The sequence below is a fragment of the Monodelphis domestica genome, chromosome 4 (assembly GCF_027887165.1).
Source record: "Monodelphis domestica isolate mMonDom1 chromosome 4, mMonDom1.pri, whole genome shotgun sequence".
NCBI classification, from domain to species: Eukaryota; Metazoa; Chordata; class Mammalia; order Didelphimorphia; family Didelphidae; genus Monodelphis; species Monodelphis domestica.
The window spans coordinates 317,951,620-318,023,708 of NC_077230.1; the positions used below are offsets into that span (position 1 = coordinate 317,951,620).

Genomic DNA, 72,089 nt, shown 5'->3' on the forward strand with positions numbered 1-72,089 from the left:
ATGAAATATGGGATTCTGTTAGCAATTCAACCAATGAGGTCTTTTTTTATCAAGGGGTCACTGTTATCTGGGAGACAAAGTTAAAGATGTTAATTGTTCATTAACATCTTGACTTGGGAACTCTTTCTGAGACAGATTAAATGTTAACTGCTAAACTTATTTCTCTGAATATATTTTATGCCTCCTTAAAGTTAATTAAAGTGGTCTGAAAATACCCATTGATACCTATTCCTATACAGAATTATGCAGTAAAACGAATATTCATTAAGAACCTTAGAGCCTATTCCTTTTTAACCTGAGAAGAACATTTAAAATTCACATTGGTGTTTCACTAATAAATGTCTATTTTCCATCATTAGTGAGCAATGAAGCACCAGGGGTTACTTTTTCACCATAGGTCATATAGACTTATTGAATGGAGGCATATATAAAAGCTTTTTTTTTTCCTTTTGGCTGTGATTTTAGTTTTCAGATAGGAAGGACCAGCAGGAAAGATTCATATTGTATCATTTTTAAACCATTTTCTATATGGCCCCTTCTCTGGTAAACCCTGATTGGCAGCTCAGTCTCTGCAAGAACTCACATGGTACATTAGCAAACAGTAAGAGGCGACTGAGGAAGATGATAAAGAAACTTCATTTTTAAAAAACTAGAAACTTTGTCATTATTTCTGCTTTTATCCATGATCTGTTTTCAAATGTCTTACCTTGCTCTTCCAACAAAAATATAGGGCGAATTCTATCCTTTCTTACACAAGTTTATACTTAAAATGTCTGTTGCCCTGATTTCAGCTCTTTCAAGCACTCGGTAATATTTGGATAAAAAGTGATTAAAAGATCAGACAAATGAAATAAGCATTTTTTGTCAGTCGTCCTTGTTTTCCTAGCACCAAGAGCCAGCATAGAGGCACTAATCCAGTTTTCAAAACTGATTTAGTTCTCCTTCAGTGCAAACAGCATTTAAGAGCCAGAGACTTACAAAGGTGTCTATTGAATCCCTCAGTATGAAATTTGGACCTCATGGAGGCACCCCCTGTTGTGGCCTTGTAGCAGGAACTAAACAAAGGAGCCATGTGCCCATCTCTCATTACCATTTCGACGGAGAAGGGCTCAGGGAAATCAAAAGCGAGTAGGGGAGGCAGATAATTCCCATAATGAGAGGGTAGATAAAATTCACATGTCTGTTCAGTCAGCAAAGACTGACGGGGGGGACTTACACTGGAGCACATGGGAAGAAATTTTCTTGGTAAGAAAAAAAAAGAGGACGAAAGGAAGCAAAAGGAACAGGAAAATGGTCTTTAAGTATCTGGATACAACTCAAATAATCTGTTCTTCCACAGACACTACCGAATAGAACATTTAAGAAGAGAGGACTCCAGTGGAAGGGGGAGGAAAGTCACCATAGCTTATATGATCTAAAAGAATGTTGGAACATACTTGCTATGCCACAGACCCAGTGTCTGGCTTATCCAGATCAAGAAAATGTTTCTTAAAGGTCAATTCATTTCTACTTAGTGCTTACTATGAATGTGCAAAGCTCTGGGTCATGTCCTGAGAAGATGACGGTGAAAAAAAGAACACGGTATTTGTCTTTGACGAGATTAAAGTTTAAGGAGGTTGGAGGAAACATGGTATGATGGATGGTATGCTAGCCTGGAAACTAGTCTTGTGTTTGAATCCTGATTTTGGTCCTTTATTACCTATACATCCCCACGGCAAGGATTCTAACCTTTCAGAGCTTCAAGTTTTCAATTATAATTCATTGTCATTTTTAATCTGTAAAAGTGGAATAATATTGTAGTATCCATTCTGGGGTCACTTTTTTCAATTTCCATTCACTTTGGTTGGCCAATATTCCAGACCACAGATGCTGCTTTTACTACCAGTTCTATTTTAAGTACTAACGTGCTAAGTTTTTAGTGTTTTTGCTTAGAAGTCCCCATGGGGTATTTTCCTCATTGAAAATTAGGCAGTCAGAATTAGATTTTAGAAAAAAAATTTCCTGATAATGTATAATAAGAATAATTAAAATGCATTCTTTAAAATGGAGGTATACATTCTTTGCACAGAGGAGGTATGTAGGGGTAGTGGGTTCAACCTTAAAATATAAAGATGGTGAGCCACAGTTTTGGAGAACACATGGGGCAAATGGTAAGTCAGAACTCGTTGCTACTTAAAGTCCTTTTCTTTGTGGAGCACTCATAAAGCTCCTCTTATAAGTGAAGCTTTCTGCTGGGCTCCTGAAGACAAGTGACTTTTTAGGGTTTATGGCAAGGTTATGCTGGAGCCAGTTCATACAGACTTTCAAAAGTTAATTGTTAAATTTTCAGCACAGGCTTCTTTACACCTCATAAATCAGCAGATTCTATATATAAAAATTAACTTACTGTTTTTATTGATTGTCTAGATCAGTGATGTCAAACTCAAATAGAGGCATCACTGGTGACTTAGAAAACTACAAATTAACATTATGTTGTATTTTTATTTAATTTGTTAGACATTTCAACATTTTAATTTTATTTTGCCATTGGAAGATTTGCAGAAGTTTGCAGTCTATGGTCTAAACTTTATACGTGTTAGAGAACAGATTAAACTTAAAAATGTTTCATGCATTTTTGGTAATCAGATTGTTAAACATTTACTAGCATATCTCTGGTCCATTGTCAACATTCTTCTCTGGTGTAAAAGATCACACTCTTTAAAACTATTTTCTCCTTGGGTGACCATCCTCTGTATCCATCTGTTTCTGTGTTTATCAATGGTTTGTCTCTTTATTCCTGGGTATAGCTTCTTCTTCCTTGGGTGACTGCTCTTGGCATATCTCTGCAAGATGCTGGGGGAAGAGAGAGACACAAAGCCAGAGTCAGAGAGAAGAAGAAGAGGAGGAGGAAGAGGAGGAGGAAGAGGAAGAGGAAGAGGAAGAGGAAGAGGAAGAGGAAGAGGAAGAGGAAGAGGAAGAAGAAGAAGAAGAAGAAGAAGAAGAAGAAGAAGAAGAAGAAGAAGAAGAAGAAGAAGAAGAAGAAGAAGAAGAAGAAGAGGAGGAGGAGGGGGAGAATGGGGAGGAGGAGGAAGGGGAGGAGGAGGAATAGTAGAGGGAAGGATGAGAAGAGGGAGAAAACAGAGAGAGGGAAGAAGGGGTAAGGGATGGAGAGGAATTGAGAATATTCTTTAATACATTGTTTACTTTTGATCTATTTTTTAATTCATTGAAGGTGTTTATCTTTTGTGATTACATTAAGTGGAGGTGTAAACACTCTTGTAATAACAATACTGTCTATCTTGTAGAAAAAGAATTTTGCAAACTTCAGTGTCATATAAATGTGAATGAGTATGATATACTATAGAAAATGATAAGGGCAAATGATAGATTTAGGCCAAGTGGGAGAAACTAGAGGCAATTAGGCAGCTATTACATTAATTCAGGTGAAAGTAAATGAGGGACTTCTGGGTTAACATGGCTGCAATCTAGAAGTGAATCGCTTCCTCTCCTCAGCACCGAACACTTCCTCTCCCCAGCACCGAATGATAAAGACTACCTCAAAAGAGCATAAAAATCACCTTTGGAAAAACAGAGGGACTCTCCAGTACCCCACAGAAACGAAGGTACTTGGGGCATGAACATTTCCACACTATAAGGAGGAGGAAAATCTTGCACAAAAACTTGAACTGAGCCGCCCCTCCCTCCCACCCCTCCCCCACCAAATCAGAGTAAGATATCAGAGCGCTCACTGGGACAGCGAGTGAGTGAGGAGCATCTCTGTCTGGGGAGGGGGGACACCAGGGTCCTTGGGATCTAAAGACTACAAGGAAATGACCTCTCAGGGAAAATCCTGTGCTGAGCAAACTGGCGGCCGTGCTGAGAGGCTGCGCTGAGCAAAGAGGCGGCCGCGCTGAGCACAGGGGCCCGCACTCTAAGAAACCTCAGAGGCTGGGAAGAACTAGTCTGAGGCAACCTAAATTCACAGAAAATCCACCCATATCACCCAGACCCCAGACCAAAAAGGAAAGGGGAATAAAACCACCAAAGGGATGGCTCGCATGGCCCAAAATCAAGCCTCCAGGAAGAAATGGAAAAAGGTGACTATTGAAAACTTTTATGGTGGGAGTACCCAATGAAAAGAAGAGAAAGAGGATGAAACCCAAACAAAATCAAAACATGACTCACAAAATGGAAATTATCCACAAGCTCTGGAAGAACTCAAATTGGAGCTTACCCAAAAGATGGAAACCTTCTGGAAAGAAAAATGGGAGAAAGAGATCAGCAGTCTGATAGACAAGACTTCACAACTGGAGAAAGACCTGGAAGCATCTAATAGAAGGGCAGACAAAGCTGAAAAGCAAAACCAGTCCCTAAGGACCATAATTAAGCAACTGGAAGACAGTGAGCATGCCCAAAAGATGAAACCTTCTGGAAAGAAAAATAGGAGAAAGAGATCAGCAGTCTGATAGACAAGACTTCACAATTGGAGAAAGAGCTGGAAGCATCTAATAGAAGGGCAGACAAAGCTGAAAAGCAAAATCAGTCCATAACGACCAGAATTAAGCAACTGGAAGACAGTGAGCATGCAAAACAGCAAGAATTAATAAAGCAAAGCCAAGAAATTAATGAATTAGAAGAAGACACAAAATATCTCACTAAAAAGGTCACAGACCTGGAAAACAGGAAGAAGAGACAACGTGAGAATTATTGGTCTGCCCGAAAAACCAGAGATAAACAAAAACCTCGATGCTATACTACAGGAGATTATAGAAGAAAATTGCCCACATGTTCAGGAGCAAGGGGGCAAAATAGAAATAGAAAGGCTTCATAGAACATCCTCTATACTAAATCCCCAAAAGACAACTCCCCAGGAATGTAATCGCCAAATTCAAGAGCTTCCAGTAAAAGGAGAAAATCCTACAAGAAGCCAAGAAGAGGAGCTTCAGATATAGGGGGCTCCCATAAGGATCACACACAACTTAGCGGCTAACACACTAAGAGACCTCAAAGCATGGAACATGATATTTAGAAAGGCAAGAGAGCTGAGTCTCCAACCAAGAATCAACTACCCAGCAAAACTGACTATATACTTCCAGGGGAAAGTATGGGCATTCAACAAAATAGAAGATTTCCAAGAATTTGCTAAGAAAAGACCAGAGCTCTGTGGAAAGTTTGATATCCAAGCACAGAAAGCAAGAGAAACATGAAAAGGTAAATATGAAAGAAAGGGAAAAGGAGATAAATTGTATCTTTTTTTAAGTCAAACTCTCTTCTATAAGGACTACATTTACATCAAATTATATATATTAATATGTGGGGAAAATGTATTGTGTAACTCTCAAAAATTGTATGCACCATAAGAGTAGTTAGAAGAATCATGCATAGGGAAAGATTGGGGCATCAATAAGATTTGGTGAAAGGGGGGCAAAGAAAGGAAAAGGGGGGGGAAGCGTCAACAATACTAAGACTTACTTCAAGAAATAGGGGGAGGGACTAAATAGAATAATCTTTCCCATACAAAGATATACATGGGAAGGGGAGGGGAAGATCTCTCATATGAGGAGAGGAAGAGAGCGTGAAGTGGTATTACTTAAACCTTACTCTCAGTGAAATCATCTTTGAGAGGGAAGAACATGTAGATCCAGTGGGATCCTGATTCTATCTTATCCAACAGGGTAAGAAAGAAAGGGAAATTAAGCAGGGGGAGGATGGAGGAAGGGAGTAAAAAAAGGAAGGAAGGATAGGGGGTAGGGGAATGGAGGATAAAAAGGGAGGGGCTAGAAAGGGAAGCATACCAAGGGAGGGGACTAGGGGGACTGACCTAAAGTAAATCACTGGTTCAAAAGGATATAGCTAAAGAAGAAATGTCAGAATTAGGGGAAGATATCAAAATGCCTGGGAATCCACAAGTGACAATCATAATTTTGAATGTGAATGGGATGAACTCACCCATAAAACATAGAAAAATAGCAGAGTGGATTAGAACCCCAAACCCTACCATATGTTGTCTTCAAGAAACACATATGAGGCGGGTTGATACTCACAAGGTTAGAATTAAAGAATGGAGTAAGACCTTTTGGGCCTCAACTGATAGAAAGAAGGCAGGAGTTGCAATCATGATATCTGACAAAGCCAAAGCACAAATAGACTTGATCAAAAGGGATAGGGAAGGTAAATATATTCTGTTAAAAGGGAATATAGATAATGAGGAAATATCACTAATCAACATGTATGCACCAAATGGAATAGCATCCAAATTTCTAATGGAGAAACTAGGAGAATTGAAGGAGGAAATAGATAGTAAAATCATATTAGTAGGAGACTTGAATCAACTACTATCAAATTTAGATAAATCAAACCAAAAAATAAATAAGAAGGAGGTAAAAGAGGTGAATGAAATCTTAGAAAAATTAGAGTTAATAGACATATGGAGAAAAATAAATAGGGACAAAAAGGAGTACACCTTCTTCTCAGCACCACATGGCACATTCACAAAAATAGATCATGCACTAGGTCATAGAAACATGGCACTCAAATGCAGAAAAGCAGAAATAATAAATGCAACCTTTTCAGATCATAAAGCAATAAAAATATTGATCAGTACAGATACATGGAGAGCCAAATCAAAAATTAATTGGAAATTAAATAATATGATAGTCCAAAATCAGATAGTTAGAGAAGAAATCATAGAAACTATTAATAATTTTGTTGAGGAAAATGACAACAGCGAGACATCCTTTCAAACCTTATGGGATGCAGCCAAGGCAGTACTTAGAGGAAAATTCATATCCCTGAGTGCATATATTAACCAATTAGGGAGGGCAGAGATCAATGATTTGGAAATGCAAATCAAAAAACTTGAAAACTAACAAATTAAAAACCCCAAGAAGAAAACCAAACTAGAGATCCTAAAAATTAAGGGAGAAATTAATAAAATCAAAAGTGATAGAACTATTGCACTAATAAACAAGACTAGAAGCTGGTACTCTGAAAAAATAGACAAAATAGATAAAGTACTGGTCAATCTAATTAAAAAAAGGAAAGAAGAAAGGCAAATTAACAGCATCAAGAATGAAAAGTGGGACATAACCTCCAATTAAGAGGAAATTAAGGCAATCATTAAAAACTACTTTACCCAACTATATGGCAATAAATATACCAACCTAGGTGTTATGGATGAATATTTACAAAAATATAAATTGCCTAGACTACCAGAAGAAGAAATAGATTTCTTAAATAATTCCATATCAGAAAAAGAAATCCAAAAGGCCATCAAAGAACTTCCTAAGAAAAAGTCCCCAGGGCCTGAAGGATTCACCAGTGAATTCTATCAAACATTCAAAGAACAGCTAACTCCAATACTATACAAACTACTTGACATAATAAGTAAATAGGGAGTTCTACCAAATTCCTTTTATGACACAAACATGGTACTGATTCCAAAGCCAGGAAGGTCAAAAACAGAGAAAGAAAACTATAGACCAATCTCCCTAATGAATATAGATGCAAAAATCTTAAATAGGATACTAGCAAAAAGACTCCAGCAAGTGATCAGAAGGGTCATCCACCATGATCAAGTAGGATTTATACCAGGGATGCAGGGCTGGTTCAATATTAGGAAAACTATCCACATAATTGACCACATCAACAAACAAACCAACAAAAATCACATGATTATTTCAATAGATGCAGAAAAAGCCTTTGACAAAATACAACACCCATTCCTATTAAAAACACTAGAAAGCATAGGAATAGAAGGGTCGTTCCTAAAAATAATAAACAGTATATATCTAAAACCATCTACTAATATCATCTGCAATGGGGATAAACTAGATGCATTCCCATTAAGATCAGGAGTGAAACAAGGATGCCCATTATCACCTCTATTATTTGACATTGTTCTAGAAACACTAGCAATAGCAATTGGAGAAGAAAAAGAAATTGAATGCATTAAAATAGGCAAGGAGGAGACTAAGTTATCACTCTTTGCGGATGACATGCTGGTCTACTTAAAGAATCCTAGAGATTCAATCAGAAAGCTAATTGAAATAATCAACAACTTTAGCAAAGTTGCAGGACACAAAATAAACCCACATGTCATCAGCATTTCTATATAATTCCAACACAGCTCAGCAGCAAGAACTAGAAAGAGAAATCCCATTCAAAATCACCTTAGACAAAATAAAATACTTAGGAATCTATCTCCCAAGACAAACACAGGAACTATATGAACACAACTGCAAAACACTCTCCACACAACTAAAACTAGACTTGAACAATTGGAAGAACATTAACTGCTCATGGGTAGGACGAGCCAATATAATAAAAATGGCCATCCTACCCAAACTCATCTATCTATTTAGTGCCATACCCATGGAACTTCCAAAATTTTTTTTTACTGATTTAGAAAAAAAACATAACAAAGTTCATTTGGAAGAACAAAGGATCAAGGATATCCAGGGAAACAATGAAAAAAAAAACACAAAGGAAGGGGGCCTTGCAGTCCCAGATCTCAGACTATATTATAAAGTAGCAGTCATCAAAACAATTTGGTACTGGCTAAGAGACAGGAAGGAGGATCAGTGGAATATACTCGGGGTAAGTGACCTTAGCAGGACAGTATACGACAAACCCAGAGAACCCAGCTTTTGGAATAAAAATACACTATTTCATAAAAACTCCTGGGAAAATTGGAGGACAGTGTGGGAAAGATTAGGTTTAGATCAACACCTCACACCCTACACCAAGATAAATTCAAAATGGGTGATTGACTTGAACATAAAGAAGGAAACTATAAGAAAATTAGGCGAACACAGAATAGTATACATGTCAGACCTTTGGGAAGGGAAAGATTTTAAAACCAAGCAAGACTTAGAAAGAGTCACAAAATGCAAAATAAATAATTTGGAATACATCAAATTACAAAGTTTTTGTACAAACAAAACCAATGTAACTAAAATCAGAAGGAAAGCAACAAATTGGGAAGCAATCTTCATAAAAACCTCTGACAAAGGTTTAATTACTCAAATTTACAAAGAGCTAAATCAATTGTACAAAAAATCAAGCCATTCTCCAATTGATAAATGGGCAAGAGACATGAACAGGCAATTCTCAGCCAAAGAAATCAAAACTATTAATAAGCACATGAAAAAGTGCTCTACATCTCTTATAATCAGAGAGATGCAAATCAAAGCAACTCTGAGGTATCACCTCACACCTAGCAGATTGGCTAACATGACAGCTATGGAAAGTTATGAATGCTGGAGGGGATGTGGCAAAGTAGGGACACTAATTCATTGCTGATGGAGTTGTGAACTGATCCAACCATTCTGGAGGGCAATTTGGAACTATGCCCATAGGGTGATAAAAGACTGTCTGCCCTTTGATCCACCTATAGCACTGCTGGGTTTGTACCTCAAAGAGATAATAATGAAAAAAAAAATTGTACAAGAATATTCATAGCTGCACTCTTTGTGGTGGCCAAAAATTGGAAAACGAGGGGATGCCCTTCAATTGGGGAATGGCTGAACAAATTGTGGTATATGTTGGTGATGAAATACTATTGTGCTAAAAGGAATAATAAAGTGAAGGAATTCCATGGAGTTTGGAACAACCTCCAAGAAGTGATGCAGAGCAAGAGGAGCAGAACCAGGAAATCATTATACACAGAGACTGATACACTGTGGTACAATCGAAGGTAGTGGACTTCTCCATTGGTGTCAATGCAATGTCCCTGAACAATCTGCAGGGATCTAAAAAAATACTATCCACAAGCAGAGGATTAACTGTGGGAGTAAAAACAATGAGGAAAAACAACTGCCTGACTACAGGGGTGGACGGGATATGACTGAGGAGAGACTCTAATTGAACACTCTAGAGCAAATACCAACAATACGGAAATGGGTTCGAGTCAAGAACACATGTGATACCCAATGGAATCATGCACCGGCTATGGGAGAGCTGGTTGGGTGGGGGGGGAGGAAAAGTTAATGATTTTTGTTTCCAGTGAATAATGTTTGGGAATGACCAAATAAAATAATGTTAAAAAAAAAAAAGAAAATAAATGAGGGCCTGAACTAGGGTTAATGGCAGTGAGTAGGGATGAGAGAATGATGTGAAAGGTATTTCTGAGGGATTATTGATAATTTATTGGATGTAGTGGAGCAAGGGAGTGGAAAAATACAAATAGGTTGTGTTCTCTTTCCAATTTCTCTCCTTTTATTCCCATATGTTGCCTTTTGTGCACACTCATCTATACATCATAGATGAAAATGCACAAAGACAATCGTCATCCTCAGTTAATGAGAGACTACCACTATACTATACTATATACTATGGCTATATCTACAAAGAGCAATGAATGCCACAAGGCTGCAAAGAACATTCCTCTCCTTTCCACGGAGGTATCTTTAGACAAAGTTGAATAGTCTTCAAAATTGAAATGGGTGAAAATTTTAATTTATCTTTCTCTCAATCTACTTCAAGTTGAGTTCTTCCCAGCCAAGTTAGCCAAACAAAATTGGAGCCAACCAAACTGGATTGCAGTGCATTTTCTGTTCTTATTTTCAAAATATTCTCTTCTTTTATTGGCATTTGCAATTCTCTCTGCTAGGCATGGACTCATGAATTCTGGCCCAACTCCTATCTCCATTTGAAGAACCTTCTTTCCATCAAGACAGTGACTGGTGCCACTAGTATCTAGAAGTCTATCCTTACTCCTCCTTAAAGCAATCTTTCCTTCTGATTTTAATATCTAGACCCATAGTTGGCATTTCTCTTTCTTGCTCTTGTCACCTAGATATTTATGTCTGTCATTTTCAGTTAGATTGCAAGCTCCTTGAGAACAATGCCTGTGTGATTATATCTTTGTACATTTAGTTTAATTTAGTGTCTTGCACCGATTTGCATGGACTTAGTAAACCTTTGCTGATTTGTATCATGTTTAACTTGAAACACTTGGTAAACTTCTGACAGGTTTTGCATGCTAAATTCAACCATTTTCCAAAACTACAATAATTAAAACTATTCTGTCAAATTTGAAATTATCTTCTGGCAGCACTGACATTTTCCCTTGGAGGCAAATGTTTTTTGTTGTTATATAGGTACCAAGGAAAATGGTTTCTGTGCACAGTAAATATTTATTTTGTATTAATGAGTCCTATGTTCCCAATTCATTAATTGTTAAATATGTGACATTAGAGAAATGATAGAGTTATTGTTATATGAGCATATGAGTGTGTCAATTTTTTTCTTTCCATATCCCTTGTTTATCAATAGTAGTTTTTTTATTTGACCTTAACTAGAGATGAGTAGTCATAAATACACATAAAGGCCAGGACTCAGGAGTCATGGGTTTTAGGTACAGCTATATATTCTCAAAATAAGTTTCTCTGGCCTCAGTTTCTTCATCTGACAGCAGGGAGTATTATACTAAATGTCTTTGAACTATCCCATTCACAGGTACTATATGATAGATTTCATGAAGAAGATCATTGTGAGGAACTGCCTATAATATTAAGGTACTCACTATGACTTAAGCTCTAAAGCTGGAGGTCTAGGTCTTTTCAGCTTTTATATGGCTCCAAAATATATATTTTCCTACATAAATGTGTAATTTGATCAAATATATGGGTGCATTCTTGTCAGAACTGTCTTCATGGGTCAAAATCAAGTGTTCATTTCCCACTTAGTAGGGGTGACCAAGCATTGTTTTGAGTCCTTATTGGTCCACTGATGAGGCCTATGTTTTGGCTCATGGTGTTTTTCTTCAGATAAAGTGTAAAGTACTCACAAGATTATGTGTAATTTGAATCTGTTACCCTAAAAACTATGATCCCCAGCAAAACTACAATTCCCAGCACCCTACTCTCTTCCTGTCATTACATGCAGGAGATAAATGTGGTGGAGTTCCATCTCAGTCTCATTTCCCTTCCTGTGGTGGCTTTGGTGGAGCAGCTTTTTTGAGCAGGTAGAAAACTTAGTTGCATGGTTCTATTTTGTCAGATAATAAACTTTATAAAAATAATACTTGAAGTATTGGACATTAATTTAACTCCTACATTTATGGTGACCAGAAACAGGGTTCAGAACCATTAATTATTTCAGAGTAGATTAGTTTGAAAAGAAACCATGTTTCTCCTGTCATGTCCCACCCCCAACTCTCTTTTTTCTCAGCATTGCTGTTGCAGTCTGTTGCTGCCAATCCAGCCTTCTACTGATAACTTATGCTCCTGCTTCCTTGCCTGGGTGGTCCTTGAGGTGCCATTGCTTCTGCTGCTGCTGTTGTTGTTGTTGCTGATTAGAGCTTCTCTCTCTCTCTCTCTCTCCCTCTCTCTCTCTCTCTCTCTCTCTCTCTCTCTCTCTCTCTCTCTAGTGTGGAAAGGAAACTAGACTTCTGAAGAAACTTGATAAGTATTAATTCAACACAACAATATTAGACACAAAACACAAAATCACAAACTGACATATTGAGAGACCTTGTTTATATAAACAAGTGTCTGAAATTGTATTTATGCAAAATGTAAATATGTATATAGTTAGTTCCATAAGGTCTTAGGCAAATAGAAAGATCAATAGATATTTTTATTTGACTGACATCATGATATGGAACAATGTATATTGTTGTATTACATGTCAATAATGTATTAGTTTTAGTTAACTTAGAGAAAGTAGTATTAGCACTAAGATTCAAATTTTGGTAATAGTTTTGTTCAACATTTATTGTACTGAATTTATTGTAAAACCCCCAAACTACCCTTGCCCAAACTTTCCTGCTAAGAATTCCTTAGAATAATTTTAGTAAATTGGTAACTATCATATAAATAAGTGACCTTGGGAAGGTCACAACAAAAAAAGGGGACGATTGTGGAAAGGAAACTAGACTGACAGTTGGTGGGAGAAGGGACAACTAGGAGTGACAGTTGGGTCTTGTGACTAGCACTTCCTTCCTGCTGGGAGTGGAAGTTGCGTCTGGTGACTAGCACTTTCTTCCTGGTAGTGGAGGAGAGAGGAGCTTATTCAGCCCAGTCTAGAGTGGCATGCTCTTCTTGGTTCAGCCCGAAGACACAGGCTTCTGAGGGTCAGAACTGTTCTTGTTTGCTTTCTGTCTACTGCTAAGATTCTGAATTAGACAAAGCAGGACTGATATAGAGTAGACGGGAGTGGGACAAACCCTCCTCCAGCCTCTGGGGCCTGGCCTCAACTCTGAAGCTGAGAAAAAAACTCCAATCCCAACTGGTTATTAAACTTTATATTATTTGAATTCACAGTCTGATAAGTGGACTATCTTTTCTGGTCATAGAGGGAGTTGAACTTCAGTTCAGTCATTTCAGGACAAACAGTCCTTATCGGACCCCTGCTGCTTCCTCTCAGCAGGGGGAATCTCTCTCCTTTGCTTCACCAAGCAATATTCCCTCTCTCCCCTTGACTCCTCATTATCCCATACAAACCTCCCATTATCTCCGGTTTTTCCAATCCTCACTTTCCTTTCCCAATAAATATTACAATAGATATCTATATCTTTGCCTTAGGCTGCTAACAGCTAAGTGCTTGCTTTGGAAGCCTGAGCATGTTTCCCTTAGGCAAGAGAGCTACTACCCTCTTAACTTTCTGTCCACTTGGCAGAAGAAGTAAGCTGCTCCCTGGCTTTTTACCCCTAAGGGGAAGGGGAAGGATGGTTACTCTTCTAAACAGGAAGTAGAATTTCAAGCATGGCTCACTCTATGAAAGAGCAGTGCATTGCCTATCTCAAACAGCTCTCAGTTGTAGGATATCTTTTCTTCCTACTGTTCCTGGGTGCACAGGTCCTTGTGATTAGCTTGAATAATCCTGAGATTCAGGGGAGAAATTAATCTCCTTATATGCCCTTGCCATCCTGGTCTGCCTAGTCTCTACAATACATCCAATACGGGATTCTTCCACACTATGTTCAGCACAGAACTCTCCCTCACTATGGGAGATCCTAGAGGTGTGACCAAAAGGAACCTAGATGGATGACGATACTGGGCAGGGGATGGAAGTTTAAAGAGTCTGAAGGTGGATTTTAAGCCTTTTCAGACTCCATTATTTTATGAAAAATCTCTGTATTTGAATTGGAAAAAACTCTTGAATTCAGTGCGTGTACCCTGTCACATATATTGTATTTACTGATTGCTTGTTTTAAGATTTTATTTTGTTTGTTAAGTTCTGTTACACTATGTCACTTTAAGTTACTGTATTTTGACAATTAGTTATATGTGCTGTTATATTGTTTTTATTTGTACCTCCCCATATGACTGGACTGGAGAAGATACCATTATAAAAGTACTTTTGAGTTGTTTGTAATGTAAAAAATAAATTTATATCTCTAATAATAAAAATATTATATTTTTTGAGGTTTATTAAGGATCATTAGAAATCAAGGAATAAAGAGGATACAAAATAAAAACCATGTGCCTATGGATGGTTAGTCATTTCAGCCATCCCCACCTTACCACCATACTTGCTGCATCATTGCAAAGGAAGAGAACGTGGGAGGCATTACTGTCGGTTAAATACCAATTGTGATCTCACCAATGTGAAGACTCAAGAGAGATTATAGGGAATTCTGGGAAATACCAAGGACTTCTGGGGAATGAAGTCCAGGGTTCAAAATCTCCATTTATACACTCCCCACGAGACCCATGGAAGACTAGTCTCTCCAGTGGGTCTTGTAAGCATACCAGCTATGAAATTACAATAATTTGAGGATAAGAGGAAAAGAGAACAAAACCAATAATTGCTAGGCATATTGACAAAAATCCAGTTAGGGGTAAGTCTCCTTCAGCATAAGGGTATACATACAAAACAAATGCATTCAACCCCACACAGTTCAAATCACCACATCCCAAAGTTCACTCTGGATCTTCTGGTGCAGCTTGTGGTCTATGGAGGCATCTTCATGGTATCTTCTCCAAACAGTTCACTTTCTGGATCCAGAGAGGTAGCATATTTCTTAACCTAAAATTACTCTCAAAAGGAATTTAAACTTTGCAATTAAAAATAATAATAATTAACATTTCTCCCCTGAAGCGGGTGATTGGAAAACACAGGGATCACTTAGGGATGCATGGCTGAGTTATGATGTATAAGAATCAACTGGCAAGAGAAATAAAAAAACATCAAAAAATCCAAATAAAAAAAGAAAATTTCTGGATGAAATATAGACTATCAAAGTCTTATGTCTAAAAATTCTAAGTAAAGAAAAAATAAATCTATAACAGGTCCTTGAATCAGGGCCCAATTAAAATGATATAAGCAATTAAGCTTTTACCCAATCAGTAGCCAGGACTACAGAAAGTTGCCACATTATGAAAGACAGAATAGGGCCTAGATTTTAGGAGCCAGGTGGGAGCCAAATTTGTGATACTTGGTAGAATGTGGAACAAGGAAGACCTGCCTTTAACACATGTTAAACAGCCGCAACCTCGAACCCCAAACACATTCAAGTCCTCATGTCATGGCTCAAAATTTTCATTACCTAATAAGGATTGGTTGGTCTCTTTGACCTTATGCTTGATTGGCAATATGCAGTTTAACTTTGTGCTTCTTTTTTGTATTCTCTTGTCCTGGAATCAGACAGAATCATTAAGCAAAGTCCCATAATTTTTTTTAAACAATTAATGGCTTCATTTTTTATAGTCTCAAGCTTTTGGGGCATACGTTGACATTATAGAAAATATATTTTAAACTTATATTACTGCAAAATCAAAAAAGTTAAAGAAAATCTTCTCAATATTGGTGACGTGTTTCAAATATAAAAAGGAGAGAAAAATAAAAAAACAAATAGTATATTGCACATGCAAAAAATAATAATAAAAGAGGTTAAAAATAAAAAAAGTATAGCTTATAATCATTGACACACTGTGTTAGCTAAGAAAATGTAGAATACAAAGATTTCTCACCAAAAATGAGATCCATTTCCTTTTTCAAACCTGGCCATGATCCACTGTTTACAAAGTAACAGTTTTTTAATAAAGACCAGTAATAAAACAGGTAATACACATTCAAAAGTATTAGAATCCCCAAAGTTATAAGAACCCATTTAATTACAAAATAGCAAACAAATCCATTATCATATTTTACATGAATCTGCTGTATGACATTTAAAGAAAATGGATAATTGTCACAAGTTTGTCAGGGGTAGCAATGTTGCAACCTTGGCTGAGATATTTTTTAAAAATTTCTATTACTTCCATAATTACAAAAATGTGGCAGAGGAATCTAGAAAAAAACAAACCTCAGTACTGTTGGTATTGGGTCTAAAAATGTCATCAAGAATCTAGAGATCATTTTGGAAAAAGGGTAAAGTGAGTTGAAGAGTTATAAATGAGAGATGCTCCCTTTTTGGGAGCCATCCAGGGGTACCATTAACTTCCCAGCTCCTTTGGTATGAGACTGTGATGTCTCATCCATTCATATTTTTATAAATGTGGGATGTGGGGATTATAATTGTATTTCACTTCAGCTACTAAAATGTACCTTACCTTCTGTAAGAGGCAGGCAAAATGATCAGAGTTGTTAAAAAAATCTAAAAATCATGTCTAAAAATCCCTTAAAATTAATTTGAGATATTCAGCTCATTAAATTTTCCAAAGGTTGTTATACAATTTTGACCAGTTTTGATGATGTCCATCCATCCTCTATGTGACAATTTACAAAGTCAAAATAGAAAAAAGGAAGTTTTCTATATGGGCTTATTCAATAATATTTGTTCAGTAGTTAGAGGGGAAAAGCAATAGAATATAACAGTAGTTAAAACTCAGTATAATAAAATGATTCAGTGTAACAGAATAGTATTGAATACATTAATGTATGAACTTAAAGCCACAAAATTAAATCTTAAAACAGTCATCAAAATGCAATAAAATAGAGACTTTTATAAGTCTTTTATTGGAGTCTGAAAAGTCTTAAAAATATAACCTCTGGTCTCTTTAAAGTTTGTTGTTTGTTTTTTGATCCACTGAGATTCCTTTTGTCAGTACTGTGGTATTTCCCATAGTGAGGGAGAACATGGATTTTAGGAATCCCAAACTGGGCACGCCCAAATGGTGAAGAGTTGTTGCAGGGAGATGACTTTATCCCCTGAATCTCAGGCAAGATAAGTAAAAGGATCAGTGCACTCATGAAAAAAACATCCTAAATATGAAAGCTGTCTCAAATAGGTAAATGCACTACTCTCTCATAGAACAGGCCATGCTTATAATCAACTTCCAGTTTGGAAGAGTTTCTTCCTTCTCCTCTTTCCCCCCTCCCACCTCCTCCGAGATACCCTGCCAAGTGGAGGCTAATTGTTGCCTAAGGAAAGAACATCCCAGTGTTTACTAGCTGGTTTGTGATTCTGAAGACACAGTGGCAGCTACCAACAGCCTGGGTTCTGGGGCTGGGCCTGGGGTTGGATGAGCAACCTGGGTCGGAGGCCAGAGATCAAGAGTAGAGTTGCTGGGTACTGAGGCTGGGGCCGCTAGGTGAGCAATCTCAGTCAAAAAGGTTAGGAGTGAATGGCTGGAGGCAGGAGCAGGCAGCTGGAGCGAGCTGAATCAGGAGAAGCAGCTTTGCGAGGGTGGGTGGGTGAATGGAGTGGGCAAAAAGCCTTGGCAGGAGAAAGGTGGCTTAAAAAATGATCTAGGATATCTTAAAATTTTTTTTTTGAGAATAATTCTCATCTCTTCTGGTTGCCAAAACTGTAAAAATTAAATCCATATCTCTAATAATAAAAATATTATATTTTATGAGGTTTATTAAGGATCATTAGAAATCAAGAAATAAAGAGGATACAAAATAAAAACCATGTGCCCATGGCTGGTTAGCCATTTCAGCCATCCCCACCTTACCACCATACTTGCTGCATCATTGCAAAGGAAGAGAATGTGGGAGGCATTACTGCCAGTTAAATACCAACATGGAGTGGCAGGAGAGATTATAGGGAATTCTGGGAAATACCAAGGACTTCTGGGGAATTAAGTCTAGGGTTCAAAATCTACATTTATGGTCCAGTTAGTAGCTGAAGTGAAGCATTATAGCACTAATCTCCACCTCCACATTTGTAAAAATATAATGAAAATGTAATGGATGAAGCATATAAAGACATAGCCATTTTATGGCTACTACAGACTCATACCAGAGGAGTTGGTAAGGTTTTCCTAGGACATGATAACCCTGGATGGCTCCCAAGTGGGAGCATTTCCCATGAAGCCCAAGTAGCTTCTGGATGATTTTTAACTCTTCAGCTTAATCTGTCTCCACCAGAATGATCTAGACTCTTTGTGATGTTTTAGACCCAAAAAGTTTTCTTGAATTAGCTGCTATACTACTGTTTTTTATAAAGCTTTTTTCTTAGTGAAAATTAATGTATCCCGAGTTGATCCATGTGTTTGTCAACACCCTCCTCAGAGGGGATTGTATAATTGTCATAAAATTCTAGTTTTATAAAAGTTAAGAAACTTGCTATATCCCAGAATCTAGGAAGTGAACTACTTGGAGAAGGGACCATGGAGGTGCCTGCAGAAAACTCACACTGCACCCTGAAAGATCCAGAATGAACTTTGGGATGTAGTGAAATTGAACTGTGGGGGATTGTAACACATTTATTTTGTGTGTATACTCTTATTCCTAAGGGGACTGCCCCACAATTAGCTTTTTGTCAATGCACCTAGTATTCATTGGTTTTGTTCTCCTTCCTTTTTATTCCCAAATTATTGTAATTTATAAGATGATTATGTTGACAAGATCTAATGGGGAGACAAGTCTTCCAAAGGATCTCAGTGGGGATTGTATAATTTGAATCTGTTACCCTTTTAAAACTACTACTGCCAGCAAAACTACGATTTCCAGCACCCTACTTTTTTCCTGTTATGTGGTGACATAGACAGGAGATAAATTTGGTGGAGTTCCGTCTCAGTCTCTTTTTCCTTCCTTGTAGCAGCTTTGGTGGAGTGGGCTTTTTTGAGCAGATAGAAAACTTAGTCATGTGGTTCTATTTTGTTAGATAATAAACTTTATAAAAATAATACTTGAAGTATTACACATTAATTTAAATTCTACAATTACAAGGGCCAGATAGTGCCTGAGCACATTTAGCAGGTCAGGTTTTTTATTGTTTTGACTTAGCATCACTTTCTAAAATAGTTAAAGGATAAAATGAAAAATGACTGATCTTTATTATTTTTTCTGATCTGTCTCTTTTCTTTTTTTTAGTCTTTTATTTAAAAAAAATCCAGATTTTATTTATCTCTTTTTGATCATATTTCCCTTTCCAACTCAATTGAACTTGCTCCAGCAGTAAGAATTCCTGCTATACAACAACTATAAAAATTTTTTTTAAATGTGTATCAGACCCACCAGCCTCTATTAATAAACTGTCACTTTGGATCACAAGGGGAAAGGACTTTTGCCATAACTGGAAGAGTTAAAGATTTGTTTATGTTAACAGTACCGCACTGTATTCACTCCCCTAATGACTTGGAATGGCTTCTCACTTTTTTTGGACTTTCAGTTTCCCAAGTGTTTCTTTCCTCCTTTTTCTAACCATCTCAAAATCCCTTGCCTCTTTCCTACTAGGTTCTAGAAGCATGCCAGGGAAATAGGTCCCAGAAGTTAGTGGGAGAGCCCACAGAGAGTAATCACCTTTAGTTTTTGCTTTACCAGGGAGTGATCTGGGAGTGCATGAGAAGAGTAATTCTAGAAGCAGCAGTCTGGAAGCTTTCCTAAGTTGGCCCACTGGGCTACTACTCCATTAACACTCTTGCTTTCTTGGGACATATAGTCATCCTTTCCCTCTGTGCTGTCTTCTGCCGAGCTGCTGACCTTGGCAAGTTAGTTTAGCAAGCTAGAATAATTGTGTTTAATTCTTTGTGGAGTCCAAGAGCCAGCCTCATGATAACTCACATTGGTACAGCACTTTGCAAAGGGCTTTCCTCCTAACAACCTGACCACAGAGATAGCAGCATAATTAATGGTCATCCTTTCTCCCTACTCCAGAAGAGAAAACAGAGGCTCAGAGGGACTTACTTGCTAAAATCACATAGCTAGAATGTAGGTAAAGCAGCCTTGATTTCTAAGATTATTGCCTGTTAACAATTCACCACAGCTGCCTCCCTTATATTCAATGGCATCGTCTCTAGACTGATTACACTCATTAATCTGGGCTTTTTTCTGCTCACAACTATCTTCAGATGCTATTTGAGACCATTATTTTCTCTGAAGGCCAGCCATCTTTCCTACTGGCAACATTAGAATTTATTCTCTAGCTTTTCCAGTTTCTCCTAGTCTACTCACATAAACTGAGGGTTGGAAACTAGCTTAAGGATCCCCTAGCTCAAGCATCATTTAACCATGACCATCTCCAAGGAGTCACCCACCAGCAAGATTCCGGTGTTTTCTGGAGCAACCCATTCCACTTTGGACAGCTTTAAATTTTAAAAAGTTTTACTTTTCATGAAGCTTTAGATGTGCTCATCCCATTTTATTTTGTCTCCCATTTAAAAAAAAATTTTTTTTTTATTCCTGCTTTGCTGTGCCTGGAGGGGATTGTAAACTACACACATGGTTCTTATTGTAGGGACTAATTAGCTACTTTTGAAACATTTTGTGCTACTCCTCTGAAAACTGCTACATGCACAATCTGGTCCTTGGGATGTGCCATACACAAAATTGTGGCTTTACAAATACAGATCCAGTGAAAGATAACTGCCCTGTAATCACAGTCAGCAAATCGGAATCTGTCCAGCCTAATTCTGCTGAACAAGAAGAGACTTTTGCAGTGATGTGATTAAAATGGTAATGTGAGCCAACAACCCTGATCAAAGAAACGGTCTTGGCCTTTTCAAAGAACATGAAAAAAAATGCCTTAAAATTTAATTTGGGAGCAAGCTGCAAGTTTAGATAAAATTATTCCAAGCAAAGACCATTAAGGCCCTTTTCTAAATTGAACACTTAAGCTGTTGGGGGAAAGAAAAAAAAGAAGAAAGAAAACAGGGAACTAAGAGGAAAGAGAAAAAGATTTTCCCTGAGTTGGGGCTCTACTTCTTTTTCCTTAGAGTGTTTCTTACTTTATATCATCTTTCTTAAGCACAAATTCACATCACTGGTTTCCTTCATCTACTAAAGCATAAAATTGCCAGTCCTTTGACCTAACTTAAATCAAGGAAGTAGCAATGTTAGGCTTAATTAAAAACAGCAAATATTTATACAGCTGCCCACGGGTTCACAACATAGAAATGGATTTAGCATCAAATCTTGCTGTCTTAAGTCCTTTGGGATCTTCTTACAAAAACACATAGGATCCTCTGGCTTACTCTCCAGTGCCAGGAATGCGTCTTCTAGAGTTAGTTCAGGTGTGGCTGTTCCCCTCTCTGATTTCCAACTTCCCTCCTCAAACCTGCGCCTTTCCCTAAGTCCCTGATTACCAGAACAGCTCAATCTGGTTTTCGGTTGCAAATGTAGCATGAACCACCAAAGAATGCCACTAGTTAAAGCACAGCCTCCCATCCATAGGAAAAAAGCTAAACAAGTTTCAGTAATATTGAATTGTTGCAAATGGTTCCTGCCAAAAAGACCTCCCTACCTAGGAGAGAAACGATTGCTTTTTTGTTTAGATTTCTAAATATGCCTAGTGGAGTTTCCCTTCGGGCCTTCTGCACTTATGCCCCATCCGGCGCTCTATTTTACCCTCCACTGGGTGAATTGTGAATTCTCCCAAAGGAAAAGCTTTTCTTCCCCCAAAGCTTGCACAAACAACAACGGGGGTACATCTATTCTTTTCTCAAAGAAAAAAAGGGGTTAAGAAATGCTTTTCAGGGCGCGGGCAGAATTTCACAAAAGCATACCAAATAGCAACTCCAGCCACCCGGGAAAGCTTTTAGGTCCAAGGGAGAGGAGCTGCAACCAACAAGTCATTGATTACAGGTCGAGGGGGCGGGGCCGCGGCCCCACACGCGAACTGAAGGAGCGCACTTGGAGAGGGGAAGGAAACCAGCGGAAAATGTGACCCGGTTGACCTTAATCCCCCTCCCCCCCTCATTTCTCCTTCCCCACCTGCCCGAGGAATAGAGAGGAAAAAACGGGGTCGGCCATGGCTAACACGGCGCACCTCCTGGCCTCTATCAATCACCAGATAGTGGCCCTGCAGACCCTGCGGCTCTTGCAGCAGCAGAGGGACCGGGAGGAGGGCCAGCTTTTCTCCAGCCTCGTGTCCGAAGCCCCAGGGCAGGCAGGCCAGCGGGAGGAGAAGGAGGGCGGTGGGGGCCCCGCGGCTGGGACAGCAGGCGATGAGCTGGGCGCCGTACCCGAGCCCCGCGACTCCGGCCAGTGCGAGCTAGCTCGTTTGGCTGTGCGCACAGTGCTGGCCCGTGTCGTCGAGTCCACTTCACAGCTGGTCCGGGTGGAGCAGACGATCCTGAGCCCCCTGCATCAAGAGCTGAACTTTCCCATCCACATGAAAGTAAGTGACCCCCGCCTCTGCCCCAATTCTTGCCCCCTCCCCAGCCCCGAGTAATCCCTGCTGGACCGCTCTGACCCTTGGAGCTGGGGGGTGGTGAGGGCCACGGGTCCGCACTGTGCCAAAAGCAGGGGGTTGGACGGAGGGTAAGAAAGGAAGGCAGTGACAGGTCTGGAGGTGTGCATGCAAAAGCGATGGGAGGGAGAGTAGTCCCTCCGAGTCAGGACCCCGGGAGGGTGTGGGAGAGCGCGCGCCTTTGTGGGCTGAGGCTGGCATAAGAGAGAAGAGGGCATCCTGTTCTAGCTGTGCCCACCGGGTGACCTCCTTTTCCTGCCTTCTGAAACGCCCTTCTTGGGTGCAAATCGTCCCGTTGTAAAAAGTTGGCTAAGATGAACTAGAATGATAATATTATTAATAATAAAGTGATCTAGGGCTTAGTGCCTGGGCACTTAATTTGTATTGAAAAGGGCCCTCGAGTTAAGAAAACAAACAAAACAAAAAAAAACTTACCTTCTGGTTTAGAAGCAGGACTAGGTTCCAAGGGCCAGGCGATTGGAATGAAATGACTTGCCCAGGGTCACACAGCTAGGCCACATTTGAATTCAAGACCTCCAGATATCACATTGAACTTGGCTTTCTGTCCATTGAGCCATTTAGCAGCCCTAATGAGTTTCTGAATGTGAAAGTGGCCAAGCTCATGACTTAATAATTTACCATTTAAGAATTTATTGTTCTATATAATTATTAATAACAATAATGTTAATAGCACTTTTTGTGCCAAACACTTCATTTTGTGATGAACTGGAAAGGGTCCTGGGTTTAAATTTGAAGTCACCTATTCTGTATGTTTCTAAATGTGAAAACAGCCAAGTTCATCACTTAATGATAATTTATTATATAATTATTGATGTTATTTAATAATTTACATACCACTTGCTATGTGCCAAAGACTCAATTTTGTGATGAACTGGAAAGAGTCCTAGGTTCAAATTTTGAAATCATCACCTCTGCTTTTGAATATGAAAACAGCTGATCTTCAATATTTAGCCAGAGTAAAAATAATGATGATGATAATAAGCATTTATAGTGTACCTGCTGTGTTTTAATCATGTAATTTTTGTAGTGGATTTGAAAGGGTCCTGGGTTCAGATTTTGAAATAATGGCCCTGCTACCTTTTTTTGAAGTGAAAAGTTCATTTAATAATAATTAAAATTTAATAATTTAATTTATTTATATTTAATTTAACATTTAATAATAACAAAAAATAATAATGACAATAAAACACTTCTATAGCACTTTATTTAAAACAATCAGTTTTCTGGTGGATTGGAAAGGGCACTTGGCTCAAGTTTTGGTTCTGCAACTGAAAAACTGTGTGTGTGATGTGGAAAGTCCTAATACTAATGTTCTTGTGGGGCTTCCCAGATTGCATCAAGTTTAAAGGCCTGTATTATAATTTAAAAAAAAAAAAGAAGAAACCCAAAACAGTGTTTGATTTTGAGCAAAAGGCTTCCATTTACTTTGCATCAGTTTTGCTCATCTTTCCGGATGTAGGGCTGGCCTAGGATCCTTGAGGCCTTTTTGGGTTCCTCCATTCTGTGATTTAGTAACAGGCCTTTCCATGGTCCAGGTGGGGTTAGTCAATCCCCTGAATGTTTTCCACACTAGATTATCTTTATTCCTTTAAGGTTTTTTCACACCCATCCATCACATTTATTTTCACTACTAGTCTAGTGCAAAGCTGGGCTCAGAGGTCTACCTAGTCAAGAATCTAAATGCTTATTGAGCAGGCCAAAAAGGGCTGATCGAAAGTGTTGAAGTGTGAATATTAACTTCTGCTCAGTGAAAAAAGAAAGAAAGAAATCTTTTAAGTAAAAGACCCTTATTTATGGCGCCTTTTCCCTCTTTAGGTGGCAACCTGCTTAAACCAAGATTGCTGATTGGCAGAGTCGCCACATCACAAGGGGATGCCTCCATAAAGGAAAGAGCTCTGGTTTAGGAATCAGTAGACTACCTTTCTGCCTGGTGCTGCCACTAATTCACTTTGCAGCTTGACAGAGGCAGCTTTGGGGAGTCTTTCAAGGGTTTGGCTAACATAATGGGGTTCATGAAACAATTTCCAAGGCTTCTAGCTTGGTGGGTTTTTTGTTTGTTTTTAAAGGATAGCTTTCAATGTCTTAGTTGTCAAGCAATTTGCCTTTTTTTAATGTGACAACAGGAAGCCAGGTTGGTAGCATGATAAGAATTTTGCAATAAAATATCCACTGGGGTTGACTTGGAGTCATCTGACAGATTTTAAAGAACTATTTATGGACCCAAATACGTGCAATGAAAGAGTTAATGTATTGTGTGAAAAGCACTGAATTTAGTCACAAGATCTGAGGTCAAGACCTAACTTTGCCACTTATTTTTTAAATATTTAGTATCAATTATTTTTTTGACCCTTAGTATCTGTCTTAGTATTGCTTTTTAAACCCTTATTATCTTGGTATTTTTACACTCTTAGTATCTGTCTTAGTATTCTTCTTTAAACTCTTAGTGTGTCTTAGTATTATTTCTTTTTAAGCTCTCAGTATATTAGTATTTTTATACCCTTAGTATCTGTCTTAGTATTCTATTTTAAAGCCTCAATATCTTAGTATTATTTTTGATATCCTTAGTATCTGTCAGTATTCTTTTTTTATTCCCTTAGTATGTCTTAGTATTCTTTTTTATGCCCTTAGTATTCTTCTTTAACCCTCAGTATCCTAGTATTCTTTTTTAAAACCTTTGTATCTTAGTATTTCTTTTTTTAAACCTTAGTATCTGTCCTAGTATTAATTCTTTTAAAAAAAAAACTTTTAGTATCTTTGTATTCTTTTTTTATACCCCTATTATTTGTCTTAGTGGTAATTATCTTAGTATTTATTCTTTTTTATACCCTTAGTACCTATCTTAGTATTTTTTAAACCCTTAGTATGACTTAGTATTCTTTTTGAAACCTGCAGTATCTTAGTATTCTTTTTTATGCCTTTAGTATCTGTCTTTGTATTATTTTTAAACCCTCAGTATCTTAATATTCTTTTTTATCTCCTTAGTATTCTTTCTTTAACCCTCAGTATCCTAGTATTCCGTTTTATACCCTTAGTATTTGTCTTAGTATTCTTTTTTATGCCCTTAGTATGTCTTAGTATTTTTATACCCATAGTATTTGTCTTACTTTCCTTTTTTAAACCCCTAGTATCTTAGTATTTTTTATATCCTTAGTATTCTTTCTTTAACCATCAGTATCCTAGTATTCCGTTTTATACCCTTAGTATTTGTCTTAGTATTCTTTTTTATGCCCTTAGTATGTCTTAGTATTTTTATACCCATAGTATTTGTCTTACTTTCCTTTTTTAAACCCCTAGTATCTTAGTATTTTTTATATCCTTAGTATTCTTTCTTTAACCCTCAGTATCCTAGTATTCCATTTTATACCCTTAGTATTTGTCTTAGTATTCTTTTTTTAAAGCCTCAATATCTTAGTATTCTTTTTTATGCCCTTAGTATGTCTTAGTATTTTTATACCCATAGTATTTGTCTTACTATCCTTTTTTTAAACCCCCAGTATCTTAGTATTTTTTAATATCCTTAGTATTCTTTCTTTACCTTCAGTATCTTAGTATTCTTTTTTAAAACCTTAGTATCTTAGTATTTCTTTTTTAAACCTTAGTATCTGTCCTAGTATTAATTCTTTAAAAAATTTTTAGTATCTTTGTATTCTTTTTTATACCCTTAGTACCTATCTTAGTATTTTTAAACCCTTAGTATCTGTCTTCGTATTCTTTTTTAAACCCTTAGTATGTCTTAGTATTATTTCTTTTTTCTTAACCTTAGTTTCCGTCTTAGTATTCTTTTTTTAAACCCTTATTATGTTTGTATTTTTTAAACTCTTAGTACCTGTCTTACCATTCTTTTTTAAAACCCAATTATCTTTTAGTATTAATTTTTAAAACCCTTAGTATCAGTATTCTTTTTTTAAACCCTTAATATCTTTCTTAGAGTCAATTTCCTTTTTAAAAAAATCCTTATCTTCCATTTTAAATTAAATACTATATATTATTTGCAAGGCAAAAGAGCAGTAAAGGGCTCTGCAGTGGGGGTTAAAAGGACTTGCCTGGGGTCACCCAACTAGGAAGTGTGTCTGAGGTCAGATTTTGAACCCAGGACCTTCCATCTCTAGGCCTGGCTCTCAATCCACTGAGCCACCAAAGTTTACTTTTTAATGACTTTGTGACCATAGCAGCTCACTATATCCTTCTGGGCCTCAATTTCCACATCTGCAAGTGAGGAAAAATGAGAGACAACAAGGTTTAGCAGAAGTGATTTTGGAGTCTGAAAATCAAGGCAAATAGCTTAACTCATCTCAGCTTTGATCATTTCATTCCTCAAATAGGAAGTTTGGAGGAGCTGATCTCTAAAGTCCCTTCTATTTCTAAATCTATTCTCCTGTGATCCCAGTAGCCAGACTGCCTACTTTGTGGAATTAAATTGGGCTGTATAGTACAATGCTAAGAGTTTAGTAAATAACCATTTATAATATAAGTTGTTATATAACCAATTAATAATAAAGGTGAATTATTTTATTATTCATAAAGTCCTCTTGGGAAGTGGGATGTTTGTCCTAACAGTGCTTCCCTCTTTTGGTGTTGTTTTGGGGGCCAGTTTGCTTGTTGCAGGAGCAGATGGGTTTTCTTGCATCTTTGTCTCCCTCTCATGCAAATTTAGATTTCTGAATCTCACTTGCCTCCTTACTACCTGTGTGACTTTGGGCAAGTCCCTTACAACCAAAGGATCATAGAGAGTTGGAAGAGACTTCCTGAAGAGTCTTTTGATTTTTACAGATGAAGAAATCAAGGCACAGAAATTTAGTGACTTGACCAGGATCTTATGGCTAGTACATTTCTGAAGCATTTTGAGCCTAGGTTCACTGCTGCCCTATCTACTGCCTTTTATTGTTCATCTTTTAAGAAAAAATTAAAATTTGGTAATGGAGTTCGTCCAGGATGGGCATTATCCAAGAGATGGGCATGTTCATTTGAATTAAGCTCTTCATGCTTTCACCTTTCAGCTTATTCTCTGGAGGTACCTTCATGATATATTCTTCCACTGTTAATTCTGTAGCTGTAGGTGATGTTCTCTTGATTCTGCTCATTTCACTGATCATCCTGTCTTGTTTTTTCCAGGTTTTTTTTTAAATAGCTTCCTTATCATTTCTTATGGTACAGTCATATTCCACCACAATTTGTTCAGCTGTTCCCCAATTGATGGGCATTCCCTTAATTTCCATTTCTTTGCCACCACAAAGATTTCTGCTAAAAACAATTTGGAACATAAAAGTTGTTTTATTTTTTTTCCCTTTTCCCCTGATCTCCTTGGGAAACAGATGCAGCAGTGGTTACTGGGACTAAAGGTATAAACTATTTTTTATAACTCTTTGAGTATCATTCTAAATTGTTCTCTAAAATTTTTGGATCAGTTTACAGCTTCAACAACTCTGTAGTAAATGTTCTCATTTTTCCATGTCCATTCCACCATTTGCCATTTTGCACTTTTGTCATTTTAGCCCATCAGATATCTCAGTTATTTGGTTTGCATTTCTCTAATCAGGAGTGAGTTCAAGTATTTTTTCATATTCTAATATATATGACTTTGATTTTTTTATTTGAAAAAGTCTGTTCCTATCTTTTGTCCATTTATCAATTGGGAGATGGATCTTACAAATTTTATGATCTTCTCAATATATATCCCAGAGACTGTCTATAAAAATTTCCCTCCAATTTTCTGCTTTCCTTTTCAACTTGGGAACATTTGTTTTATTTGTGTAAAACCCTTTCAATTTAATTTGCTAAAAATTAGCCACACATTGCCTTTCTTAAAACTGAGATATAACAAGGGTTGTGACTTTAAGGCCACATTGATTCAAGATTTTGTAGAGAAATATTCGTTAATTAAGAGTTCATTGGGAAGTAAAGTTAAGTAGCATAATTTATTGATAGATACATAAGAGAGTTGAATAATTTGGGTTTCTTGAAATTTGAATGGAATCTCAGAGATGATGGATGGGAGAGAATTTTTGAACAATTTGGACCTCGTTCAATTGACTTAAAATTTGTTTTGTCTTTTTTCTCTTCCCCATGTAATATCTTCATTTCCCTGGAAATCTTTATAATAAAGTGGGTTGAACTAAATTATTTATAACCTCTGTGTATGTGTACACACATGAATATAAATATTTTAATATAATTTATTTAATATATGACATATAATAAATTATATATTTGTATATAAACACATCTTGTTTCTTTCCATCAGTCCTAAAACAGAAGAAGAGCAAGGACTAGACAGTTGGTATTAAAGTGATGGCCACCCAGCTAGGAAGTGTTTCAGGTCAGATTAGAACTTGGGTCCTCCTGACTCCAGGCTAGGTGCTTTTTCCACTGTGCTACCTAGCCGCTTATCAGTTTATACTCTAAGAAAGAAAATCTGCAGTTTCTCAAATTGAGACAAAAAGATCCAAGTACCTTCTCTCAAACCTAATGCTAAATGGAAAAAAAACCCCAGAGGATTAAGGGTACATGCAGTTAATGAACTGTGTGTATTACCTGATGGGTTACTGGCATTGCAGAATGGCATATTGCATAACATTAATCCTGCTCTATGCCGTGTGCTATCCTAAGCTTTCAAAGGGGAAAATAAACAAATCAAATCTTATTTTTTTAAAGCTGAGATTTTTTTTTTTTTTACATTTTTTGATTGATTAATTTAGAGTATTTTTCCAGGATTACAAAAATCAAATTCTTTCCCTCTCCTCCTCCCACCCCCCTCCCAAAGCCGACACACAATTCCACTGGGTTTTACATGTCTCATTGGTCAAGACCTATTTCCATATTATTAATATTTGCACCAGGGTGATCATTTAGAGTCTACATCCCCAATCATAGCCCCATTACCGATGTGATCAAGCAGTTGTTTTTCTCCTGTGTTCCTACTCCCATAGATCTTCCTCTGGATATGGATAGTGTTCTTTCTCATAGATCCCTCTGAATTGTCCTGGGTCATTGCATTGCTGCTAGTAGAGAAGTCCATTGCATTTGATTGTACCATAGTGTATCAGTCTCTGTGTACAATGTTCTCCTGATTTTGCTCCTCTCACTCTGCATCAGTTCCTGGAAGTTGTTTCAGTCTTTCAGTCTCCATGGAATTCCTTCAGTTCATTATTCCTTTGAGCACAATAGTATTCCATCACCAACATATTCCACAATTTGTGCAGCCATTCCCCGATTGGAGGTCTTCCCCTCATTTTCCAATTTTTTGCCATCACAAAGAGTGCAGCTATGAATATTCTTGTATAATTTTTTTCCTTACTATCTCTTTGGGGAACAAACCCAGTAGTGCTATGACTGTATCAAAGGGCAGACAGTCTTTTAGCTCCTTTAGGGCATAGTTCCGAATTGACTTCAAGAATAGTTGCATCAATTCACAACTCCACTAGCAATGCATTAATGTCCCTATTTTGCCACATTTCCTCCAGCATTCATTACTTCCCTTTGCTTGTTAGCCAATCTGTTAGGTATGAGTTGTTTTGATTTGCATTTCTCTGATTATAAGAGATATAGAACATTTTTTCATATATTTATTGATAGTTTTGATTTTTTTATCTGAAAATTGCTTATTCATGTCCCTTGCCCATTTATCAATTTGGGAATGGCTTGATTTTTTGTAAAATTAATTTTGGTCTTTATAAATTTGAGTAATTAGATCTTTGTCAGAGGTTTTTGTTATGAAGATGGTTTCCCAATTTGTTGCTTCCTTTCTGATTTTAGTTGCATTGGTTTTGTTTCTGCAAAAAACCTTTTTAATTTAATGTAATCAAATTTATTTTACATTTTGTAATTTCTTCTAACTCTTGCTTGGTTTTAAAATCTTTACTTTCTCAAAGGTCTGACAAGTGTACTATTCTGTGTTCACCTAATTTACTTATAGTTTCCTTCTTTTATCTTCAAGTCATTCACCCATTCTGAGTTTATTTTGGTGTGGGGTGTTAGATGTTAATCTAAACCTAATCTCTCCCATACTGTTTTCCATTTTTCCCAGCAGTTTTTGTCAAATAGTGGATTTTTGTCCCCAAATTTGGGATCTTTGGTTTTATCATAGACTGTCTTGCTGAGGTAATTTACCCCAAGTCTATTCCTCTGATCCTCCCTTCTGTTTCTTAGGCAGTACCATATTGTTTTGATGACTACTGCTTTATAGTATAGTTTGAGGTCTGGTACTGAGGCCCCCTTCCTTCACATTTTTTCAATATTTCCCTTGATATAAATTTTTTTTGTTCCTCCAAATGAACTTTGTTATAGTTTTTTTCTAATTCAGTAAAAAAGTTTCTTGGTAGTTTAATGGGTATGGCACTAAATCAGTAAATTAGTTTGAGTAGGATTGTCATTTTTATTATGTTAGCTCGTTGTACCCATGAGCAATTAATGTTTTTCCAATCATTTAGATCTTGTTTTAATTGTGTGGATAGTGTTTTATAGTTATGTTCAAATAGTTCCTGTGTTTGTCTCAGGAGATAGATTCCTAAGTTTTTATATTGTCTAGGGTGATTTTAAATGGAATTTCTCTTTCTAATTCTTGCTGCTGAGATGTGTTGGAAATATATAAAAATGCTGATGATTTATGTGGATTTATTTTGTTACCTGCAACTTTGCTAACGTTGTTGATTATTTCCACTAGCTTTTTGGTGGATTCTCTAGGATTCAAGTAGACCATCATATCATTTGCCAAGAGTGATAGTTTGGTCTCCTCATTACCTATTTTAATACCTTCAATTTCTTTTTCTTCTTTAATTGCAACTGCTAGTGTTTCTAGTACAATGTTAAATAATAGAGGTGATAATGGGCATCCTTGTTTCACTCCTGATCTTATTGGGAATGCTTCTAATTTATGCCTATTGCAAATGATACTTGCTGATGGTTTTATATATATATACTGTTCATTTTTCTTAGGAAAGACCCTTCTATTTCCATACTTTCTAGTGTTTTTAATAGGAATGAGTGTTGTATTTTGTCAATGGCATTTTCTGCATTTATTGAGATAATCATGTGATTTTTGTTGGTTTGCTTGTTGATATGGTTAATTATGTGGGTGGTTTTCCTAATATTAAATCATATTTGCATTCCTGGTATAAATCCTACCTGATCATAATGGATAACCCTCGCGATTACTTGCCTGGTGTCTTTCTGCTAGTATTCTGTTTAAAATCTTTACATCTATGTTCTTTAAGGAAATTGGTCTATAATTTTCTTTCTCTGTTTTTGGCCTGCTGGCTTTGGAATCAGTATCATATATTTGTGTCATAAAAGGAATTTGGTAGAACTCCTTCTTTGCAAATTATGTCAAATAGTTTGCATAGTATTGGGATTAGTTGTTCTTTGAATGTTTGATAGAATTTACTTGTGAATCCATCAGGCCCTGGGGATTTTTTTCTTAGGGAGTTCTTTGATGGCTTGTTCAATTTCTTTTTCTGATATGGGATTATTTAAGGATTCTATTTCTTCTGTTAGTCTAGTCAATTTATATTTTTGTAAATATTCATCCATATCACCTAGATTGCCATATATTTGGGCAAAATAGTTTTTAATGATTGCCTTAATCCCCTCTTCATTAAGAGGTGAAGTCACCCATTTCATCTTTGATACTGTAAATTTGGTTTTCTTCTTTCCTTTTTTATTAGATTGACCAGTACACTGTCTATTTTGTTTGTTTGTTTTTTTCAAAATACCAGCTTCTAATCTTATTTATTCAATAGTTCTTTCACTTTCAATTTTATTGATTTCTCCTTTAATTTCTAGGATCTGTAATTTAGTTTTCAACTTGTGATTTTTAATTTGTTCCCTTTCAAGTTTTTTTATTTGCATGTTCAATTCATTGACCTCTGCCCTCCCTAATTTTGTAATATACAAACTCAAGGATATAAATTTCCCTTTGAGTACTGCTTTGGCTGCATCCCATAGATTTTGAAAGGATGTCTCATCATTGTCATTTTCTTCAATGAAATTATTAATTATTTCTATGATCTGTTCTTTAACTGATTTTGGAGAATAGCCTTATTTAATTTCCAATAAATTTTTGATTTGGTTCTCCATGTACCTTTACTAATTATTATTTTTATTGTATTATGATCTGAAAAGGTTGCATTTATTATTTCTGCTTTTTTGCACTTGTTTGCCATGTTTTTATGCCCTAGTACATAGTCAGTCTTAGTGAATGTACAATGTGATGCTGAAAAGAAGGTATATTCCCTTTTCTCCCTATTTATTTTTCTCCACATATCTATTAACTCTAATTTTTCTAAGATTTCATTCACATCTCTTACTTCTTTCTTAATTTTTGGTTTGATTTAAATAGATTTGATAGAAGAAGGCTCAGGTCTCCCACTAGTATAGTTTTACTATCTGTTTCCTCCTTTAACTCCACTAGTTTCTGCTTTAGAAATTTGGATGCTATACCATTTGGTACATACATGTTGATTACTGATATTTCCTCATTGTATATTACTGCCTTTTATCAGGATATAATTACCTTCCCTACCTCTTTTAATCATATCTATTTTTACTTTGGCTCTGTCAGATATCATGATTGTGACACCTGCCTTCTTTTTCTCAGTTGAGGGCCAATAGATTTTGCTCTAGCCTTTGATACTTATTCTGTGAGTGTTTACCTGCCTCATTTGTGTTTCTTGCAGACAACATATGGTAGGATTTGGGCTAGTATTCCACTCTGCTATTTGCTTTTATTTTATGAATGAGTTCATTCCATTCACATTCAGAGTTATGCTCATCAGCCCTGTGGTCCCCAACATTTTGATATCCTCTCCTAGTTCTGCCCTTTCTTCTTTTGCTATATCTTTTTAAACAAGTGGTTTGCTTTTAATCAGTCCCCTTAATCCCCATCCTTATACTACTTCCCTTTCCACCCCCTCCCTTTTTGTTCCCTTCTTTTATTTAGTGCCTATTAAGTTCCCTCCACTCCCCTCTTTCCCTCCTTTTTTATACTCCCTACCCCACTCTCCCTCCCTTAATTTTTCCCTTCTCACTTTCCCTGTGGGTGTGAAAATTAAATTGTAACAGGTGCCTATTTTTAGAACACTCAAAGTTGAGTGGGAAGATCTGCCCATTTTTATATTTAATCCCCAAAAGTGTAAACACCCTACTTAGAGTACTGGGGAGATCTGCCCATTTTTTAGATTTAATCACCAAAGGTGTAAATACCCCATTTCACACATTAGGTGGGAGGTGGGAGGTCTCTGACCCATGTGTGAAATATTGGGTGACCAATCAAAATCAACTGACTGCCCCTGGGCAGTCCTAAAATCAAAAGTGTCAACTGTGATTGATTGGTAGACATAAAAATTAGGGGAAATGACACAAAAGAAAGTACCTTTAAAAGGGAGTGACAACTGCTTGAGTGAAGTTTAACTTGGAACTCTTACTTGGAATGGAACCTCCTATGAGGGAGAGTTCTACTGGGAGTTTGACTTGGAGTAGAGGCTGATAAAAAAATCTGCTCAATGAACTTACACGTGATGAGTGAAAAGCTGACTCTTAACTGCTGTTTTTTTTTTTTCTGAAGAGACTGGTCTCAGGAAAGACTTGTACTTTTGAGAGACTTCCCTTGGTCCTGAGCTTTGCAGAGGCCAGCTGAAACTAAGCCTCCTTGCCTGGTCTGAGGGTAAATTACTTAGTGCTTAGGCTAGATATCTCCCTATCTTCTCTCTGATTTCCTTCTTCCTTCTTCTCTATATTTTGTAAATAAACTGTAAAATAAATCTATTTGGAATTAATTAAATTCCTGGTGACCACTCTTGAATAATCACGTCCAACCCTTTAAAAAATAATTCCTTTTCCCCCTATATAGGGTAAGATAGAATTCTATAACCCAAGGGATCTCCTCCCTCTCAGAATTGATTTCACTGAGAGTAAGGTTTATGTATTACCTATTATCACTCTCTTCCTCTCCTTCTTATAATAATATTCTTCCCCTCCCCTTCCCATACACCTCTTTGTGTGATGTAGATTCTCCTATTTATCTTATTCCTTCAAGTTTCTCTTGGTGCCATCTTCTATTCCCCTCTCCCTTTTTCTTTTTTTGCATATCATCTTAGACCACTTATTACCCCAATCTTTTTTTTTTAAACCCTTACCTTCCGTCTTGGAGTCAATACTGTGTATTGGCTCCAAGGCAGAAGAGTGGTAAGGGCTATGCAATGGGGGTCAAGTGACTTGCCCAGGGTCACACAGCTGGGAATTACCCCAATCTTTACCTATGGATGACTCTTCTAATAACTATAATTGTGAATATAATTTTTGAGAGTTATAAATAACATTTTCCGATATATTAATATAAACAATTTGATCTTATTGAAGCCCTTAAAGAAGAAAAATTAAATTAAAACTTTCCCCCTTTCCCTCTTTTTCTTATTTACCTTTTCATGTTTCTCTTGATCTTTGTGTTTGAATATCAAATTTTCCTCTTAGTTTTGGTCTTTTCTTTACAAATACTTGAAAATCTTCTATTTTGTTGAATGCCCATACTTTCCCTTAGAAGTATATAGTCAGTTTTGATGGGTAGTTGATCCTTGGTTGAAGACCCAATTCTCTTGCCTTTCTGAATATCATATTCAGAGCCTTGCCTTTAGTGTGGAAGCTGTCAGGTCTTGTGTGATCCTGATTGGTACCCCTTGATATCTGAATTGCCTTTTTTTTGTCTTTTTGCAAAATATTCTCCTTAGCCTGGAAGCTCTTAAATTTGGTAATTACATTCCTGGGGGTAGTCTTTTGAGGATTTAGTGTAGAGGGTGTTCTTTGAACTCTTTCAATGTCTATATTGCTTTCTTGTTCAAGAACATCAAGGCAGTTTTCTTGGATAATTTCTTGTAGTATTATGTCAAGGTTTCTGTTTATTTCTGGGTTTTCAGGTAGACCAATGATTTTCAAATTGTCACTTCTAGACCTCTTTTCTCGGTCAGTCATCATCTCAGTGAGATATTTCATGTTTCCTTCTATTTTGTCAATCTTTTGATTTTGCTTTATTCTTGCTGTTTTACGAGACCATTGGCTTCTAATTGCCCAATTCTTGTCTTTAAAGACTGGTTTTCTGCTATAATATTTTGTTTTCCTTTTCAGTTTGGTCTGTCCTGACTTTCATGGCTTCCAGCTGTTTAATTTTGATATCTAATTTATTTATCTTTTCATTTGATTTCTGGGCTTCTTTCTCCATTTGGGAGTTCCTATCTTTTAAGCTGTTTTTTCTTTTTGACTTATTTCCCACTTTTCTTGCCAATATTCTTCCCTCTTTTTTTTAAGCTCTGATTTAAATTCTTTAAGAGCTTGTGGCCAATTTCCATTTTTTGGAAGGTTTGGATGCATTTATTTGTTTGTCCTCTTCTGCTATTTCCTCTGTAGTCTATATTTTTCTTCCATAAAAATTATCCAGGGTCAAAGTCTTCTTATTCTTCTTGGTGATAGGAAGTTTTTTTTCCTGGGCATTGTTTGCCATCACTATGCTGGTTTTTCCTTTCCAGTCAGAAGTCTGAGTGAGAAGGGCAGGCTCTCTGTATATGGAGCTAAGAAGTTGGATTTTTGCCTGAGGCCACCTATCTAGTCTCTTGAGCACCTACTGTTTGTAGCCCTTTTCTGTGCTATTTACTTGTCCAAGGTCTGGGCTCTTCCATTTGTTAGGGCCTCAAGTCTTGCTGCTCTCAGGGGTAAGTCTTTGGTGGTCTTAGCTGCCAAGGATCTAGAAGTGCCTCTTGTTCACTGATTCTAATGCATGCTGGCTCTGAGTCTAGCACACTGATTCTGTAGGTGGGGTAGGGGAAGGGTAGATAAGCTTGCATTTTGGTGGAAGTTATTTCACCCCTTTATAATGTGGAAATGCCCAAATCCTGTGGAGTCCCTTTGTTCACATGAATTTGTTTTTTGGGGCCTTTTTAAGTAGCCTCTATTGGTAGGTGATGAGGAGAGAGAGATTCCTGCATCTAAACTGCAGCCATGTTTACCCAGAAGTGAAATCTTATTCTTTTAAAAAATTTAATTTCCCCCCTAATTACCTGTAATGACTGTGTAAGATTTTAAAAATAATTTTGAGTCTCAAATCCTCCCATAGTAAGCAATCTCATATAGATTTTACATAGGCAATCAAATATATAAAACATTTTTCCATATTAATCCTTTTTTTGGAAAGGCAAACCAAAAAAAAAGTAAAAACAGTTTGCTTTGGTTTGGATTCAGATTGCAGTTCTTTCCTTGGAATCAGATGGTGTTTTTTTTTGTTTTGTTTTTTTGCTTTTTTTTTCATCATGTGTCCTTTGGGACTGTTTTGGATTATTTTTCTGAGTATAGCTAAGTTATTCACAGTTGTTCACTATATAGCATTCTAATCCTAATTCCTAATGAGTTTACATTCTCGTAGAAGAGTCCAAAAGTACAGAACAGAAAGCAAATATGGAATTATCCATGTAATTAAACTTCTCTTAAATGAATGCATTAATGCTTTAATTATTTAACCCCTGACTTCCATAATTCTGAAATGTTTCATCTTGGGTACCTGGAGTCCAAAGTTCCCTATGTGGTTTCATCTTAATGCCTTTTCCTCCCACTTCCAAAATGGATGTTGGCTAAAATGGTCAAGTCTGTAATTAATGGATGCTCCCTCTTCATCTGTTCTCTCCCTTCTTGTCTTAGTTCTCATCCACACCACAACTGCTCTAGCTTCTGTATTCATCAGCGGTTACTTGGACTACTGCAATAATAGTAGCTTCTTCATTGATCTCTTTGCATCTTGTCTTTTTTTCCTAATATGCTGATCACACCATTCCAACATCTTCTTAAGACATGGGCTTTGATCTGTCGCTCTCCTGTTTAGGAAACCTCAGCACTCTTATTAGTTTTATATAGGAGTGACCCTGCATGGCTAAAATCCTTCCTTTGGTTTCAGTTTACCTTTAACAGTCATACCACAGATACCCACCTCCCCACTTGTCCCCAACGTGGCACCATCACTCAGGCTCTCCAGAGTGGGGAGAGTGTAGGTCTAGTGGTTATTAAGAAAATCCAGGATTCTCAATGACAGGTGTTCGTTACCTCCCTAATACCATGTCACTACTTTACTCTGTTCTACGGAAGGGGTATAAGAAAGGGAGGACCCCTGGACCTCCCGAATATAACAGAAATGAGGAGAAATGCTTAGGAAACTGAGCCACATGCCCAAGGTCACATAGTAGCAGATAAACATCTAAAATAAGGTTTGAGTCCAGGTTTTTACCCCCCTACATTCAAGGAAAGCCAGCTGTATGTTAGCCCTAGCGAGTTGATAAGTTTTTAGTGGGAATGCTTACACCTTGGAAATGGTAAATGCTATGTGAAATCAAGCCTTGATTGTCTTGTCTTATAAAGAAAAAATGTTAATAATGTAGGTTAAATGTAAAAGTATGTCATGCATACATTCCACCCCCCCCAACCCCAGTGAACTGATTATTAAACATTTATCAGCATATCCTTGATGCCACCCTCTCCTATACCATACTCTCTTTCAAGGCAAGAGTCCTTATTGGGATGGGAGGAAAGATAAGGACACAGTTCTTGTATTAGATGGAGAAATTTCAAACAATGGCAAAATAAATTAGAATTCTATTATAAACATCAGTAAAGTGGGTAAAAGTTGAAGCAAAGAGTATAAATAAAGGAGCAGCCTTCTTTCCCTCTTTCTGTGTCTCTTTCCCCTTTTCTTCTTCCCTCTTTTTCTCTTATTCTCCTTCTCTTTTTCTCTTTCTCCCTTTCTGTTTCTTTCTCTCTTTTTCTCTTTTCCCTTTTCTGCTTCTCTCCCTCTCATTCCTTTCCGCTTCTCTCCCTCTTTCTTTCTTCTCCTTTCTGCTTCACCCCCTCTTCTTTCCCCCTTTCTGCTTCTCTCCCTCTTTCTCTCTCTTCCCCTTTCTGTTTCTCTCTCTTTTTTTCTCTGTCTCTGTCTATCCCTTTTCCTTTCTTCCTTCCTGTTTCCCCCTAACAAACCCAGTGACTAGGAGCATGTCCTTTGATGACCAACATATGAGGCAGGGTTAGCATACTTTCTAATTGGGGACCCCCCCCCCAACAAACTCTTAGCTGCAGACTAGAGTTTGGAGGTTACGACTTCCAATAATTCTCTAGAAATATGTGTTTTAAACATTAAAACATTTTCACTTCCTTCCTTAACACTCTTCAGCACCTACTGAGAAAGCAAAAAATATGGTACCCATTATCCATAGGAAGTGATAGCATTATTATTTAAGGGAACAACAGACTTGAGGATTGAAGGTAGTATCATTCTACTAGCCAGTTTAGCCCAAGGGGAGGGAGATATTCACAGGAAATCTTTCTTCATGAACTCAAATTCAGTAGATTCAGTTGGAATCATGAATATAGGAGATAGACTTCCCCAGCTTTTGAGTTAGATTTCCATCTTCATCAGGGAAGACTAGTATAAGAGGAAAGACAAGAGTCAAAAAGACTCAATCCTTAATATTAACCATATGACTGTGTACAAGTCATTTATGCTCTTTGAAATGGCCCTTTTATTGGTCTATTGGACACAATGCACTCTGTGACAAGTCTTTTTGGAAACCGTGAAGTTCTTTTGAAAGTAGGAGTCACCCATCCTTGTGTATGAGTGAGTTTTGACTGTAGATTTGCCTTCTTGTTTAAAAATGATATTCTGAGTCGCAGGGGGTTAGTGCTGCGTGCTTATGTCGGGGAAGAAAGAGGAAAATGGGGTTCCTCAGCAGTCTAGGGTGTTCCTAGGAAACAAGTAGGAACCTGCCTGTGAATTGGATTTGACCCTAGGCTCAGCCAGCAGCTGCCTGAAACATGTCAGGCCAGAGTTTCTTTTTCTTTTCCCATTGAGTGAAGATGATCTCTTGAGTGCCAGATACCTGTCTTGGCTCTCTGGTTCTGTTGTTCTCTCCTGCTCTTCAGGACTCTGCCCTCTGTTCCTTCTCTAAGTGGCTCAGGACTGCTCAGCTCTTTAAAGAGGATGGATGAATTTAATTACCTCTCCACTTGGCTCCTGCAAGGAGGCTGCTAGCTTGAGAGGTCCTCGATAGTATTTGTCATTGTTAATGGACACTTTGCTGACTTCTAGCTTTTTGGAACAAGAGCCTAATATACAGCACCAGAGCTATAAAAAGAGGTTTGTATTTTTTTTTAAGGGGAAATAATGAGCCATATTGTTGGATCAAGGACATAGTTTCTGTTAATAACATTTAGAACTACTTGGGTTCAAAATTAGCCTCTTGCCGTTAAAGCTGGGCCTGTATCCTTGATGACTGTGAAATCAACATAGAGCATCAGTGTCAGAGGTACCATTTTTTTCCCCTTCAACTACTGGCCCTCATTCCTCCCTGGGGAAGTTGAGGAATCAGTTCTAATAGACCTATTAGTATTGGAAAACTTCACTTTTTTGTGTGTCCTGGATCCTCTTTGGCAGTCTAGGGAAGCCCACAGACCTCTTCTCAGAAAGAGTTTTTTAAATCCAGAAAATGAAATACACAGGATCACAAAGGAAACCAACTCTATTAAGATAGTTTTGGGGGTCATTTAGGTGGCTCAGTGGATTAAGAGCCTGGGTCCAAATCTGGCCTCAGATATTTCCTAGCTGGATGACCCTAGGCAAGACCTTTAATAATTACTCAGCCTTTAACACTCTTTTCTGCCTTAGAACCTATACACAATATTGATTCTAAAACAGAAAGTAGGAGTTTTAAGATGTAATTATTTATCATTAATATTCTTTATATTATTAACAATGTATAATATAAATATATATTAAATATGTAAACATAGCATATGCAATAAAGATACATAAAACATGTAAATATAGTATATATAATATAAATATATTATATGTAAATATAGTATGTTTAAAAATATATTAAATTTGTAAATATAGTGTATATGTGATATATAAAACATGAAAATATAGTATATATTATGTACATATATGAATATTAAATATACAACATGTGAATATATTAGATATAATATATAAATAAAATTTATAAATGATATAAATATAATATAAAATTATTGAAATATTAGATAAAATGTAAAAAACCTACTTTGTGGACTCTAGATTGTGAAACCCTGCTTGAGGGAAGGCTGTGGCCAGGTTTAGGGGCTGCATTGTTCCTATTTTCTCTGACTCCTCAGAAGTCAGAGCACTCCTCTGTTTTTTTCTGGACCTCTCATTTTCTTAGTGGGCAGAGGCAGGTTCTCAGCCCTAAGTCTTCCTTATTTATTTTTCCCTCTAGCTGACATTTTCTCTTTTGGAGGGCAGAGCCCCAGCTTGGCGTCATCCATGGTACCTCCTGGACTCTCTTCTAGTATGCCTTCTGAATGTGAGACTCATCTCTTTCCCTGTCTAAAATAAAGGCAAACAAATCTCATCTGAAGGCACACCTGAAGAGTCTTGGAATCTAATACTGTGCATTGGTTTTAAGGCCAGAGAAGCGTAAGGGCTAGGCAATGGGGGTTAAGTGACTTGCCCAGGATTTATATAAATTCATTTAAAAGAGGCAGCGAGGTAGCACAGTGGATAGAGCACCAGACCTGGAGTCAGGAGGTCTTGGGTTCAAATTTGGTCTCAGACACCTCCTAACTCTATGACCCTGGGCAAGTCATTTAATCCTGATTGCCTAGCCTTTCCTGCTTTTCTGTCTTAGAACTGAGACTACAACAGAAGGGAAGAGTTTAAAAAATCATTTTAAAATAACTCTTTATAGTAATTACACCCTTTCCCGATCCTAAAACTTCTAAGTGTTCTTAAAAGGAAACAAAAGGGGAGAAAAGAAGAGAGATTTTTAGACATAGCTAATATGAAAATTTGTTTCTCTTGGATAAGCATGTTATAATTTATTACATATTTATAACAAATCATATATTATTATATGTTATAAATAAAAATAAATGGTAACCCCAAATTCTCAAGTATTCTGAAGCCAAACTAAGGGAAGATAGAGTGAAATGTCTCTAGTAAGCAGAATGATTTTAACTTTTCATTGTGGATCACCACCATATCACCTCCTTCTGACCTCAGGCATCCATCCATCTTTGGGCATCCTTCTTGCATCAGCTCTGGAGCCTGGCTTCCACATTCACTGCTAATGTTCTTCACGTAGAAATTCAGACAACTGATAACAAGTATGGTGAGTTTTTGCTTCTGAGGAGTGATGCCAATTTCTGTACACTTGGGATCTGCAATCTCCCAAAAATCATTACGAAGCCATGAAGGAAATCTACGCTCATGGTTGTGCGATCTGAACCCTCTCCGTGCCCTGAGGATTGCTCTGTTTTTGGGACAAACTTGTGTTTTCTGTATTAGAAAGAGGCTCAGTGGCTAACCACAGACTGCCTGGTGTGTTTTTTCCATGTGCACACTGACTTTTACAAGAAACTCGTTTATAGCTCTATAATTCCCTATGACATGAATAATATGAAAAGCAGTACAAAAAAAAAGAAACACAACCCACTGAAAAACCAGCTTTCCAAAATGCAAATGATTGGAAAAAGGGTATTATGAGAGCCCTAAAAGAAGTCCGCTTAGTGGGAACTCTACAAGATTTTATTCTAGGAGTATTCTTCTGCTTGGCAAATGTCCCTGAATGAGGGGCATTAGTCATTGTGCAGAGACCCATCACAAACTGCCTTTTTCATTGGGCTTTTTCAATTAAAAAGCAAATACCTGGGAGCATAGAGAACTTATGGGAAGTTTGACATCGCATATATTCCAAAGTAAAAATGTTTAATTTCCTGTGGACAATGGATTTTTTTTATGGTGACTGGAAGATTTTGGGGGGGGCGGGGTTCTTCATTGGCTGTTTTATTAACACACTATTACTTATCTTTATAGTAATGAACTTGAGTTCAAGGAATCTAACTGATGATCACTTTGTGCCCTGTGAAGTTTAGATCCCAGGAAAATTTTAAGGAAGCATATAAGGTTGTAGTGTAATATGGCTGTTAGTATGATTTGTTTTCAGTTAGCCCTCTAAGACAAAAGCATTCTTTCCCCTTTATGGACTCCCACACCATTGAGGGATTCTGGTGTGTCTTTGCTCAGCTTAGGGGTATTTTTGACTTTGTTAAGCATTTTCAGAGAAGAGTATAATAGGTAAATTGGTGCTTGTTTAGGACCCACTGAAAATTGGGGAAAGCTTCCTTTTTAGACTCCTGATCCTCTGGATTATAAGATTTGAAAGATGGTTTAGGAGAGGAATTAAATTTATGGGTGAAAGATGGAGGGAGCCCACAAATAACAAAATAGTCATGGAGAAGAACAAAAATCAGGATTTTAATCTTGGGGAAATTTTTGCTTTCTAAGAAAGTACAAATTAATATGGTGGAGTGAGAAATTGTGAAGAACTCACTGTTACCTTTCCCATGTAAATAAGATAAAATGCCAAATATTTAAAAGATAGGTGAAAAGGAAGGGAGCAGCCTCTCAGACAGGCAAAGGACAAGGAAGTGAGTAAGCAGAAAGAATAAAGCAAAATTATGTATGATTTTTATTCTTTTGTGGTTATATTTTAAATTTGTATTTATCAATTAATATTTTTATTATTAAAAATTCAAAATTACATATTATTGGTTAAGTAGTTGACTCAGTGGATAGGGTGCCAGGCATGAAGATGGGAGATCCTGAATTAAAATGTGGCTTTAGACACTTCAGCTGTGTGTCTCTGGGCAGGTACTCTTCTGCCTTGGAATTCTAAGACAGATGGTAAGATTTTTAAAAAATTGATGAATAATTACTCTGCATCCTATAAAGAAACTAACAGGTGTTTATTACATATCTATTAAGTGCCAGGCACTGTGCTCAGTGCACACAAAGGCAAAAAACCAGCCCCTGCTCTTGAGGATTTCATGTTGTCTAATGGGGGAGACAACAGGCAAAAAAATGGGCATATAGGATAAATTGTCAATAGTCTTGGAGGTAGGGGAGACACAGCATTAGCGTTAATGCCTTCTTGTAGGCTTCTGGGAAAGGCTTCTTTATAGAAGATGGGACTTGAAAGAAGTCAGGAGGTAGAGAATTCCAGGAATGGGGGGAGGGATAACAAATGAATTATATCAACCCAAGAAACAAAGCTGGACCCAACAACACAAGATACATGAACTTTAAATGAAATGACATCAGTAAAGAAAAGACCTGGCCTCTGTAATGAATACCATCATTTGTCTTCAGTAAAAAGAGAATAAAACAAAGAGATAAAAGTCAATAACATGGAGAATGTGATGGAAAATTTGAATAAAGGAATAGAATGAATTGAAAATAAAATCCTCAAACTGGAACGCCAATTGGCAAAAATGGCAGAAAATCAGACCAAAAAATAACTCAACTGGAAAAAGGCTTGAAAACCTTACAAGCATTGATGATGGAGCTAGAAGATAGAACTTGGAAAAAGAACCTAAGAATCATTGGATTACCAAAAAAAAAGTAAAGAAAATCTAACTACCTTTTTTTTCCCCCTTCTTTAAGTCACTGCTCAAGAGAATTTCCCAGAGTGAGAAAGATCAAGGGATAGGCTAGATAAGAAAGAATCCACAGGACTCCCTCAGAGAGTAATGTGAATTATGTAGGATTATTTATCCATCATGAGAAAACAGAGGGGGGAAAAGCTGTTTGTGATTTATAGGAAGTCAAGGGAAATAATTTCATCCCCAGAATCTTTTACTCAGCCATATCCAGGATGATATATGATGACAAAAAAGAAATTTTAATTTCCCACAGTATTTTTGAGAAAAACAGTCTAGCTTGAGCTTTTGAGAATATCCTAGACAAACATGTATTTCCTGGGGAAAGAACAATATTTGGGCACATTTGACATCCAAATCAATAAAGAACATCAAGTTGAAAATTAGTGTGATTATTTGCTGCACCCTGTTATATCATGCTTAGAGAAATATTTTAGAATGTTATTTGCCTTTTTTATCTTTTGGTTCGTAGCACTTCCCTATATGATGGTGTGTATAGTGAGTATTAAATGTAGCACTGATGATAGATAACATCAGTGTCAGCCTTTGATGTGGACCAGTTTAGTTTCCTTGGCTGCCAATGTCTTAAAACCCCACTTAATTCAGAAAATTGGATCTTCCCCTGAAAATTACCCTCACTGACTTTTCTAGGTGTATCAGTCAAGTCACAAATCTCTTAGTTTCCTGATTCATAGAATGAAGGTTTTAGGCTAGATGATCTCTAAGATCCCTTCTGGCCCTACAATTCAATGGTTCTATCTCTGGTAGGAAACTAATGGAATTAAATTGTCATATGAGAGACTCTAAATTCTGTAGGAATAGGAACCATGTGTCAGTTGATTTGTCACCTCCAGAACCTTGCATAGTACTTGGTATTTAGTAGGTTCTCAATAAATGTTTGCTGAATTGTTTTTTTTTTTATCAGAAAAAGGAAAGTACAGCCTGGTTTATAATTTAGGCAACTCAGAGTGATTTTGAAAATGGAATAAAAAGTGATTCAGGGAGAGAGACTTGTAAATTCTTCAACTTATGTGTGAATATTTGTACAAAATATTTGAATCCCATTATATCATTGACATTAGAGTTTGAGATTTTTTTTTTTGGCTCCAACACAAAGTCAGAATCAAACTTTGAAATCCTAAAATTAACTTCATCTAGAATTCTGCCTTTGTCAACATGTGGTCTTTGTACTTTTAATTCTCTTTTCCAGTCTTTTCAAAATGTTAGTCATACAGACAATAGATTCAGATGATCTTTCATTTTCACTTAAAAATACCTTACTTAAAAAATCGTACACTTTAAAAAAATTTGTTGGATGCTCTCTCTGAGCCCATAAGATTTGGATGTTAATTAAGCAATCACATAAGTTGGGCTATTATTCTACAGTTACAGTGAAATTGTCTAGACAGTTGGAAGTGCCAAAGTAGACTTTTATTATTATTTTAAGCCTGGAAGCATGGCTTTGATCATCCTTAAGAGTTTGTGTTACCTTTAGGGTTCTTTCCAACTCACAATGTGCTCCTATGCCACTAATATCATCTCATTTACAGAGTGCTCTTTGTACAGCAACTGCTTGAGGTAGGCAATACAAGGATTAAAAATATCATATTTCAGATAAAAATGGAGTTTGAATTGGAGAAAACCAGCATCAAACTGCTCATAACTGTTAGAAATTAGAATTGAACTTGGTTCTTTTTTAACTGAATGACTAGCTCTTTCCTTTATACTGTGCAGGTCATCTTTTGAAATACACTAATATAATCTTCTTATGGCTTCCATGCAGCCTATCATTACCTTTGCTTGCCATGTTCATTCTGGGATCATGATATTCCATCACTGATGCCATTAAAAACATATTTCCCTGATTAATTTCATTCAATTTCCTAGATTGAATTAAAAATTTTCCTCCAGATTATATATATATATAGATGCAATTTTTAATGTTCATCTTCTCATACTTAACAATCCATGTTCTCTTCCAAGAAGGCAGGTAACATAGATTTTATATGTGTATATATATATATGTTTATATATATATATATATATGTATAATCATATAATACACGTTTCACCATTCATCATGTTGTGAAATGATACATTACTTAGAGAAAAGTTCATGGAGGAAATAAAGTGAAGAATGGTATGTTTCAGTTTGTATTTGGACTCTTGTCTACTTCTATGGTGTTAGATTTCCTTTTTGGTCTTGAGTCCCTTGGAGTCCTCCTGGATCCTTGCATTGCTGAGAGTGGCTAAGTCATTCACAGTTGATTATCCTACATTATTGTTACTGTGTACAATGCCCTTCTGGTTCTGTTCACTTCACTTTGCTTCATTTCATAGAAGCCTTTGCACGTTTTTGGTGACCATCTTGTTTGTCATTTCTTATGGCACAATAGTATTCTGTTACAATCATATCCCATAACTTGTTTGCTTATTCCCCAAATTGATGGCCACCCCTTCCGTTTCCCGTTCTTTGCCACCACAAAAAGAGCTGCTATAAAGGCAAAAAAGTCTATCTGGGTGTCTGTCTATCCTTCTATCATACAATTTTATAACTGAGTAGAATTCCAGATTGTTCTTCAAAATGGCTAGATCAGGTCACAGTTCCACTAATAATGTATTAGTGTCCCCATTTTTCCATAGTCCTTCCAGTATTTGTCATTTTGCCCTTTTATCATTTTAGTCAGTTGGATAGGTTTGGATGATATGTCAGAGTTGTTTTGATTCTCTGACTAATAATGATTGAACATTTTTTCATAGAGTTAGAGATAGTTTTTGGATGAAGAAATCAAAGCTATCTTTTAATATCTTTTGAGCATTTATCAACTGGGGAATGGCTCCTCTTCTTACAAATTTGCCAGGTTCTCTATATATTTTAGATATGAGACCTCTATCTGAAAAAATATAAAAACTTTTCCTCTTATTGCTGTCCTTCTAATTTTGGCTAATTTAATTTTATTTGTACAAGACCCTTTCAATTAAATATATTCAAAATTATCCATTTTACATTTCACAATGCTTTTATTCATAAATTCTTCTGTCTATAAATCTAATAGATAATATGTTCCCTGTTCTTCTAATTTGAATATAATATCTCCTTTTATGCCCTAGGCAGTAATTTTTCTTAAAACCTTTACCTTCCGTCTTAGAATCGATAATATGTATTGGTTCCAAGGCAGAAGAGCAGTAAGGGATAGGCAATGGGGGTCAAGTGACTTGGGCAGTCACACAGCTAGGAAATGACCGAGTTTAGATTTGAACCCAGGAACCTCCTATCTCTAGTCTTGGATCTCAGCCCACTGAGCCCTCCAACTGCCCCCTAGACTGTAATTTTAAAAGAAAAATATGAATGCATGTGGTTGCTAGCATCTTGGTTTCATTGAGGCAGTGTGACTTTCTCTGATTTCAGTGATCTGGCCTTAATACTAATTCCAGTGGTGACTGTTAAAATATCATCTTTTCTCCTCAACCTCTCAGAACAAACCACTATCAAGAAGGGCATTTTCCCCTGCCTTGACCTTTCTTCTGGACTGGATAATTTATTTGTGTGCCTTTGTTGTTGAATCAACATATAAGTACCTTATTTATTTGCTACACATGAATTCTGTGATTATCTTTCTCTTTCAACATGGGAGTCACGGAATAGGAGGAAAGGACAAGTCACAGAACTGTCCACCAATATCATTGTTCTGTGGGTCCACATAAACTTCCCTGTGAGATAGATAGGAGCCTGAAAACCTCAATTTGAAAGCAGAACTCATTTAGGCCTGTGATGAGAGAATTCAAACTGGGAGGTCTCTCAGATTAGATGGAGTTTTCACTGGGCTTTGCATCTGTAGAAGCCTATCATTTGAATTCTTTCCAAATAAACCAAGCCCTTTCAATTATGCTGCAAAGACAAAGGGTGGGCGACCTGTATACTGGCTTAAAAATTTGGGTGAAATTTTATGATCGTTCAAACTCTGTCATCTATATGTATTTATTAATTTTTTTTAAATGGCCAAGAGGAAAGGAATTTGAACTCTCATCAGCTTTCAAGTTTTTGTTTTCCCTAAAAAAAAAAAAGGATTTAAATCATTGGTGACCCCTAAGGCTTATTGGCCATAGATAGATGATTGAGTGAATTTAACATGGACTTGGACTGAGTGGGTGGTCTGACGAACACAGCTGAGGCCATTCATACACGAGGATAAACATAAAATCATATTTAGGCAGGGTCAGCCCAGCAATCATTGCTGGTGTAGAGATATCAAACTGACTGACCTTTGGAAATGTTCATGAAGTTTATAGGAGAGCAGGAGGGCAAATGGCCAGGTAAGATTCTCCTGGGATTTTAAATAGCTTTTCTGAAAGGGTTTGATGCTCCTCGTTTCTTTGGTCAGTGATAGCCTGGCTTTCAGCCCATAAATGTACACGTACTGTGTATCTGTAGGAAACATCCATGTATCTTGTGTGTATATACCTACAGCTACATTACTTATATATGTGAGCTACCATTTACTACCAGTAATGCTTTGTTGTTGTTATCTCAGTTTGATTTCTCACAAACAATCCTGGGGGGGGGGGAAGGGGCTTTTGTTATTGTTATTTCTCTGATAGGGAAACTGAGGCAGCCATCTATTAAGTGGCTTATACAGCCAGTGTGGGACAGAGGTCAGAATTGAACCCAGGTCTTAACCTTGGATTTTCTGTTCATTTTGCCCCAGCTCTCCTTGTCTCTTTTGTGTATTTCAAAGGCAAGCTTCCATCTGGGTAGGTTTATGTATACACACATATATTCTGGCCAGGGGCATTTTGGGGAGTAAAATAGTAAAAATCAATGTATTGTACACATTGAGAGACCCACTGGGCTCAGCTAACTTGGGGTATGTCCATGGTTTCTGTTTTTTCTCCTTGGTTTCTTTTCATTCCTATTTCAGCCTGGCTTCTGATTAAGGCAGCCTTAGCAGAGGAGGTTTGTTTCCTAAGGAATTTCTATCCTAAGAGTTTGGGGGCAAAACTGGTCAGGACCATCCATTGGATCAGACAGAAATGGTGAACAAAGAAGGCAGGCTGATATTTTTTTTAACCCCTTCCTTACCTCAGGCTCTGGAAGGACATCTGTAGTTATGTCCTGTTGAAGGGATGAGTCTCTGATCCCATGATTTGGGAGAACTTTATTTTTCATTAAATTGATTAGAAGAGATCAGACTCTCTCCCTAAAGTAAAGCATTCTACTTCCTCTTATCTGCTATTGCCCTCAAGTAAAGCATTCTGGTTCCTCTTATCTGGATTTGGGGGGGGGGGAGAGGGAGAGGGAGAGGGAGAGGGAGAGGGAGAGAAACAATAACTTGAAAGGTTGATAGGGGTAAAGTGAAGATTTTTAAAGGCTGCTAGACTGAGGCATGTTTGTAGACATCAAGGTCATCCCTCAGTAAATAGGGAGACTTTGAAGATTTAGGTGGGAAGGGATGGGTTTGAAGGTTAGAAAACAGAAGAAAGGTTGAATAAAAACATCATTGAGAGGAGCAGTATTTTTCTCCATAAAGCAGGAGTTGAGGGCTTGTGCTAAGAAGGAGGGAAGAGGAGGTAGGTGTGGGATTCTTGAGAAGAGGTGTGAAATAAGAAGTTTTGTAAGGAATGCCATAGAGGGCCAATTATGGAAGTAAAAAGATTGCCTGGAGGCAGCCAAGGCCCAGCTGAAATTTTTGATAAAATATATTTGTAGCATCGTCTTCTGGTGGGGATATCCAGGGTTGGGGTTTGCCAGAAGGACAAGTGGGGTGTAGGGGTTTGAGAGCAAAAAGTTTATGCACATTTGAACTGATTAACTGGCTGGAACAAGGTAGGGCAGGGAGAACAGTGAAACCAGAGCCGTGGTGAGAAAAGCCTGAGATCTTCCCTTTGCCTTATAGATGGCAAACTCCTTGGCCTGGTTAGCTAAGACTCTCCAGAGCTCAGCACCACCTACCTTGCCAGCCTTATTCCATACATACTTTTTGACATCCTGGCCAAACTAGGATCATTATTCCTTGACCTCACATACTATTCCTCTTCACTCAGGCTGTACTTTATGCCTTGAAAACAGCTCTTCATCTACTACACTGTCTGCAGAGATGCTTTTCTTCAGTTTCTGACTCGGGGGACACCTCTTTCCTGAAGCCTTCTCTGATCCCCTCAGCTGAAAGTAATCCATCCCTCCACAGATTTTTCCTGGGGGAGGCAGAGCCAAGGCCCATGGGGGCAACATCTGGCCCGGCACCCCCCAAAACAGATTAGGATGTAATTGGGAAATAATTGAACAAAATAAATATACAACAAAGCATTTAAAAATTGGCCATTTGTGTCCCCTAGAGATTCTTAGGTACAGCTTAGTGAACCCAGTTTCTACTGGAGTTTGATACCATTGTTTAATTCTCTTCATTTCCTAATAATTAAACTTACCTCTGTGTGTGTGTGTGTGTGTGTATACACACACATGTATATACACACATATATAGAGGTATTAGGGAAAATGTGGATGATATAAAATATATATGCGTGTATATATATATATATGTATATATATACACACACCCTTATATAACAGGGGTTTTTAGCCTGGGGACTACACACTTGTTTTTAAATATTTTGATGCCTGTATTTCATTATAATTGATTTCCTTCCTAGTCCTGATTATTGTATGCAGTTAAAAAAATTCTGAAGGACTTATGAGAAAGAACTGTGGAAGTAGAAACAGAAGAAAAACATATGATCAATCACGTGGTTTGATGGCTTTAAATGATCACTCAAATGCAAATATTAATGATATGGAAATAGGTTTTGAACAAAGAGACACATATAACCCAGTGGAATTGCTTGTCAGCTCTGGAAGAGAGGAGGGAAAGAATATGAATCATGTAACCATGGAAAAATATTCTAAATAAATACATTTAATTTAAATTCTGAAAAGGGTTCCATAGGTTTTTAGCAGACACTTTGAGGGTGTCTGTGGCACACAAAAGGTTAACCCCTGCTGCAGAATAGTTTTAAGTTCTTTGAGGGCAAGGCCTGTTGTGGTTTATCAGCTTTAAAATCCTTAGTATCTGACATGGTGCTTTCCAAAAAAGAGGACTTTAAGTAAATGTTGGCTGAATTCAATACAATGCTGAAATCTTATTCTTCTGTTCTGCCATATGCCACCCAGTGCATCAGTCTTAAATGCTTAAAATACAACATACTTATGAGTGTTGGAAAATACTTTGAAAAAATCAGTGTTACCTATAGTAAAGGACTGAAAAAACAAACCCATCCATAAACAGATATAGAAATGATATATTCCGAGGATTCAGAATCTTATCATTTTGTGATAATCTCTTTGGAGACTGAACAGATAATGCATCTTAGTTCAGGTGCAGATCTTCTGGGCAGTCAGGCATGCACTGTACATTTTCTTGGTAGTGGTCATTTCTGAGAAAGGTGAGGTTGCAGGAAGCACCCCCCAAACCTCTCAATGACCCCTTAAGCTCTAGCCAAGGCTAGGAACTTCCATCTCTGGATTGCTATTCATTCACTAAAGAAAGAAATACAAAGCAGGGGAGGGAGCTGGAAGATGGCTTTGAGATCCTTTAAAGGCAGATAGGTGGTACAGTGGATAAGAGTTTTGGGTCCAGAGTCAGGAAGACCGAAGTTCAATTCCAACCTCAGACACTAATTGGCAAAATATGCTTATTTCTTATACCAAGCCTCTGGTTTTTAAGATCATTCTTCTTGCTTGAAATATTTAATCTCCCATTCTCCCTTTAGGATCCAGCTGTAGGTCTCATCCCTTTGTTCTCAGTCTATAAAATGGGATTACCAGTGGAATTGCTCTTTGTCTACAGGACAGGGGAGGGAGAAGGAGAGGGGAAAGAACATGAATCATGTAACCATGGAAAAATACTCCAGATTAATTAAGTAAATTAAAAAAATACACAAAATAAAAAATAAATGTTAAAAAAGGGATTACTTTTATCTTTCATAAGTGCCTTATTTCACCCCAACATCAAACCTGAATTAAGAGGGTGTTGGCTTTGGAGGTAATGACAGGAGAAATTGGAGAATCTGTCTCCAGACCAAATTCTGGAACTTACGAGCATGGACTAGGGGTAGGCCAACATTCATGTTGGAAGGGTTAGATAGTTCACAACGCTGTAATGCCATTTTATTGATTCTGACCACTTGCCCTTTTTAGTTGCTCCGAGGATCAGTTTGCCAAATATGGTGTTTCTGCAGTCAGGTTCAGAAGGCAGTCAGTATTGCAAAAAATTAATTAGACTTGCTAATTATATGCTTGAGTGGGTCCGTGATGAAAGGGGAAAGGCCTTTCTAGGTACCAAAAACTAAAAGAAGCACTTTTGTAATTGGAAAGAATTGGAAGCAATGTAGATGCTTGTTGACTGGGGAATGGCTAAACAGATTGGGCGACCTCAATGTAATGGAATATGATGAAAACAGAGAAACATAGGAAGATTTTATATGAATTGATAGAAAATGAAATAAGCAAAGCCAGGAAAATAGCCTACAATGACTACAACAACAGAAATGTTAAACAGTAACAATAAGGCACTTGAAAAACTGAATGTTGTGAAAATAGAATAATCAAGCTTGACCCTGGAGGAGAAATAGCAGGATACCCTCCTCCCATTTGGCAGAGATGGGGGACTGTGAGTATGGAATAATACATGTAATGTGAGCCCAAATATCTTGGTTATTTTTTGCTAAATTATTATCTCATGAGGAATAGCTTTCAGGGAGGTGAAGACAGGAGGAAATGCATTGGGGAAAATGTGGGCGATATAAAAACCGAGAAGATAACAAAAATGTAATTGGGGGGAAAAGAGAATTCAAAGTCTTCCAAGATTAACATTAGGATTTGCTTTCTTGAACCACAAAGATTGGCTGGAGCAGGGTGGGGGGGCACCTTCCCTGCTCACCCTGTTATATCAAGGGTGGCCATGTGTTGGGGTACTCATGGCTCAGTGTTTCATATCCATTCTAGGAAATTTTAATCAACATTAGGACATGCTGAACCCAGGTTTTAGATTCCTCGAAATGGAAAAAAAGAAGCCAGGGAGTTCTAATTTTGGCAAGGGGCTCCCATCACCATCTAGGATATTAACTTGTCTGGTTGAACATATGGGATTTGACAAACAAAAGCTGTTGGGAGGGAAATGCTCCTGGGCTGAATGGAAAACACTTTAAATGAAATCATCACAAATATTTATTATGTGAGTTTCTAACAGAAGAGCATGGGCCAGTTAATACTCCCGTTCCTTAAATGATTTCTCCCAGGGCTTCCATTGTTCTGTGATGGAAACAGGGGTTTCAGCTTGAGGTCATTTCTGACTGGAGGGGCCCCCACTTTGGCTTCTCTCGATTATGGAAAGGAAGAGAGACAATCACCTGTTTTTCTTTTTCTGTCTTGGGTCCTAATAGTCCCATGGAAAGGCTTCCTCTGTTAATTTGTTTTCTTTGACCTTTAATATATTTTAGAGAGAATTGGAAGGAAATGCCAAAATAGTAAAATAAAGAGCCTTGTGGAACTCAGCAGAGACCCGAAGTTCCCCAGGGTGAAAGGGGCCAATACAATTCAGCAGCTGAATTTTATGGTGTGTGTTTGTATGTGTGTGTAACTTCCCCAAAGATGCTTTGCCTGAGATTCTCTCTATAAAACCTAGAATTGTTGGGAGCTCATTGAATCCTACAAATCCATTATTTTAAGGCATTTTATTTTAGTCGTCTTTGAGTGTTGAATGTTATTAGAGGCTGGCTTTTAGGCACATATTAGCCACCCATGTCATTGGTTGGCTCTGTTCTGAAAGTCCTTTTATTTGTTGCCTTTGATTCCTGTTTCCTTTTGTACAGAGGTTTGGACTACTTTTCAAACGCAGATTGGGGAAATGGTCAAAATTGGTCAAAAAGCACACAATTGCTTAATTTGCAGTGAGTATCAGGAGAGACACATTTCTGTTCTCTTGGGTCACAGAACAAAAGTGGTAAACTGAGTCATAGTCATTCCCATAGTCCCCTCTTCTCCCAACCTTTAAAATGACAGGTAATCAATGATAAAACCTGCTGCCTACCACTTGTCAAAGAGGTGATAGACAATCACAATGAGACAGATTTCTAGACAGTCAACGGATGCATTGATATCTTTTGCTTAATTATATCTAGTTATTGGAAAGGAGGACTTTGGTGGAGAAGTGTTATGAGGTAGTAAGAGGAATACATAAATAGTAATACAAAAAAAAAGAAAGAAAATGTCATCGAAACATTTGAAAACGCTTAGAAGCAAGCAGCAGGCAGTTGAGAAAGGGGATACTACCAACAGCTGTTCTGTTATTATCATGTTAAAATGAATATGTACCTAAAAACAAACTACATAATAGAAATTCAGTTTTCATTCATCCCCCTTTTTCTGTTCCTTATATATTGGTGTATTATTTGAAATGTTCCTAATAAATTTTTAAAATTTCAAAAAGTATAAATTTATCCTACATTCACTACTTGTCATGGGTTATTAACCATTTTTTGTGTCATGGACCCCCTTGGTAGACTGGTACAGCTTATGAGCCCTTCTAAGAATGTTTTTAAGTATTTAAAACAAAATACATAGAATGAAAAAAACAATTTTGTTGAAATATAGTAATAGAGAAAGTTTAAGTGGAGGAAGCTAGATGGCTCAGCAGACTGAGAGCCAGACTCAGAGAGATGGGAGATCCAGGGTTCAAATTTACCATCCTTGGGCAAGTCACTTAACCCTCATTGCCTAGCCCTCACCACTCATCTGCCTTGGAACTAATATACAGTATTGATCCTGAGACAGGAGGTTTTTTTTAAAAAATGTTTTTTTAAAGCATGCAAGTTCACAGATATCTCCTTGCCTTATCCTTCCAAAAGGTATCTGAATTTGATAAAACCATAGATAATAGAAATTCATTAATATATTTCCTTGCATTAGCTTCTTAGCTTTTATTTTTCTTTATTTTATTATATTTTTTTTAAAGGATAGTGTGGAATTTCGTAACATCTGCAGTCATATGGCCCTGCAGCTGGAAGGACACTACTTTGACCGAGACTTGAACACCGCATACCAGTGCCTGAAGTCCATCATTAAGAAGTTGATCCGGTCACTTCGGAGCCTCCCATCAGATTCCTGTGCTGTGGCCTGCACTGCCCTGAGGCAGATTCTCCAGAATCTCCTGGATCTGTGAATGTTCTTGATATATGGATTCAAGCCATAAGTCTCCCTAATTGTCCGGCCTTAAGATTTAACCATATTATAAATGGGTATCAATAACAAAATGAGCTTTGAGTATTGTTATATCAGGCAGAATTGAAGATTGTCATCTAGCCCCTCTCAGAATTCTATCCACATTTAGAACAATAACAAGCAGTGAGGATTTTCAGGGATTTTGCCATTTTTTCTGATTTGTTATGGATAGGTGAAATTCTACTTTGGTTATAAATTTGGATTAAAAGCCTTTTTATCTCCTCATCAGATAGATATTTTTTTCCCCCTGTTGAGGCCAAGTTGACTAATGAGGGCTATTTTGTGGCTGAAGCTCCATAGTTAATATAAAAGTCTGAGCCATAATGGTGATGTTTGATAATCAACCTATGTTCTCTGTTGCTGTGTATAAAAGAGAGGGAGAGAGAGTCTTCATTTATTTCATTTCCTAGTAAGGGAATAATCTCTAGAATTTGAAGACTGTTAATACTTCTAAATCTTGTTCCTGGTTTTGTGAATTGACTATTTGGCAGCCACTAAATGGCTTACAAGTTTTGTGCCTTCAGCATCTTGGTGTGGAAATTGGAAGTGATGATAATCCCATTTGAGGTACTTGGAATAAAAGATGTTAAACCAAATATAAAGTATTGTGTTATTACAGCCTGAGATGAAAATTTCCAGCCTCCTTTTAAAATTGTTTTTATACATCCCAGTTCAAGTAGGAAATCTGGTGAAAAAGAAAAAAAAAGAGGAGGTATATTGGCCAGCCTCCCTAAACATTTCCAGCTGAGAAGGGAGGGAGGGTGACTGGACTTTGAGTGGTTCAGATAGGTTCATACCTAGTTTTTCCTAAGTTTCCTGCAGTTTTCTTGCAGACTTGTGGCCAGAAAAAAGGTCAATTAAACTTCAGACTTTCTCATAACACTTCACTAGCAACAGTATCAGATTTAGGAATAAAACACTGCAGAGTGCATAGTTTATTTCCAAAAGATTTAGGAAATTATGTTTGATTGGGGGGATCAGGAGAGGGGAACATTCTCTGGTGCTCTCACTAATAACACAAACAGCTGGGACCCTAGGTTTTCTCTTGATTTTACAGGTTCTCCCAGTGTGGATGACTCGTTTAAACTACAACAGGTACATCTACCACCTAGAAACGTTTCCAGGATCCCTATCTCCTTTCTGCAGATCCAAGAGAAGTATCCTATCATGCTTTACCCCTCTTGTACAGATAACCAAACATCTGCTGAAAAAAGTATTTGTATAAAACTAACTTCTAAGGAAAAGTATAAGAGATGGGGCAGAAGAGAAGGGAAAAGACCAAAGGGAAGGGATTTCTTGATACTTCTGGAGACATATCCTCAATTCTAAAACTCTGAGGCTAGATCAATCAATCAATCAATTAAGAAGCAATTTTAAGAGCCTACTCTATGCCAGATACTTGAATTAAATGCTCGAGATAGAAAGGCAAAAGCATCCCCTTCCCTCCAGGAACTCACATTCTAATGGGGGAGAGAACAATTAAGTACCTACAAGATATTTTTAGTCATACATGGCTGGTTCTTCTCCATCCCATTTGGGGTTTTCTTGGTAGATACTGGAACAGTCTGCCATTTCCTTCTCATTTTACAGATGAGGAAACTGAGGCAGTTAAGTGACTCATCCAGGGTCCTGCAGATTTGAAATTGGGAAGAGTTCTACAATAAGGAAATCACAGGTCTGACTGCTCCTACATCTATGATCCTCCTACTTTAAGGATCTCCTAACTTGAAGCAATAATTCCTGAACATGGCTGGTTTTTCTCTAGATTTTTGCCCCCTTCTTCCCTCTATCTCCTTATCCTCATTGCTCTAGAGGAAGCGTGGCATGGTGGACAGACTTAAGGCTGTGGAACCAGGAAATCTGTGTTCTTGGGTCTCAGTTTTCTCATCTCTAAAATGTATTTTGGGTGTTCAGAGAGACCTTCCAGTTGGACACCTGCCATCCTGTGATGTCTCTTGCTTTCATTCCCTTCTGCCCCCAGCCCAACAGGCCACATAAAGGCGTTTTAAATGGAAAAACAAACAAAACAACTTTAAAGGAAGTCAAATGTCAAAGCTTTGTAGTTGTTGGCTGTCCTTGTCTATATTCAATAGAAGCACGAGGACTCTAGCCACATCAGTGCTGGTGATTTCTTTTAGAATTTAGGACTATTAAAGGCAGTCAGTAAATCATAGGCTGGCTCATAGAACCAAGAGCTCAGATGTCTATTTACTTTTTCATTTTTCTTAGGAGGAAACTGAGGTTTATGAGTTAGGCAGCTTTTACAAAGTCATCTTGGTGGGCTTAATAAACATTTATTAAGTGACCCCCTCCCAACAATCCACTGAGTCACTGGTTTTTTAGGGCTGATGTCCTGAATATTAGCCTTAAAATTTCTTATGATGATCACTTTTATTTTGTCAGAAGCTTTGGGAACATTCAAACCCAATTGATTATCAGTCGTTAGCAAGCCTTAAATGAAGTTGAAATAAATTTTCCCTATGGGTCCCAAGAATGACATGATTATTGACTAGTTTCTCAGATTCTTCTTTCTCCTACTATAATCAATTCAAAACATTTATTAAGTATCTATACTAGGCCCTGTGCAAAGGACTTTGGACACAAATAAGAAATCAGAAAATCTTTGTTAAACGTTGAAAATACAGAGAAAGAAGAAAGTCTTTTCCTCAAGGAGTTGACATGCAAATAACGTTATGTAGGGAGTAGAAGGGAGGTACATTATTCCAGCAAGCAGATAGATGCTTCATGTCATCTCATGAACAGCAGTGGAAAACTAGTTTTGGAGCCTGAAGACTTGACTTTGAGTCTGCTCTCTTATTACTGTGATCTTAAGCAAATCATTTCCCCCTCTCTGTCTCTTGTTTTCCTCCTTTGTAACATGAGGGTATTGGACTAGGTGATTTCTGCAAAAGAAGGCTCCCACTCCATCCCTAACATTCTTTACTTATTTTAGCCCAGTCCCATTTTTATTAACATTTTATTGCCAACAATCATTTAAAAATTATTTCTATATCTTTAGTTTTTTTGTATCTGATTCATTTCCATCTACATCTCTAAGCCTCAACATTTCTATTAAGCCATCTCATATGAAACAAGTACATACATTTAAATTAAAAAAAGTAGGAGGGGAAGCAGCTTGGCAAAATCAAACAACACGACAACTGGTCCTGATAGTGCTCCACACCCATTGTCCTCTACTTCAGCCAAGAATGAAGTGTTGTTCACTATCTTTTCTCTCTTTTGGGGCCAAAAAATTCTGTTTTGGTTTTTGTTGTTGCTATTTTCATTTACACTATTGTAGTCATTGTTGGAATGTCTACTTCCCTCTGCAGTGGAACATAGAAGTCTTCCCATGCTTCCCTGGATTTTCATAGTCATCATTTCTTAAGGCACAGTCATATTCAATGACATTCTGGACTCAGTTGTCAGGTAAACCCAAGTTTCAATCTTAGACACTAGCTCTGTGACCTTAGGCAAGTCATTTAACACTTCATACTCTGTCTTCTGATCTAGAAAGTCAATTGTTATTAATTGTTATTAATATAATAAAATTATTAAAATAACATATAGAATAATTTATTAACCTACAACATGTATCTCAAATTAAATATGGAACTATGATTATAAGTAATAACAGTATCTCTCCCCATCTATAAGATGAGATGATTAATAGCACTTACCTCAAAGGCTTGTGAAAATCAGAATAGCTTATAAATTCCTTTGCAAGATTTGGGTATCAATAGATGGTTTTATTTTGCCATTCCCTAATGGATGAATAAATGAAAACATCTTTGTTTTCAGTTCTTTGATGACATAGTTTAAACATTTTTTTACTTCACATAGCAATATACTACTTCAAATTTCAATTCCCCATTAGCCTGGGAATTTTCTCCACAGATAACTTCATTTTTTTGTCCTTCAGCTTACCCCCATTTATCTGCCACCTCCCTCCTAAAGAAAAATATACAATAGGTGAGCAAGAATTCTATGGATACCTGTTTCAAATCATATCCAATTCTATTGGACAGCCAAATGGAAGCATTGCATAGTGGCTGGTCCTTGTCATCAGTGAACCACTGAAGAGCCCACAAAACATGTTTCCGTGGTCCTGGCTTCACTCACTGTGTACTGGAGCCAAAGCCACGGGCTGGTGTCTGTTCCTGGAGAGCTTGCCTTCATCTCTCCAGGTGTGTTTACTCAACTCAATGGTTGACTCAATGGAAAGGCTATCTAAACCTGACATCTGGTTTATATATTTCCACTCCTCAAAGGCAAACTGATCAAGAACAGTGGCAATTTGGTCCAGCCACAGAGGCAACATTTATTTCTTCTGCTTGCCTAGACTTTGATAATGAAGGCTTACTTTTTCCCTCTTTAAAAACAAAACAAAAACATGATAAGATGCCTGCAAAGCTTAGCTGGTAGAAATACAGACTTCCCTAGACCTTAGAAACTAGTTAGATACAGACAGATAGATGTAAAAAGAAGAGGAAATAGGTGATTTGTGTGTTTCTGTTTCCTCTTTGTGGGCAAGTTCAGTGTTGGAATTATTTGCAACTGAAAAGTCCAGCAAAGGGGCGAGGAGGAAATTCTGATGGGGAACCTTGAGATAGGTACAGTAATCCCAGTCTCACTACAGTGATCCAGCCTCATTTAAAGGTACCACACTTGCCAATATCCCAAGACCATCACAGAGGATGTGACTTGACTTAATTCTTAGGTGATTCTCACAAATGAGAACCAGGTACTTATTGAAAAAGTAGGGAGCTGCAGGGGTCAAGATTTTGTTGTGATATTTTGTGGCCTCTTGGTAAACTGGATTTGTCAGTGCTATGTAGTTCTAATACATAGTAACTAGGGGGTGCAAGGGGTTAGAGTGCCAAAGGCCTGGAGTCAGGAAGATTCATCTTCCTAGGTTCAAACCAGGCACTAAGTACTGGGAAAGTCACTTAACTCCGCCTCAGTTTCCTTGTCTGTAAAACTATCTGGAGAAGCAAATGGCAAACCACGAATAGAACCGGGTTCTTACTCGTATTTGTATCCTCATAGCTTAGCACAGTGCCTGACACACAGTAAGCACTTAAACTCTGTTCCTTGCCTTGCCTTGATTACTTACTACTTATGTGACTGAGCAAATCATTTAATTTTTCTCAGACTAAGTTTCATATTCTGTAAAATGGAGATAGTAATAGCATTTTTTACAAGGTGGTTATGAGGATTAACAGTTAATAAGTAAATTATTTTGCAACACTTAAAGTGCTTTATTATTTGTACTAGATGAACTTTAAGATTTTTAGCTATGAAATCTCTGAATCCTGTTCTTTCTGTTATTCTGCTTAAATTTTCTTTAATTGTTTCATATAAAATAGGATTCTGGAAACTCAAGTGATATATATACATACATACATATATATATATATATATATATAAATACTATTGCTTGTGTGTGTATGTTTCTTTGTTCCCCCTCCCCCAATAATATCTAGCACAAACATATACTTGTTGATTGTGGACATTTCCTGCCTTCCTTTCGCTTCATTCTGCTGACCCCTGCCTTGACCATCAGGCAGAACTAGGGTCTGGACATCTGCCCTGTTGCCGTGCTTGAGTTTTATCCTTTCTTAGGGATTGATAACCAAATCAACATTACTCTTGATTCAGTGAAGGGCATGAAAATCTCCTGCCTCAGTGATCTGCTCAGATGTTTTGTGATTCTGAGTCGTAGGGGCCCAAGCCAAAGTGTCCCTTCTCTGTGTGAGATTTAAAATAATGAAGACCATAAACTTTAGTGAGTTAAAATGGTGGAAGATATAAATTGTGATAGATATAAGAGAGGGTGAGTAAATTTGACTGCAGAAATATGTTTCACTACAGTGTCTTGGTTTTTAAATCAAATATAAGGTGGTCGCCAGGGAAATATTCCCAATTATTCAAATACCCAAGTCAATTGGGTTTTATAGAGATTTTAATTAACAATACAATGAGTAATCAAAGAAAGAGAGAGAGAGAGTAAGAAAGGAATAAGTATGAAGGGCCTCAAGCCAATATGGCCTAGACCTGAGTCTTAAGAGAGAAATCAGTCAGTTTTTTAACACTCACCACAAGGTCTGACTAAACAAGGATTCTAGTAACACCAGGCCAGCTCCATCTCAGCTGACTTCACCAGAGAGCCTTCCAGCCAGAGACTGTTCCAAAGGGCCTTTCTCCAGAGCCTCTCTCAAGAGATTCTTCCCAAGCGATCCTTATCAGAGATCCTCCAAAAGGATTTCTCCAAAAGGATCTATCCTCAAGAGATTCTGCTTTTTCTTATATAGGGGTTTTTCTCCCTTGTCACCTCCCCTAAGTCCCTACATCTACCAATCACTGTAGATGTTTTCCAAAAGACAGCCCATTTTGAATTCACAGCTGAGTAGATTAATCTCTTTAGTAAGTCAGAAAAAAAATGCTGCTGTGTCGACTAATTTCATTAAGAGAAAACCTCTGAGTAAGTTTTTCACCTTTTAGGTCTAAGTAGTTTACAAGTTGCCCCAACTTTATAGGCACTTAGCATCCCATTGTATCAATTCATGGCTCAAAGAACTCCTTTCCTTTATAAGTATGGCTTTCAAGTACTTTCATTGTTTAGCAAGGAGTTTTCTGCCCTAAAGCATTCTTAAGTAGGGGTGGAATAGAGGTCCTCCCATAGCAAGGAATTTTCACATTCAAGTAGAGTTCTCACTATCTGGTAGGGAATTATTTCAAGTAGGGAACTGGACGATTCTTCAATGTGGAGTAAAATTTTTAACATTCATAAGTCTGTGAAATTTTAAGGTTTATAACTGACCACCTCTTCCTTCTGCCCAGGGGTGGTGAGGTTGCTCAGTGGTCTGGTGTCAAGAAGATATGACTTCAAATGTGGCTGCTAATACTTACTAGCTGTGCTCTAATCACAGGTTGGATTTCTTCAGGTTTGTTCCATTGCTCATTTTTTTCCCTCTCACGTTGTAGTTATGATATTTATATTTTCAGTCAGTGCAAACTCTAGTTTGGAAACCTAAAACTAGAAAGGATGCTTGTCTTTTTAATTTTCCATGAGCCATATGGCTAGTGCCATAGTACACAAAGTGCTTGGCTTAGAATCAAGAAGACTTGAGTTAGAATGTGATCTCAGGCACTTCCTAGCTGTGTGATCCTGTTTGCCTCAATTTCCTCAACTATAAAATGAGGATAATAATAGAATCTGACTCCCAGGGTGGTTGTGAAGATCAAATGAGATAATAATTGTAAAGCACTTCTGTAAAGCACAGTGCCTGGCACACAGTAACTGCTATATGAACATTAGCTATTTTATATCATCATCATCATCATGATCATCATCATCATGATCATCATCATGACTACTATTACCTTTATCACAGCTTTAGTGCCTGACTGGGAGAGATGCTCTGTGTTTTTTTTGGCAGCTTTCAAATGGGGCATTTGTCATCCGACTCTCTACTGTCTCTATGATGACAAAGTTCAAAATATACTTCTATTTTTATACATGAAATTAAATGTTTTTAACCTCCGTAACTCTACTTTTTATTTATTTGGAATTCTAGATGTTGACAACCTATGGCTACCTTCCTTCTTGGGTCCCAATTTCTGGAGGAAGGATATGTAAAATATGAGGGTGCTGGACTGGATGATCTCAAGCATTCTTTCCAGACACAGAATTTGATGAGTCTACGAGCTGCTTTCAAATTATTCTCTAGGAGGAAGGGAGATGGACCAGCCCTCCACAAAATTGTCCAAAGTAAGACCTTTCTGTCTTTCTTTCCCCTCCTCATTCTTCCTCCTTCTCTCTGTCTGTCTCTCTGTCCTCTTTTGATGCCTTTTAACTACAGGATTTAATAAGACCATTAGCTCTACCACAATCTTCCTTTTTATTAACTTTACCAGATCTTGGTTACAAGTTCTTAATCTATTTTGTAATATTCTAGACTTAATATCCTCAGTTAATGCAATGGGAAGTGACCTGGTTCTTTTTTTTTTTAATTTTATCCTCCCCATAGCTGAATTCAACTCAGTCTAGTCTTAAGCATGAATCTGCTGGAAACTCACTTTAGATTCATAGACTTGCACTACTCTCCCATCCAGCTCTTTTGCTGGTAATCCTTGGAAGATAATGACAATAATAGTTTCAATGCAATTGAACTCTCCAGCTTAAAATTAAATTTAAATGGTCTCTGTGGTGTCTCAGTGACACCTTATTATGAGATTTCACAATTCTTGCAGCAGCCTCAGGAATATTTCCAGGTCCCTCAATTAAGCATCCAGTTCACTATTTCTCTTCTAGTTTCGTTTCTGAATTTTCCATAAAAAGCTGTGGCTAAACTCATTAATCAGTGGCCTTGTGGGTTTTAAAGCAAATGGGGATGTATTGGAGAAGATCCTGTTCATTGTCTTCCTTGCCACCCTTAATTCTGCTGCAAAATGTTGCAGTATCCCAGGCCAAGAGTGTTCATAGCCTTAGGCAAAACATTGCAACAAACAAGCCTTGTCGTTTGGGGGGGTTAGATGCCTGCAAGCTGAGTCAGAGACTCTATGCACCCACAAAATGAACCTCCAGGGTCATCATGTCTGACAGCTTGAGCCACTCATTGTCTATATAACAAGAAAAGACTGTCTGGAAAATGACTGTAGTTGTTGTTCTATTTTCAGATTTCTTGTAAATGAATCCTGTCAGTTTCTTTAGCTGATGAAGGTGATGTTTTTTTAGGTAAATTAAGGCAGCTAAAGAAGAAGTGACAAAAAAATCCATTTACTTCAGTTACAGAGATTCCTGATTTTAATCATAGGATCACTATCAAGTAGTTCCTAAAGATGTTTTCATTTTTCTCTCTTTAATTTATAGTGATGATGTTTTATAAATCCCAAACCAAGGCACGTATTTAAGAAACAATATATTGCTTTTACAAAGAAAGTATACGTTTTCCTTGAAATCGTCTTTCCTGGAAAGTCTAGGAGATGTCATTACTCTGGTTCTACTTTCCTTCTGCTTCCCTATGGTAGGTATTTCTACCACTGTGTCATAGAACTGCTGGGAGTATATCAAATTGCTGAGTGGAGCAGAAGGAATTCTGGATAAGATTTTGGGTGCTCCTCTAACAGAATATTAATACAATTACCTAGGATTGTGCTTAGCACAGTTCGTGTTGACCAATTGATTGATTATCAGAGGATCATAGTTTTAATCAATCAATAAACATTTGTTAAATGTCAACTATATACTGGGCACTGTGATAAATGCAGGGGATACAGAAAGAGTCAAAAGAACTCAAGAAGCTCATAATCTAATGGGGGAGACAACCTGCAAAAAATAGACAAACAAGTCTATACACAGGTTAAATAGGAAATAATTTTTTTTCTTTTTTTTTTATTTTTTTAATTTTATAGTATTTGATCATTTCCATGCATTTTTCATTAAAGACAAAGATCATTTTCTTTTCCTCCCTCCCACCCCCCGTGGCCGACGTGTGATTCCACTGGTATCATATGTGTTCTTGACTTGAACCCATTGCCATGTTGTTAGTATTTGCATCAGAGTGTTCGCTCCGAGTCTTTCCTCTGTCATGTCCCCTCAGCCATTGTAGTCAGGCAGTTGCTTTTCCTCGGTGTTTCTATTCCCTCAGTTTGTCCTCTGCTTTTGGATAGTGTTTTTTTTCTCCTTGATCCCTGCAGATTGTGCAGGGACATTACACCACCACTAATGGAGAAGTCCATTACGTTCGATGATACCACAGTGTGTTTGTCTCTGTGTACAATGTTCTCCTGGTTCTGCTCCTCTCGCTCTGCATCACTTCCTGGAGGTTGTTCCAGTTCACATGGAAATCCTCCACTTTATTATTCCTTTGAGCACAATAGTATTCCATCACCAACATATACCACAGTTTGTTCAGCCATTCCCCAATTGATGGGCATCCCCTCATTTTCCAATTTTTGGCCACCACAAAGAGCGCAGCTATGAATATTTTCGTACAAGTCTTTTTGTCCATTATCTCTTTGGGGTACAAACCCAGCAGTGCTATGGCTGGGTCAAAGGGTAGATATTCGTTTATCGCCCTTTGTGCATAGTTCCAAATTGCCCTCCAGAATGGCTGGATCAGTTCACAACTCCACCAGCAATGAATTAATGTCCCTACTTTGCCACACCCCCTCCAGCATTCATTACTTTCCATAACTGTCATGTTAGCCAATCTGCTAGGTGTGAGGTGATACCTCAGAGTTGTTTTGATTTGCATCTCTCTGATTATAAGAGATGTGGAGCACTTCTTCATGTGCTTATTAATAATTTTGATTTCTTTATCTGAAAACTGTCTATCCATGTCCCTTGCCCATTTATCAATTGGGGAATGGCTTGATTTTTTGTACAATTGATTTAGCTCTTTATAAATTTGAGTAATTAAACCTTTGTCAGAGGTTTTTATGAAGATTTTTTCCCAACTTGTTGTTTTCCTTCTGATTTTAGTTACATTGCTTTTGTTTGTACAAAAGCCTTTTAATTTGATGTAGTCGAAATTATTTATTTTACATTTTGTGATTCTCTCTATGTCTTGCTTGGTTTTAAAGTCTTTCCCTTCCCAAAGGTCTGACATGTATACTATTCTGTGTTTACCCAATTTACTTATGGTTTCCTTCTTTATGTTTAAGTCTTTCACCCATTTTGAATTTATCTTGGTGTAGGGTGTGAGGTGTTGATCTATTCCTAGTCTCTCCCACACTGTCTTCCAATTTTCCCAGCAGTTCTTATCAAATAGTGAATTTTTGTCCCAAGACCTGGGATCTTTGGGTTTATCGTATACTATCTGGCTGAGGTCGCTTTCCCCCAGTCTATTCCACTGATCCTCCTTTCTGTCTCTTAGCCAGTACCAAATTGTTTTGATGACTGCTGCTTTGTAATATAGTTTGAGGTCTGGGACTGCTAGGCCCCCCTCATTAGTGTTTTTTTTCATTATTTCCCTGGATATCCTTGATCTTTTGTTATTCCAAATGAACTTTGTTATGCTTTTTTCCAAATCAGTAAAGAAATTTTTTGGGAGTTCCATGGGTATGGCACTAAATAGATAAATAAGTTTGGGCAGGATAGTCATTTTTATTATGTTGGCTCGTCCTACCCATGAGCAGTTAATGTTTTTCCAATTGCTCAAGTCTAGTTTTAGTTGTGTGGCGAGTGTTTTGTAGTTGTGTTCATATAGTTCCTGTGTTTGTCTTGGGAGGTAGATTCCTAGGTATTTTATTTTGTCTAAGGTGATTTTGAATGGGATTTCTCTTTCTAGTTTTTGCTGCTGAGCTGTGTTGGAGATATATAGAAAAGCTGATGACTTATGTGGGTTTATTTTGTATCCTGCAACTTTGCTAAAGTTGTTGATTATTTCAATTAGCTTTTTGGTTGAATCTCTAGGATTCTTTAAGTAGACCATCATGTCATCTGCAAAAAGTGATAACTTGGTCTCCTCCTTGCCTATTTTGATGCCTTCAATTTCTTTTTCTTCTCTAATTGCTACTGATAGTGTTTCTAGTACGATGTCAAATAATAGAGGTGATAATGGGCATCCTTGTTTCACTCCTGATCTTATTGGGAATGCATCTAGTTTATCCCCATTGCAAATGATATTAGCTGATGGTTTTAGATATATACTGTTTATTATTTTTAGGAATGACCCTTCTATTCCTATGCTTTCTAGTGTTTTTAATAGGAATGGGTGTTGTATTTTATCAAAGGCTTTTTCTGCATCTATTGAGATAATCATGTGGTTCTTGTTGGTTTGCTTGTTAATGTGGTCAATTATGTGGATGGTTTTCCTAATATTGAACCAGCCCTGCATCCCTGGTATAAATCCTACTTGATCATGGTGGATGACCCTTCTGATCACTTGCTGAAGTCTTTTTGCTAGTATACTATTTAAGATTTTTGCATCTATATTCATTAGGGAGATTGGTCTATAGTTTTCTTTCTCTGTTTTTGACCTGCCTGGTTTTGGAATCAGTACCATGTTTGTGTCATAAAAGGAGTTTGGTAGAACTCCCTCTTTGCTTATTATGTCAAATAGTTTGTATAGTATTGGGATTAACTGTTCTCTGAATGTTTGATAGAATTCACTGGTGAATCCATCAGGCCCTGGGGATTTTTTCTTAGGAAGTTCTTTGATGGCTTGGTGGATTTCATTTTCTGATATGGGATTATTTAAGAATTCCATTTCCTCTTCTGTTAGTCTAGGCAGTTTGTATTTTTGTATATATTCATCCATATCACTTAAATTGGTATATTTATTGCCATATAATTGGGCAAAGTAATTTCTAATGATTGCCTTAATTTCCTCTTCCTCAGAGGTGATGTCCCCCTTTTCATCTTTGATGCTGTTAATTTGCTTTTCTTCCTTCCTTTTTTTAATTAGATTGACCAGTACTTTGTCTATTTTGTTTGTTTTTTCAAAGTACCAGCTTCTTGTCTTATTTATTAAATCAATAGTTCTATCACTTTCAATTTTATTAATTTCTCCCTTAATTTTTAGGATTTCTAGTTTGGTTTTCTGCTGGGGGTTTTTAATTTGGTCACTTTCGAGTTTTTTTATTTGTATTTCCAATTGATTGATCTCTGCTCTCCCTAGTTTGTTAATATATGCACTCAGGGATATGAATTTACCTCTGATTACTGCTTTGGCTGCATCCCAAAAGGTTTGAAAGGATGTCTCGCCATTGTCATTTTCCTCGATGAAATTATTAATTGTTTCTATGATTTCTTCTCTAACTAAACGATTTTGGAGTATCATATTGTTTAATTTCCAATTAGTTTTTGATTTGGTTTTCCATGTACCATTACTGATCGTTATTTTTATTGCCTTGTGGTCTGAAAAGGCTGCATTTATTATTTCTGCTTTTCTGCATTTGTGTGCCATGTTTCTGTGACCTAATGTATGGTCAATCTTTGTGAATGTGCCATGTGGTGCTGAGAAGAAGGTGTATTCCTTTTTATCCCTATTTATTTTTCTCCATATGTCTATTAATTCTAATTTTTCTAAGATTTCATTCACTTCTTTTACCTCTTTCTTATTTATTTTTTGATTTGATTTATCTAAATTTGATAATGGTTGGTTTAAGTCTCCCACTAATATGGTTTTACTGTCTATTTCTTCCTTCAATTCTCCTAGTTTCTCCATTAGAAATTTGGGTGCTATATTATTTGGTGCATATATGTTGATTAGTGATATTTCCTCATTATCTAAAGTCCCTTTTAACAAAATATAATAACCTTCCCTATCCCTTTTGATCAGGTCTATTTTTGCTTTGGCTTTATCAGATATCATGATTGCCACTCCTGCCTTCTTTCTGTCACTTGAGGCCCAGAAGGTCTTACTCCATCCTTTAATTCTGACCTTGTGGGTGTCTACCCGCCTCATGTGTGTTTCTTGGAGACAACATATGGTAGGGTTTTGGATTCTAATCCATTCTTCTATTTGTTTACGTTTTATGGGTGAGTTCATCCCATTTACGTTCAATGTTATGACTGTCACTTGTGGACTCCCTGGCATTTTGATATCCTTCCCTAATTCTAACCTTTCTTCTTCAGCTCTACCTTTTAGTCCAGTGATTTACTTTAAATCAGTCCCCCTTGTATTTCCCTTTCTACCCCCCTCCCTTCTAGTTCCCTCCCTTATTTTCCCCTGTAGTCTTTTTAAAAATTCCCCCCCCACCCTCTCCCTCCCTTGTACTGCTTCCCTCCCCACCAGTCTGTTTTTTACCCTTCTACTCCTCTATAGGGCGCAAATCTATTCTCTTCCCCAATGGATTGGATTGTTCTTCCCTCTTTGGGTCAGTTTCAAAGTACGTAAGAGTTGAATATTTCCTATCTCCGACCTCTTTACCCTTCCAGTGTATCGATGTTCTCCCCCCTCCCGCCATGAGCTTCTTTGTGACATATAAATTTACCCCCATTTGTTTCTTTTCCCATTTCTTTTAGTCATAACCTCTTTTCTTTTTTAGCTTTAGTCATGTATATATATATATATATATATATATATACATACATACACATGTATATGTATTTATGCATGCATATCTCTATATACCTATTTATGTCTTGTCCTTTCATCCTATACAGTTTGTCCCTTCCCTCTGAGTGTAGTTCTTCTAGCTGCTTAGGTGATAGCAACAGTTTTTAAGAGTTGCCAATGACCTCTTTTCTTATAGGGATACATATCATTTTAACTTATTGAGTCTCTTAAAAAAAAAACCTTTGTTGTTGTTGTTGTTTTTCCCCTCTTTTTTAATTACCTTTTGATGATTCTCTTGAATTCTGTGGTTGGACTTCAAATTTTCTGTTCAGGTCTGGTCTTTTATTTATGAATGCTTGGAATTCCTCTGTTGTGTTAAATGACCATACTTTCCCCTGTAAGAATATAGTCAGTTTTGATGGGTATTTTATTCTTGGCTGTAGGCCTAGTTCCCTTGCTTTCCGGAATATCATATTCCATGCCTTTCGGTCCTTCAGTGTGGATGCAGACAGATCCTGTGTTATCCTCACCATGTTTCCATGGTATCTGAATGGTTTCTTTTTGGCAGCTTGTAATACCTGTTCTTTTATCTGATTGTTTTTGAATTTGGCTATAACATTTCTTGGTGTTGTCAGTTGGGGATTAAAAACAGGGGGTGATCTGTGGATTCTTTCAATCTCCACTTTCCCCTCTTGTTCTAGGATTTCGGGACAGTTTTCCTGGATAATTTCCTCTAGTATTATGTCCAGGCTTTTTCTTTTGTCGTGGTCTTCTGGTAGTCCAATTATTCTTAAATTGTCTCTTCTTGAACGATTTTCTAAATCGTCTGTTTTGTGAATGAGATGCTTCACATTTTCCTCAATTTTTTCATTCTTTTTGTTTTGTCTTATAGTGTCCTGCTGCCTTGTGAGGTCACTTGATTCTAGTTGTTTTACTCGGGTTCTTAAAGATTGGATTTCATCTTTGGCTTTTTGGTCGTCTTTTTCCTTCTGGTCTGAGTTTCTTTGAAGATTGTCTTTCATCCTCTTTATCTCGTCTTTCATCTCCTTTGCTTCATCTTTCATCTCCTTTGCCTCATTTTCCAGCTGGATGATTTTGGCTTTCAGGACACTATTTTCTTGTTTTAGTTCAAGTGCCTCTGTTTCCAGATGACTTATCTTAATTTTTAAGTTCTTTTCCCAATTGTCTTCAGCCTCTCTTAGCTGTGTTTTGAGTTCTTCCACAGCCTGTTTCCAATTCGCTGGGATTTCTGGTTTATCGTTTGCTGATCTCTCCCCCTCTGTTCCATTTGGTGAGTAGTAGCTGTCTATTGTAGTTTCTTTCTTCTGTTTCTGTTGTTTGTTCAAATTCACCCCTTCTTTCCTCCCTGTATTTGTCTGTGCTCTTGTTCCTCTCATTTTTTTGTTTTTTAGGGACTTCTATCAGTCTCCCCTCTTGGAGCTTTAACAGAGGATCTCTTGGTGTAATCTCTGAGGGAGGGTTGTTGGGGGTTTGAGCTTTCCTGTCCTCTGGAGGCTTTTGATTGGCTTAAAGTTCAGCAGTCACTGAGGATGGATGGGGAGCCTGGGCTTCCCTGTGTTCTGGAGACTTTTGATGGGATTGAGTTCAGCTTATTTGGGATGGGTTTATTCTGAGTTTTAAACTTCCTGGACGGCTGGAGCCGATATGGAGGATCTCTAAAGCTCTAGCCAGGCTGCCAGGTCTATGCTCCTTCTAGGCTGCCATCTTGACTTCGCCTCTAGGTTTCTGTTTTTTCAGAAGACCCAGCTCTCTAAGGGGGGAGGGGTTGTGGCTTGCCTGGACTCTGAGGGCTCCTGATGAGATTAGGTTCAGGTGGTGTGGGCTGAAAGATCCCAGAGCCAAAAAAGGGAAGGGAAAAAAAAAGGAGCCACCTCCTCTTCCACAGCCTGTGTTGAGTGCCCAGAGACTGGCCGAGTTACTTTCAAGGAAAGCTCTTTGGAGCAACCCCTTTGCCAGCCCTGAGTTTTCTGTCCTTTCAGTAGCTCTGAGGGCTCCTGATGGGATTAGGTTCAGCTGGTTCTTTCAGAAGACCCTGCTCTCTAAGGGGGGAGGGGTCGTGGCTTGCCTGGACTCTGATGGCTCCTGATAGGATTAGGTTCAGGTAGTGTGGGCCGAATGATCCCGGAGCCAAAAAAGAAGAAAGAGAAAAGCAGCAACCTCCTCTTCCTCAGTCTGTGTTGAGTGCCCAGAAACTGGCCCGGGTTACTTTCAAGGTAGGCTCTTCAGAGCCACCCCTTTGCCAGCCCTGAGCCCTCTGTCCTTTCAGTAGCTCTGAGGGCTCCCGATGGGATTGGGCTCAGCTGGTGCCCTGAAGCTGGGACCTCCCCCGAGACCCAGAGGGAAGAACCCAGCCAGGAGGCCACAGGCTTCCCCCTTCTTTCTATGCTTCCCTGCCGTCTGTGTTGGGCACTCCGGAGACTGGCTCGGGTTGCTTTCAAGGTGAGTCCTCAGAGCCCTGAGGTTCCCGCTGCTGCCTTGGGCTCAGCACTCTGGGTTGGGGGGGGATGGGTCCTGGGACCTTCTTTCTGTCTACCCCTTAGATCTGAGTGATCTAGGGTTCTGGCTTTTGGGGTGCGGTACCTTTTGATCCAGGTCCAGGAGGAGGTTTCCCCAGGTCTATCCTGTTGTTCAGCTTGAATTTCGGTGGCCTAGGAGCACTTTGTTTGCGATCGGTAGGGAAGAGTTTCGGAGGTCTGAACTTTCGCTGCTTCTACACCGCCATCTTGACCGGAAGTCCTAAATAGGAAATAATTAAGAGAAAGAA

The 72,089-nt window shown here is 37.5% G+C and overlaps 1 protein-coding gene across 2 annotated transcripts; it reads left to right on the top strand.

Moving 5' to 3' along the window:
• Window positions 1-21,723: 21,723 nt before the first annotated feature.
• Window positions 21,724-55,888, top strand: DLEU7 (deleted in lymphocytic leukemia 7). Of its 2 annotated transcripts, XM_007495403.3 has the most exons (3): window positions 21,724-22,435; window positions 41,583-41,691; window positions 55,027-55,888. In XM_007495403.3, exons 1-3 carry the CDS (start codon window positions 22,067-22,069, stop codon window positions 55,029-55,031), a joined length of 483 nt encoding a protein of 160 aa, XP_007495465.1. In that variant the 5' UTR covers window positions 21,724-22,066; the 3' UTR covers window positions 55,032-55,888. The 2 variants fall into 2 exon arrangements, with proteins under 2 accessions (XP_007495465.1, XP_001378411.1); XM_001378374.4 differs by lacking the exon at window positions 41,583-41,691 and having other exon boundaries at window positions 21,789-22,435.
• Window positions 55,889-72,089: the final 16,201 nt, after the last annotated feature.

Coding starts and splice junctions, on each gene's coding strand:
- DLEU7 (XM_001378374.4), top strand. CDS start 22,067: ATGGCTAACACGGCGCACCTCCTGGCCTCTATCAATCACCAGATAGTG. Junction 22,436..55,026: donor ACTTTCCCATCCACATGAAA/GTAAGTGACCCC, acceptor TTTTTTTTAAAG/GATAGTGTGGAATTTCGTAA.